The sequence below is a fragment of the Crocuta crocuta genome, unplaced genomic scaffold (assembly GCF_008692635.1).
Source record: "Crocuta crocuta isolate KB4526 unplaced genomic scaffold, BGI_CrCroc_1.0 scaffold274, whole genome shotgun sequence".
NCBI classification, from domain to species: domain Eukaryota; kingdom Metazoa; phylum Chordata; class Mammalia; order Carnivora; family Hyaenidae; genus Crocuta; species Crocuta crocuta.
In genome coordinates this window covers 4,012,259-4,076,366 of record NW_027530222.1, presented here as the reverse complement: position 1 = coordinate 4,076,366, position 64,108 = coordinate 4,012,259, and the positions used below count along the sequence as shown (strand labels likewise).

Here is a 64,108-nt window from a genome sequence, read left to right as displayed (position 1 = left end):
GGAGCGCCCCCCCCCCCCCCCCCAGGGCACCCAAGGGAGGGCTAGACCCTCCACCAGAGCTGCACTTCTTAAATGGATCCCCCCCAGGAGGACTCTGCTGCTGATAGCTCAAGAAAGAGGTGACAGGGGGCGCCTGGGTGGCTTAGTCGGTTAAGCGTCCGACTTTNAAAAAAAAAAAAAAAAAAAAAAAAGAAAAAGAAAAAGAAAAAGAAAGAAAAGAAAAAGAAAGAAAGAAAGAAAAGGAAAGAGGTGCCAGGTCTCTGGGGCCATCAGCAATGAGAGGGCCGAGGAGGGCTGGTTCTCCCAACTACGCCTGTCATCTCCAACTTCCCACCCAGGACATGTGGGCGTGGGCATTCCCTGCTGGACCCTCCTGGGACTTTTATTTTCCAAGAGCATATTTTAGGAGAGGAGAAAGAAGAGGATAAATATGGCTAGAGTTCAAGACTTAAAAGGCTCTGGGGCACCAGGGTGGCTTAGCCAGTTGAACTCTTGATTTCGGCTCAGGTCATGATCTCATGGTTGGTGGGACAGAGCCCTTAGCTAGGCTCTGTGCTGACATCACAGAGCCCGCTTGGGATTCTCTGCCCTCCCCCAGCTTGTGTGCGCTCTCTCTCTCTCTCAAAATAAATAAATAGGGGCACCTGGGTGGCTCAGTCAGTTATGCCTCCGACTTCAGCTCAGGTCATGATCTCACAGTTCGTGGGTTCGAGCCCTGCGTGGGGCTCTGTGCTGACTGCCAGCTCAGAGCCTGGAGCCTGTTTCAGATTCTGTGTCTCCCTCTCTCTCTCTCTCTCTCTCTCTCTGACCCTCCCCTGCTCACGCTGTCTCTCTCTCTCTCAGAAATAAATAAAACATTAAAAAATTAAAAAAAAATAAAGTATTAAAACAATAAATAAATAAACATAAAAAAGACTTAAAATTTCTTCCTTCTGCTTCTTCTTTTCTTTTCTTTTTTTTTTTTTAGTAATATTTACACTCAATGTGGGGCTTGAACTCAAATCCCAAGATCAAGAGTCCCGCGCTCCTCCAGTTGAATCAGCCAGGGGCCCCACGACTTTAAGATTCTTAACATTACACTGAGTTCCTTTTCCAAAAGACCCATCAAGATTTTTCAATAAACATTAAAAAAATTTTTAAAGTTTTAATTATTTTTGAGAGAGGGAGAGAAAGAGAAAGCACGAGCAGGGGAGGGGCGGAGAGAGAGGGAGACAGAGGATCCAAAGTGGGCTCTGCGCTGACAGCAGAGAGCCCAATGTGGGGATTGAACCCACAAACCGTGAGATTATGACCTGAGCCGAAGTGGAACTCTTAACCGACCGAGCCACCCACGGACCCCTCTTCAATAAATACTGAATTCTTATTGTGCTCGCAAGGCTCAAGATGCAGAAATGGAGAAGATATTTCCCCTGTCTTCGAAAAGTAAACATATAAAAAAAACCTACAATGCAATAAGGTAAGTATTTGAATATGGGACTTTTCCTGTCACTCCAGAAATAGGAATCAGCACTCAAAGCTAAGAAAAAGCATCATCAAAAACCCCAGCAACTGAAGAAAGTAGAAAGCGAGGAGTCAGGCTCTCCTCCAAACTTCTCACCAACCCCCAGCCCTTTCCTAGCCTACACCAGCTACCCTCTCCTTCCGCCTACTGCGAAGGGGCCAGCAGCAACAGAGCAGAGAGGGGGTGGTCTGCCCTCCCACCTCTGGTGTGGCAAGGACACGGTGCGCCAGCGGTCATCCTCTCCCCACTTGCTCATTTTCCCTTCAGAGGCCTTTCCTGCAGCCTACAAACCAATCACCAGCGTTTCAGAGAATGCTTTAATCATTGATCTGGCTTCGAGATCAGCAGAGATACCCTGGAGCTGCATTAGCCAATACCCTGGAGCTGCATTAGCCAATATGGTAGCCATTAGCCACACGTGGCTATCGAACATTTGAAAGGTGGCCAATCTGAACTGAAATGGGCTGCGAAAAATATAGATGGGGTTTGGAAGACTTGGCACAGAGGGAGAAAACGTAAAAGATCTCATAAGTACTTTTAAATTGATTACATGTTGAAACGACAATACTTTGGACACAATTACCTGGATAAAATATATTACTAAAATTAATTTCACCTGCTTTACTTTTTCAGTGTGGCAAGATAGTGGAAAATAACAAATATGATTCACGTTAGATCTCTACAGGCCAGCACCGCCCTGGAAGTTACAAAACCAGAGCTGAGAAGCCCTACGTAGTCCAGTGAAGTTTTACAACGCATGGGACCATAGGGGGCGCTAACGCAGAGCAGAGCTTCCTCCTGCAGGACTTCGGAGGGAAGCAGGCTGGCTTCTTACATTTTTAAATGCTATCTTTTAAAGGTAGTTTTAAGCTACTTTTTCTAAAACTTAAATGGCTCGGGGCGCCTGGGTGGCTTAGTCGGTTAAGCGTCTGACTTTCGCTTGGGTCATGATCTCGCGGTTCGTGGGTTCGAGCCCCGCGTCAGGCTCTGTGCTGACTGCCAGCTCGGAGCCTGGCGCCTATTTCGGAGTCTGTGACTCCCTCTCTCTCTGGCCCTCCCCTGCTCACGCTGTCTCTCTCTCTCTCTCTCCCTCCTAGAAATAAATAAAAATATTTTTAAAAAAAACTTAAAAGGCTCATACTATAACATAAATAATTTTTCTAGGCAGAATTCCGAAACGTCTGAATTACAACATTCAAGACTAGAATTTTACGGAAGCTTCAAGTTTCACTATCACAGCTAGGGACATATCCTTCAACCCAGTAATTCCATTCCAGTAATTTATCATAAGGAAAATTTTAAAGCACAAATATTCAGCTACAAGGATACTCACCCAGCATTTGTAATACATCCCCTCTCCTGTCAAATCGACAAGCAAACTGGATATTAATAAGTGATTATCAAATCAATTATGGTACAGCCACAATATGGAATGTTTTGTAACTACTATAACGAATGTAAATGGATACTTATCGATATAGAAAGACATTTATGCTAAATTCTGTGAAAAGGACCAGCTACAGAACTGCATGTCCGGTATGTGTGTCAATTTTGCCTAAAAAAGAAAAAAAATAAATAAAAGCATATATTTGCAGACAATGGGCTCAAAGGATAGGCTCCAAGGGCTTTTAAGTCCTCTCTAGGCAAACCATGGGTGGCTTTCTTTCCTTATTTAAAACCTGCTTTTTAAAAATTATTTTTAAGCAGCCCTACCCAGCCTTCTTTACAACTGATATCTTCTTTCCCAAACTTTCCTGAGCTCTCGCCAAAGAAGAACCAACAATCAATGACTTTGTTAAAATCCCTACAGTTCTCAATATGTAGCTTGGAGTTTTAACCGCGTTCCAGGCGGTCCTCTAGCCCCTGTGTGCACATCTGCTCCCCTCCCCGCCTGTGCAGCCCCGCACCTGGCTCCTGCGTCTCCCTTCTGTCTCTGCCACACCTCCCTGATCAGACCCCGCCTGACCCGCTGGGTTGTTGTAAAACGCAAATAAGATCAGGCGCGAAGGTTTCGCAATCGGTTGAATGGGAATCCAAAGGCTGACGTCGCTGAGACAGAGTGCCAGGCCGGAACCAAGACTCCGGCCCAGCTGCACACGTCTCCCCCGGCGGGGGTAACGCGGGCCGCCAGGTTGTGGCTCCGGGCCGCCGGGGGGGATCCAACTCCGCCGAACACAGCGAGGAGCTTGCGCGGCGAAGTTTGTCCCTCTGGAGGCGCCGTCCAGGTCTGCGCTCAGCCCGGGTCATGTGAGCGAGACGCGCTCCGGGCCTGGGGCGCCGTAGGACGCGACGAGGTGCGGGATCCCGGGCCGGGCGGCCGGCGGGAGAGATGGAGGCGACCTTGGAGCAGCACTTGGAGGACACGTGAGTAGTGCTGCGTCTTGGCCTGGCCTGACGTCGCGGCCGGGGACTTGAGCGGGACAAAGGGCGTGCGCTTCGAGTGTGGGCCGGCAGTGTTGGGGACTCTCGGGTCGCGGGGAAGAGACGACGAGCCCTGTCCCGGGGCCCCGGGGTGGAGGGGGTCACCCGGAATTAAAATCCCGCCAGGGCTCCGCACCCTCCGTCCCAGAGCTAGTCTCCGCGGCCCAAAGCCAAGGCCAGAACGGCCCGTCGTGTTGCAGTTGTCTGTGTGGACAGGGTCGTTCTTCAGGAGTTTTCAGAAATGGGTTCATTTGGGGGAAGGTTCTACCAGGGGTGCAGAGCGAGCCCTGCAATGTAAATATGAACACACACGGATCTCCTTCCGTGTGTAACCAGTTACTTGGTGCTTGAGAAAGTGAAAGGCCATCTCTTAAGTCTTCGAACGAGTAACATCCACGTAATAAACAAAATTGGAGAAGTATGAGGGGCGCCTGGGTGGCTCAGTCGGTTAAGCATTGGACTTCGCCCGGGTCATGATCTCTCGGTTGAGGGGTTNAGTCTCCTCTCTCTTTAAAAAGGAATAAACGCCAAAAAAAAAAAAAACCCAAACCAAAACAAAAAAAAACCCCAAAGGGAACAAGGAGAACAGTATGAGGAGGTGTACAGGGAAACAGCTTCCTCCCACCAGGCTCCTCAGTTTCTCCCATTTCCCCGCTTCACCACAACCGGTGTTACTTTTTTCTGCATTTTTAATAAGGGTGACAAAATAAAGTTTAAATTCGTTCATTGTGATTTAATTTTTCTCGGGGGTGGGGGGTTGGGTAGGAGGGAGGGAGTGATAATGAAAAAAGATTGAGAAACACGGGTTCAAAGCCCAGCAATGCCTGGTACATAGAAAAACCTAAATGTGTGGTTATAATTATTTAAATTCATTTTCTGACATCATCTGTTTCATTCCCCGGGGGTTCCTGGAATTTTAGAATGAAGAATCCATCCATTGTTGGAGTTCTCTGCACAGACTCACAAGGACTTAACCTGGGCTGTAAGTATCTTTATCATCAACTCTTTGTTGGATTGCATAGCATCTGATACCAATTCGGAGCCTAGCCTATTCTTCTAGTTTTTACTTCCTGTTATCATGCCCTTGGGTACTTTTGTGAGATACAGTTTATCTCCAAACAAGATTAGAAAGTTAAAATTTTTCAGTTGGTATTTATGAAGGTAGAAATGTTGTTTACCATTCTAGCGCTACAAAGTTGTGTCTGCTAAAATAGTATTTGAATGATTTTATAAATTGGGTCTGGAAAGGGCTCCAGATAATAGTGGCAGGCATTATTTATTAAATGTGCGTGGACTGCTAGGCTTTGTATACACGATCTCTGATTTTCACAGCAACCCAACAAGATGATGTTGTTATGTGTTAGTCCAACCACACTGAACAGTAAGCGAGTAGGCAATAAAATCAGGGGCTTCGGAGCTCGACACACTTGGGTTCAACCCCCTGTTCTTCCCTTTGCCAGTAGTGTGAACTTGGACCAAAAATAGCCTTTCTGAGCTTCAGTTTCTTTGCTGGGTAACGTTGGTTGCTTGGTTGGTTTTACAGATTTATTTTCAAAGGGCAAAAACACGTAAGCAATTTAAATACAAGTCTAAACAGAATTACTGTGTCAAAGTCAGCAATAATGCCAAAACACATTTTCACTTCCCAACACTCAGCAGTATCTTCCTTGTGTCTCTGAGTGAAGAAAAGGGGTCGGATACGTCCTTCTTATCTGCAGTGTAATCTATAGTTTCTTGTGGACGCATTAACTTCTTCATATCTGTATCAGGAATTTCAACCCAAAGTCTTCCTCCATGTCCATGATAATCTCTGCTTGATCCAAACAGTCTAAGCTGTTTGGTGTTTCTTTAAATGGGAATGTACCTAGAGCTTTTATGGGTCAATCTTAAATCCTTTAGTTTTAAGCCAATAATGAATATGGTCCTTGATTTCCTTCTAAACATCAAAGGAGGCACGTCACTGTACTGGCACCCTACTTGGGTAACTACCTGGAAACCATGTGAGCACCAGAGTCACCTGTCAGAGGCCTGCTCCGGGTCCAGGGGTCCCTGAAGGATGGACGGTGTCAGCGAGGGAGGAATGAGAGAGCCCTGAGATTCTTTCTGGTCACGAGGCAGGCATCTCCGCTCTGACTGGGGCTCAACTTTATTTTATAATTGTTTGGGGAACGGCACAGAAGTGGCATTTGCCTTAGACAATGATTTCTGATGACAAATTTCTTTGATATGTAAGAATTTCCTGGAATATAGATTTGTAGAGGACTCCTGCATAACCTTTATCAATAGTGATTGAGGTAGGGTGGGGTGCCTGGGTGGCTCAGTTGGTTGAGCGTCTGAATTCTGCTCAGGTCATGATCTCGCAGTTTGTGGGTTCAAGCAGTTTGTGGATTCAAGCCCCGTGTCGGGCTCTGTGCTGACAGCTCAGAGCCTGGAGTCTGTTCCTCCCTCTCTCTCTGACNAACATTAAAAAATAGTGATTGAGGTAGGGGATTTAGATGCTTATCCTATGGGGAAGGAAGGTATCTTTAGCATACAAGACAGTGTTTTCAGCATAAAAAGGGTGAAGTTCTTTGTGAGCAGGAGTCAATAGCTTGTTTAAGGAGAAGTATCAAGAAAAACAGGTCTTTCAGGAAACACCTTTGCTCCCATAATCACAAAAGAAGAAGTTCCTCAATAGGTTCCTTCACAGGGAGCAATTAGCATATTCAAGGCCAGAATAAGTCACTCACAAATGCCTTGGGGGGTCTACTCCAAGCAGAAACAATTGGGTGGGGGTGGATATGTGTCCTTAACTCTAAACTAGGCTCTTTGTCTCAGGGCCAGACTCAATTGTAACTCTTGTGTTCTTAGCCCCGTTTATTGTTTAAGTCTTGGATCTGCAAGGCCCATAGGAAGAGCCTTTTGACAATCATCCACAATGCTTTCCTCTGAAGTCTCTTGAAAAGGCAGGAATATGCTTTTCCTTATGAGCAATCTGTGTGGGGAATATCAGTCTGATATGGAATATTGTGAGGCCTGGTCAATACCAGCAGGCTCATTTCCAACATGAGCCAGTAGTAGCAGAAGGAGATACCAGTTTTCGATTCTCATGGCAGGAGCTGTGCAAACGCTGCCATTTCCTCGCTGTGACGGTCATCCAGCGAGACCAGTGCAGCTCCCAGCAGCCACCTGCAGAGCCGCAGTCCTCGTCCAGGCCCCCGTGGGGCACAGGGTGAGGGCCTTGGGCAGTGAGATCAAGGGCAGTTGGCCGACATGCGTGGAAAGGACACCGAGCTGCCATGGCTATGCCGACCCAGAATCTCTTTACTGGGTTGTTGTCTAATGATAATAGTTATAGGATTGCATTTATTGAGCTCTTACTGTGTGCCCAGCTCCATTCTAAGTGCTTTACACATACTGAGACATTTAATCCTCATAACAACCCTGTGAAGCAGATAAATCAACGCACAGGTTGAGTGACTTGCTCAAGGTCATGCTGCTTGGGTTGAGCTAGGATTTGAGTCTTGCTCCAAAACCTCTTAGTCACATTGCTGGAAGATTATAGAATATGCGTAAAGCAGTCGGCACAGAACCCAGACATAATGCTCAGTAAGTGTAAGAGTTACAGATGAGGAGATAAACCCTGAAGAGTAAGTATCTAATGCATTCAGCTAGTTCATATCAGAACTCACAAACCAAGGACTCCTGACTCCTTCCTCTTTACTGCAGGAATTTTTAAAGCTCTGAATTTTTGCTGGGAGTGGAACTAAAAGAGGTTATCTGCATAACTCAGATTTCACACAGCTCATTTAGTTGGGAGGAAAAAGGCAGGTTTACTCAAGGTGCTTGCTGATGGAAAGGCGGAAGTTCAAGTGTGGAAATTTAAAGTGAAATAAGTTCCTTCAAGAAGCCTTCAAGGCCCGAAAGACTACACTGTCAGTCCAGCTAGTGTTTTACTAACAACAGTAAATTTCCTTGACTGTACCTGACATAGTTTCAGGCTTGAACTTGTGTTGGCTTTTTATGTAGAAATATATTGTGAACTTAGTAATTACTTTTTGTATCTGACACCCCCAAGATTCAGTTATGATCTGCTGGCTAAAACAAACATTAGCAAAAAGCCAGGTAGGTTGGTATTTGAAAACCGCCAGCTTATTCTGGTAGAAATCACTGCTCATAGAATATTCACATATACTGTCGAGGTGATCTTACAGCTGAACTGATCTTACAGCTGCACTCCTTTTGAGTCCTTTAAGGTTGAGCTCAGTAAAAGGAAATCCGATTTCCCATGAGGAAGTAATTAGTTTCAACAAGTCTCTTGCCCTTACTGGCTGCTCTTTGTCAACTTCACCTCTGAATTTCTTACTGGTTTCAGTAAGGTTCTTGTAAAATTATTTTATGGCTTTCAGATTGACTTAAATTTACAGCTTCCTGATATGCTTGAGAAGGTGTTTAGAGATGGCGATGAGAGTGACTGAAAATTGAGTGTCTGTTCGGGCTTTATTGATTTCAGAACTGTTGTCTGTTTTTCTCATTTGTGGAACCAGCTGAGTATCAGGGCAAAAGTATTTCATGTCAGCCCCTAACCTGAAGGACCGTGAACTGAGCCTTCTTTCTGGGAACACATCATGAGAGATTTCTCTGTCTCATATTCCATACTCCTTTTTGGACAGTCAGGTGACATGATCCCATCTCTGTCTTCCAGGCCGTGGGACCCTGTCAGATGAGCACGCTGGGGTGATATCTGTGCTCGCCCAGCAAGCAGCCAAGCTAACCTCAGACCCCACCGATATCCCTGTGGTGTGTCTGGAGTCAGATAACGGGTGAGTAGATGTTGTCAGACCCTCTCTTTTTTAATCTGAAAAATCCCTGGGAAACTTGAGTGGGGCCTGCTCTGTGTTATTAGTGATTCTGCATTCAGGGAACTTGGAGGAAGGTTCTTCTTCACCTTTGGACCACAGGAGGAAGCCAACTGACCTCTGAAGCTAATGGGCTTTCAGACCACAGTGGCATTGAGAAGAAGAGGGAAAATTGTCATGAACTATTATCAGTCTATAAAGAAAAAGAAAGAATAGGTAGCATAAAGACCAATCAGAAAACAGAAACTACTTCTGTGGTTAGAAATACTAAAGATATTCCAAGGGAGCATCCTCAGGATGACAGGGACAAAAAGCAGAATACAGGACTATGCACAGGCTGATCACAGTTTTGTAAAAAGAGGGGGGAAATGCACGTATAATATACATGCAGATTGAAAAGCCAGAACACATTTGTAGTGGTTGTCTCTGAGTGGCAGGATTACAGGATTCATTCTCATATTTTATACTGTTCTGTACTTCCCATGTTTTCTTGTGTTCATATGTTGCTTTCATACATAGAAAAATGATAAGTAATATTTTTTTAGTCGTGTCCTAAACCAAATAGCGTCTTTAATCTTCAGCAGACTCATGCGTGTAACATATTACTGAATATCTTCTGCTTTCCCTTTCAGGAACATTATGATCCAGAAACATGACGGCATCACGGTGGCGGTGCACAAGATGGCCTCTTGACATGTGCCATCAGTTCTCCAGCAGCCCGTCGCAGGGGCCAGATCCTGCCTATGTTAATTATCTTGTAGGAGTATTGAAGTTCCTGTAGTTAGGCCATTTATTTAGTGTACATTGGGCAGTTGTCTGTCAATTTTAGATTGAGTTGCTTTTTGACACTCAACAGACTGACTTATCAAAATATTATTAAGAAACGATCATGTTTTGAAGCAGCAGGTCCAGGTCACTTTGTACATAGAATTTGGTTCAATAAATCATCAGAGGAAAATGTGGATCTTTTATGGATTCCTTAAATTCTTAGCAAATGTTCATTTATTTCAATTATCAAATTATAATTTTAAAAAAGCACACAAAAGTCCTTGCTCCAAATTACTCTCTTCTCTTTCAGAAGCTTCCTGAAATACTTATGTTCTCACACAAGTGTCTATGTATATTTAAAGCAAATTAAGCCTATTCCCACCACATAATAATAACAAAATAGCTGATATCAGTAAGTATTTCTACTGTATACCAGGAACTCCTTTAATTCTCACTGATAACCCAGTTGGTATGCACCCTTAGCTGCCCTACTTTCCATGGGTCTTAAATGCTGGAGGCCAAGCTGGCTCCGGCAGGTCCAGGGGTCCCTGAAGGATGGACGGTGTCGGCGAGAGAGAGTGAGAGAGCCCCGAGATTCTTTCTGATCACCAGGCAGGCATCTCTGTCCTGTCGGTTTTGGTGTCTTTAAGGTTCAACAATAACATGACATCAGAAGACAGAACTTTTACAGGGGCTAATTATTTGTAAAAAGATGCTTTGATCAGCGGAAGGTGTACAGAAACCGGCTTTACAAAAGTATTCTTGCAGAACCTCCCCGTATTCTTGACGTCAGTCCCCCAGATTAAGGTACTAACAGACTTATTTTGCATGGGTAGGCCTCTAGACAATTTTTAATCAAAAGAGGAAGAATGTATATTAGGCTTGTTCCTAAGTTGCTTNACTTTTTGGACTTAAGACCAACTCAGGGGCACCTGGCCGGCTTAGTTGGAGTTTGTGACTCTTGATCTTGGGGTTGTGGGTTTGAGCCCTACGTTGAGTATAGAGATTATTTAAAATCTTAAGGGGCACCTGGGTGGCTCAGTCATTTGAGTTCCTGACTCCTAATTTCAGCTCAGATCACCATCTCTGGGTTGGTGGGTTTGAGCCCCAAGTCAAGCTCTGTGCCAACTGCAAGGAGCCTGCTTGGGATTCTCTGTCTTCCTCTCTTTGCCCCTCTCTCACTCTCTCAAAATAAATAAACATTAAAATAAAATTATGTTTAAAAAAATAAATAAAATCTTAAAAACAAAAGACTCCAGCTAAGAGCCTGTACTCTGAACACACAGACCGTTATAAAAATAGGCGTGTTTGGCCAGAAAAAATTCTGCCATCTGAACACATAAGACATTTTCTTTAACCGCTCTTAATAAAAGAATGGTGCACAAGCAGGCACAGATGGCCTCATTTTGTTGAATTTGAATGCAGCTCTCATTACTCTTTAGCAATTTAATTTTTGTTTTTTTAATTTTTATTTTTGCGAGAAAGAGAGCATGAGTGGGGCAGGGGCAGAGAGAGGGACGGGATCTGAAGCAGGCTCCGAGCTGACAGCAGCAAGCCCAATGCGGGGCTCAAACTCACAAACCGTGAGATCATGACCTGAAGCGAAGTTAGACATTCAATGGACTGAGCCACCCAGGCGCCCCTAGGAATTTAGTATATGACATAAAAAAAAAAAAATCTCCAGAATATTATTATTGACTGAAAAATACGAAGCGTTTACAAATATATGAGGATACAAAGACTTTGCCTAAGACCTGGCTTCAGCCTCTGAGCTCGTGCTTTGCTAGAAGGGATGTGTGTGTATGTTGTTGTCACCACGCTTAACCAAAACTTGACGCGTAGGAAATCGGTTTGCCTTCTTATATATTAAAATATGTTTGTGTGTGATGTTTGCCTGTCCTGACTGCCATTGCATAGATTTTGAGGGCAGGAGCTTTGTCTTATTCACACAAGTGTCTTCCAAGTACTTAGAACAGTGCTAGGACATAGTAGGCACCGAATACCTGCTGGAGAGAAGACTACAGAGCAAATACAGGGAGTTTTGTGATATGGCCTAGGCCTTTCCAGGCAGAGGGAGTGGCACCAGCAAACACTGGCTATAAACCAGGAGGAATATTTATGTAATACTAAATGCTTTAGTTTGGTCTGTGAGGTAGGAGGTGAAAAAGCTGGAAGGTAGGGCAGCTGCCTCAAGGAATTTGCTTTACAAGGGTCCTGGGCCTTATGCTGTTAACAGAATGGAGTGTGGGATAAGTGAGCATTAAATTTGAGCTTAAAGTTAATCTGATGAGGTAGACCAAGCATCTTTTTTTCAGGCAGAGAAACTTCCTCTTGCTTATGTATAGATCTCCAATTCTTAGCCCTAAGTGGCAAGAGCCAACCTTTAAGTTTCTGCTACATGCTAGACCCATGCTAAACAATTTACATGCACTTAGCTCATTTAATCCTCTTACGGGGTATTAGCCCCATTGGAGAGAGGAAGAAATAGGCTCAGCGAGATAAAGTAGCTCAGGATCAAATATGAGAGATAATTAAAAAAACAAATTGGCAGAATGGGAATAAAAGAATTTAAGAATGAAAGATAATTGAGCCGTCTAATCTAGAGAGCGGGAGGGCCTTAGAAAGAAGCAGTCGGTTCAGAGGGAAGGACTATGGAGCAAAGATGGCTGGCGTTGATTTTAGATATGTTGACAGGGTGTGCAGGTGGTAATGCTCAGTAACAAACATGCAATGGATCCTCCCTTTGTGGCAGGCACACTGCTGCACTTGGGACACAGTCTGAAATCATTACCCTGGTCTCCCAAGCCCTGCGTGATCCGCCCCGCCCCACCCCATCTCAGGCCGCCCTCTGCCCACACATATCCCCTCTGGCTAGCACAGGGCCTGGCGCGAAGGAGGCAACTTTATTGAATGAAATCAATAAATGGACATACTTTCCCATTTAATCCTCCTGACAACCTTCAAGTAGGGCACAGTGCACCCGATTTTGCTGAGGAAACAAGTGGTGCCAAGAGCTCTGGGCCGGAGATGGCTGGTTTTCTAGCCTGTACAGAGCGGAAGCTAGAGGATTGTGTGTGCGTATATGTTTGTCTCCTGTGGTTCTGTTTCTTATACTGTACACACACACACACACACTATATAACGTAAATATACTATATAAATACATATATTTATATAGTATAAGAATATAGATCTAGGGGCGCCTGGGTGGCTCAGTTGGTTAAGCATCCGACTTCGGCTCAGGTCATGATCTCCTGATTTGTGAGTTCAAGCCCCGTGTCGGGCTCTGTGCCGACAGCTCCAAGCCTGGAGCCTGCTTCAGATTCTGTATCTCTCCCTCTCTCTGCCCCTCCCATGCTCATGCTCTGTGTTTATCCGTCTCTGCTCAAGCCCCGTGTCAGGCTGTGCACTGACAGCGCGGAGAGTGCTTGGGATTCTCTCTCTCTCTCTCTCTCTCTGCACACCCCGCCCCCACTAAAAAATTAAAAAACAAACAAACAAAAAACAGTGAGGTTGAGATTCTAACCAAGTCTGTGTTTCCCACTACACCTGAAAGCTCCCTGTACGACGTACGTGTTCCGAGTCGTCCATCTCAGAGCCCTCCCAGCCTCCATGAGTGACTAGCTGTTCTGCCACACTTCAAATCTGACCTCCAGCCCTCCGCATCGGAGCTCTCTATCAATAAAAAGGCTAGCTGGCGGCGCCTGGGTGGCTCAGTCAGAAAAGTGCCCGACTTTGGCTCAGATCATAATCTCATGGTTCATGAGTTTGAGCCCCACATTGGGTTCTTTGCTGTCAATGTGGAGCCTGCTTTGGATCCTCTGTCTTCCTGTGCATTAACATAGAGAAAAAAAGCAAGTAGAGAAAAGGCAAAAAGAATAGTTTTTATNAGGTGAATTTTCTTGATCCATCCCTGATCTCAGGAAAGCTGTCCACCTAAAGATGCTATCTGCTTCTGGGAGAAAACTCCTCAAGCAATTTTAATTTCAGACCTCCAGCTGGTACACAGTTCCAAAGTCTGGAGGAGCCCTTTTAAATTGGAGATGTGGACGCAAGGTTCAAGTCCGAGATGCGGCTGCCATCAGTAGTAAGATGGACCTGGTATGGTTCTTTCCCTCTTTCCAAGGAGGTTCAAGGGCTCTATTTGCTCTTAGTGATTTTAAATCAGAAGAATGGGTGCAAGTTGGAAATGTTTCATAGGCAGATATCTGAGATAGCCAGAAGAATTCAGGATGCAGTCTGGTTTACAGGTATATAGCAAAATCTCAGAAGCAATGAACAGCACTAGAATTTGATATNTTTTTGGGCGGGGGGAGGGGGGGAGAATTTACTATGCCCTTCAGGGTCCTTCTAGCAAGACTAAGGAAAAAACTGACATGAGATTAACAGGAGAAAAATTAAATTTAGTTTCATAAGTACAGAGAACCCACACAGACATCAAATTGCAAACGCAGTGAAGCAACATGATGCTAATATGAGTTAAGGAGAGGGGCAGGGGTCTGAGGGTACAGAAGGGAGAAAGACCCTTAGCAGGAATATGAGAGATATTTGGAAAACAACAGTTGCCCAATAATGCAGATAAGTTTCTCAGGTAAAGAGGAATCTGTGAATAGGGCTCTTCCTGATAGAAGCAGGCAGTTGAAGGGGAGGTGAAGATCTTTTCCTGAGTCTGCTGGGTTTTGATTGCTTTTAGCTCAAAATAATATTCATACCAAAGTGGTTCATCTTGGGGTGGTCTGCCCTTGGCCCCATAGGTTCATGGGTTACCTGTCATTTGTATGCAAAATAAGTCTAGTCTCATTAAATTTGGCCCAATTATTTACACGGGTGCGATAAGAATGACCATATAGGCTCTTACTTATTTATTTTTAAATTTTATTTAAATGCAAGTTAGGTACCATAGAGGGTAATAATGGTTTCAGGAGTAGAATTTAGTGATTCATCACTTACATATAGCACCCATTGCTCATCCCAACAAGTGCCCTCCCTAATGCCCATCACCCATTTAGCCCATCCCCCCACCCAGCTTGCCTAGGCTCTTTTCAAATCTGCTTTGCTGGAAGCTTTTATGAGGAATCTTAGATTGGACTTTTAAAGCCTCTCCAGGTCAAGGAAAAGAAGAAGCCAAGTCAAGAACTTACCATCAGACTTCAGATTTGGCTTAACTCCTCTCTTCTTGAGGTCCCCAAGATGTCCTGAGGTTCCTGGGCCTGGGCCTGCCACAATGTGACCTTCCTTACTCTCCTGGGAAAGCTGCTGGAAATCCTGTACACAGGGTATCAGGCCAGTTTCTCCAAAGGGCTTTATTGGCCCCGTAAAGTCAACTTTAGTTCCTTAAAACAATCTGGTCATATGCATATTTTATGCATATAATTTTACTTACATATTTTATGCCTGTGCTCAAAAGTGACATTCAAGTCAAAGCGTTGTTAACACAACCAATGTTTTCAATCAAGTCCTGTTCTAAGGGCAGGCTGTTACTGACCTTTATACAAGTAACTATACTGTCATGAAAATAAGACCACTCAACACATTTCTATATTCTGGAGGAATCAGGTAGGGAGAAAAGGTAAATATTTCAATTCTGTTTACAAAGGTATTACTTTAATAAATTGCCTTAAATCATAAATAGCTTGAGAGAAAAATGTTTCCAGAACACCTAGGTGGCTCAGTTAAGCATCCAACTCTTGGTTTCAGCTCAGATCATGATCTCATGGTTCATGGGTTCGAGCCCCACATTGGGCTCAGAGCTGACAGCGCAGAGCCTAGGAACTTTTTAAAAAGCCCTTTTGCCCTAAAGGGAAACTGAGTACCCTAAGGGAAAGAAATCCATTCCCAAACCAAGGTGGAAGGCTTTACTAAATCATAAAGGCACACAGCTCGAAATCTAGAACATGGGAATCTTTTAATTTCCATCTTAGTTGAAATCCCCGATACAAAGAAGCAAATCCCCCTGATCATGTAGGTGGATGGGAGCCTCCGCCTATCATTCAGGTTGCAACCCAGTTCTTTGAGGAATTAAAAACCGCTGTGCTGTCTGAAAAATCTCAGTTTTTACAAGAACAGAATTGGGGCTCTAGAGAGTTTGATGCCTGTGTGGAATTCTCTCTCCTTCTTTCTCTCTGCTCCCTCCTTGCTCTCTCTCAAAAATAAATACATAACTTAAAAAGAAGAAGAAAGTTTACTTACCTTTCTCAACCAGGCTCCACAAAGATCCAGGAGAGTGAGCTTTGATGAGAATTCTCACCCTTTGCTGGCTTCTGCCAGTTTCCCCAGGATCCCATCTGCAGGCTCTGGAGTGAGTGGGGTGTTCCAAGAGAGACGTCATATGCTGGTGACCAGAAATTATAGAGGAGGAAAAATGATTTCCTCCTACTTTTTATAGTGAGTGCTTGGCTAAGACCTTTTTTCCTCTGGAGAACCTCATAAATGGATACATTTACTAAGTTAAAAATTCTCCACTGTGCCCACCATCATTCAAGATAACTTTTGGTAAGGTTATCTGTTTGTTCAGACTTAAAACAATATTCTATTCACCTGTTACCTCACCCTGGACCCAGACCAGTTAAGTAGGACCTAGCCTGACCCCAGACCTGAGTAAGTTTTTAAGTTGAACCCAGTCCATTTTCTGGACTATGTCCCTAAAAAGAAATGCTCGAATAAAGTCTCACAGTTCATAATGCAAACACCATGAAGCTAGAATCCAAGAGGGTCTTGCCCACAACCTGCCGAGGCTTGAGAAAGCCTCAAGTTCAGTGGGCTGGGTGGGCACCTGCACCTGCTTACTGGTTGTTCCTGGGGATGGCCAGGGGTCTCCTTCCTTTATTCCCTCTTCTGATACCAGAACTGTTCAAAGATAAACTGAAGCATATTAAAAATGTTAAGAGTTTATTTGAGCACAAATCAAATCAGGCAGTGTCGAATCAGAAGTGATTACCAGCACTCTCTCAAAAGTTCAAGGAGAGGCTTTTATAGAGAAAGGATGGACACAGAACAAGAGAGTTTTATTTGGTTGGGTTGTTTTCTTAGTTTAGGGGAGCAAATAAAGATGGCTCATTGGTTGAGTGTCCAACTCTTGGCTTCAGCTCAGGTCATGATCTCGCAGTGGTGGATTGGAGCCCTGCGTTGGGCTCCTCGCTGAGTGCAGAGCCTGCTTGGGATTCTCTCTCTGCCCCTCCTGGCTCTCTCTCAAAATAAACAAACATTTTTTAAAAATTAAAAATAAAGTTTATTTTTAGGTGGGCTCTACCCTACTGTGGGGCTGGTACTCACAACCCTGGGATCAAGGTCACATGCTTCACTGGCTGAGCCACTCAGGCGCTCCAGCAAGGAAGTTACTGATAGTCTGTACTTTAAAGCCTAGTTAGCTGTTTGTGATGAGTTGTCCTTAACTTTTAATTTGGTAACGCTGTGGAATTTACAGGTTTAGATTTTGATTTGCTTACGGAAATCACCTTGGGGCGCCTGGGTGGCTCAGTCGGTTAGGTGGCCGACTTGGGCTCAGGTCATGATCGCACAGCTCGCCGGTGAGTTTGAGCCCCATGTCGGGCTCTGCGCTGACAGCTCTGCGCCTGGAGCCTGCTTCAGATTCTGTGTCTCCCTCTCTCTCTGCCCCTCCCCTGCTCACGCTCTTTCTGTCTCTCAAAAATAAATAAACGTTATTTAAAAAAATTAAAAAGAAACAACCTTGACATTAGAGCCACCTCAGCATAAGACCTTCCCTGCTTAGTTAATTTAACAATAGTTACCAAAAGGATTTTCTACTTGGTTTACTCTGATGCTTGCTTCTGAGTCACGGTGAAAAATTCTTTCTGCCTCTAGGTGATTGGAGGGAGGGCCTGGGTTAATGTCACATCACAGTGCGTTCTCCTCCCCTCAGGAAGTAAAGTCCACTCAACCTCAAGGACTTAGAATGCTCGCTTGTTTCCACAGTGCAGCTGAATGAAACCCCTTGAAAAAAAAAAAGAGTGACTTTCTAAAATATCGTAGACTTTATTTTTCTTCTCAGATTGGTTCATCTGGATCCCTTTGCTGAACATCATATCAAAGGTAAAAATCAATATGGGATTGTGTGTTGGGGTTGGCTTTCTATAATGTTTTGAACGACTGGCATCTCCCCCATTCCTTATCCCACCCCTGGCCTGCTCACATCCCACATGTGCTGGTACCCGACTGTTCTTTCTAGAAAGCAGCAGCCTGCCTGCCAACCCGATAGTGGGAAACCAAGAAAGCTGTGTCCCTTCCTCCCCTTGATTACACACACACACACACACACACACACACACACATATTTTTTACTTAAGCTTTTGTGAGAAAATAGCAGACTCTACGATACTTCTCACCTGAGTTCTTTCTAGCCGGCACCTCCTAAGGCCAAAAACATTTTCTCGCAGAACCGTAAGATCACCATCACACTAGAGATTTATTTTAAGTTTATGTATTTATTTTGAGAGAGAGAGAAAGCACGGGAAGGGGAGAGGCAGAGAGAGGGGGAGAGAGAGAATCCCAAGCAGGCTCGTCAGCACAGAGCCTGATGCGGAGCTTGATCTCACGGTTCATGAGATCAGGACCGGAGTCAAAACCAAGAGTCAGACCTTAAGGGACTGAACCAACCAGGTGCCTCTCATACCCAAGAGATTTAACCTTGTCTACTGTAAAGTCCATAAACAAGTGACCTCCCAAACTCCTTTCTGGACTTTTTTCTGGTCCAGGATTCATTCTAGGAACAGTCACTGCAGTTTGTTGTCATGTCTATTTAGTCCCTTAGAATATTTTCTTTTCAGCGACTGCTTTGTAAAGGGGAATTCCTAGACTGAGGCTACTCCTCCTTATTTCTCTAAAGAGGACCAGAGAAGGGGCGCCTGGGTGGCTCAGTCAGTTAAGCTTCCGACTTCGGCTCAGGTCATGATCTCACGGTTCGTGGGTTCGAGCCCCACATCGGGCTCTGTGCTGACAGCCAGCTCAGAGCCTGCTTCGGATTCTGTGTCCCCTTCTCTCTCTGACCCTCCTCTGCTCACACTCTCTCTCTCTCAGAAATAAAACATTACTTGGAGAGGAGAGGAGAGGAGAGGAGAGGAGAGGAGAGGAGAGGAGAGGAAAGGAGAGGAAAGGAAAGGAAGAAAGAAAGACCAGAGAAGAGCCCAGAGCTTCCCCTAGGATGTGGCTTGCAGAACACGGGGAAGGACACAGAGGACAGTCGCTGTGAGCGGGCCAGCCTCCAATCAGTGAGGTCAACCTTTGCACATAACTCCTTTGCAATTCCTCCCTGAAATAAACTGAGTGGGGGAAGAAGAGACGTGACTTTGATGTCCCTCAAATAGCAGCCTTTCATTAGCTTTTTCTCACCCCTCCCATTGTTCTGCCTTGATTGTGATTATAGAATAAACGGGGATATAGAGATATTATACTCAGGTAGATTGGTAGGTAACTAAGGACATATCCCAAGAGAACTGTCAGATCCATCTGAACTTGCCAGGTGAAACTAGGCAGCAGGCTTCCAGAAAGATCTCCAAAGATGGTACAAAGCCCTGCTTGCATTTGAGGTTGAGATCAGGGACTTTATACGCAATTTAGAAATGAGGAAATCATCTAATTTTTAAAGGGGAGGGTTAAAAAAAAAGTATAAGTGGCTTTGTATCGTGGAGAAAAATAAAGTCGAAAGGTTTAGATCAGTTTCTTGTCAATTGAATCAACTATCTTGGATCTGTCCCACAGACCAGCTGTCATGCTGCAGAGGGCAGGGAAGGCCCGGCCTTACACCAAACCCCTGGATGGAGGCTGGGGATGGATGATTACATTTCATTTCTTCCTGGTAAGAATTTACTTTCCCCCTTCGAGACAGCTCTTGGGAGAAAGGCTCAGAGCGAAGCTAGGAACAGCCACTAGCTGTCAAAGTCAGCCGCCCACACTGAACCCAGAAGGTTGAAAACAGTCCCCTTGAGTGAAGGCTGCAGTGTTCCCCTTCAGTCTCCTCCTTGCTACCAACCTGAAACACACAGGACACCCTAGCCACCATCCACAGCTCTGCCCGGACATCTAAGCACCCTGGAAGCAGCACTGCGAGGTGCCAAAAAGTGCTACTGGGGTGGGTTCCCAGCGCAGCCCAGCACACACGTGGCAGCAGCCTCCTTCTCTCCTAGGGGATGGGGACATTTCCTCCGTTCCACCTGCTGTCTGCTTCCCAACCCATCCCCCCAACCATAACTTAAGCTAGAATTAGGCCCAATGTATATTTGTTTTTATGTGTATTTTGATTGAGAGAGCATGCGTGCACGCACGTTCGAATGCATGCGGGGGAGGGGCAAAGAGTGAAAGAACCCCAAGCAGGCTCTGCGCTGTCAGCACAGAGCCCGATGTACGGCTCCATCTCACGGGAGCCATGAGATCATGTATGACCTGGGCTGAAATCAAGTCGGATACTTAACCAATGGAGCCCCCCAGGGGCCCCCCAGTTTACTTCTGGTATGTCTGGAAAAGGAGAAGATGTAGATTCTGAAACTGGAGCTTGATTTAATTCCTTCATCTGTAAGCAACTGGACTAGGCACTCCATTAAAAAAAATTTTTTTTAAACGTTTATTTATTTGAGAGAGACAGACACACATAGCATGAGAGGGAGGGAGTCACAGAATCCAAAGCAGGCTCTAGGCTCTGAGCTGTCAGCACAGAGCCCGACGCGGGGCTCAAACACATGAACCGTGAGATCATGAGCTGAGCTGGAGCTGGCCGCTCAACAGACTGAGCCAGCCAGGCGCCCCGACACTCCACTTTTTAATTAACTTCTTTCCCTCATCCTCCCAGAAGCTCTTCAGGTTGTTGTGAGACTGACGATCTCATTCTGGAATACAGGTGAGCCCCGTTCCAGCTGTGCCCCAAACAAGCCTGTGACAGAGGTGCTAACTCCACAGTTCCTCTAAGTGCTCCCAAATTAGTTACCTTTCAGATGTACTCACAGAGGTACCCTCCCCTCCTGCCCCGCTCCCCTGCTGGGCCCTACTGGAGGCTCACAGAGACGGGAGTGGGGTCCTGGTGCCCACTAACAATGCTGCAGACACAACGCGGGAACTAAGAACTCCATAAGCAGCACGACGGGAAAACATCAGGCTTCCTCCTCAGTGACAGTGACAGGGGAAAGTCGGGGCACAGGTCCTCAGGCAGAAGTTACAAGGAATATAGGCCTCCTAACCAGATGACTATTTGTTAAACATAAGCTTCATTACCAAAGAATGTTGATTCTTCCCCCCCCCCCCCCGCCCCGGAAATGTTACTAATAAGGAAATGAAGGATGTCCCAGTGGGAGAGCCCTCCCTGTGGCTGGGCCACCTCCCCAATCGCGGGCTTTGCAGAACTGGTATTGCCCGAGAGGGTGTCCAGATCTCCCACCTTTCTCCCCACACGGGTAAGACGGATGGAGGACTGAGGGACACACTTAGGAATTAACCAGGTGACGAACAGAGATCGGAGAGATGAGCAGGGGCCTTGTAGGGCATATTAAAAACACTGTTGCTGTTGTTTTTATCTTGAAGCTCCTTGAAGCTGAGGAGCTAATGTAGAAAAGCAGGGGAATGATGGGGTGAGATGTGCCTTTCAGGAAAATGGCGCTGCCTGCAGGGTGGATGATGATTGGTGGGGGACCGGCCTGGAAGCAGGGAGAGCCACTGGAATGACGCTGTAATAACCCAGGTGAGGGAAAAAAGACCTTAAATTAAGGCAACAGCAATGAGGATGGACAAGCTACAGATCCGTGCAAGACTGAGGAGACAGACTGAGCAGACTTGGATGGCCACTGAACGTCAGGGAGAGAGGGAGTCCGGGAGTCCTGGGCCGGAGGCCTGGCCAACTTGGGAGGACGACGGGTGTCATTCACTGGGCTGGAGGACGCGAGGGAAGAGCACGTGAGGATGCCCGCATCGCTCCATCCCGGACAGCCTGACGGAGCTGTGACGTAACCACTGACGTGTTGGGCGGCCCAGGTGCATGCGGAGCACGGGGTCTGCACATGGAAATCTGGGAGTCATCGGCATGTGCGGCCCGACTTGTGCCATCGGGCAGGGGGTGCAAAATGGCCAGGGACGGGGAGAAGAGTAACTTGGCAGAAGCCTGGGGAAAATTGAGGTTAGAGGCTGGGCAGAGAGTAGCCCACAGAGGAAAGTGAGCAGCAGTGGGAGAAGCGGCATTGCTGAAGCAAAGGCAGGAAGGTTGGGGAGGGGAGAGTGATGAACAGGTGCTGTGAGGTCAGATGCCAGAAAGGTCGGTGACAAGGAAGCCTCTGGTAGCCTCGCTAAGAGTCGGTAGTCAGTGGCGGGTGGTGAGGAAGTGGAGACAGCCTAGCAGACTCTTCTCTGAAGTCTGTGCAGGCCAGGAAGGAAGCGCTGGGTGAGAACAGAGACAGACCCAGGGCAGAAGGAAGTGGTTATTCAACAATAATTACCCAGTCATTGCCGACAAAGCCTGATACTCTCTATCCAAAAGGGGCCACCGTGGTCGATCCAGTCCCCTTTCCCAATACAATAGTCTAGTCAGAGTGATCTGGCGAAGGGGCTCTCACTGTGTGTGGGGTGCTCTTAAAGATACAAAGAAAATGAGGGGGCTGGGTCAGTCATGGGAGAATTTCTAGGGGCTTTTATTTGGGGGCAAGCCCATTCACAATGTCTGAGGTGGACTCTGGGCCAGGCCTGAAACCCACCTGACCCTGGTCAAGTGCCTGGGATGAAGTAATAAAGAAGTAGAATATAGACTTCTCTACCCTGCTCAGATAATTAAGGGAAAATCCAGACCTTGGGAAAATGAGTTTTGAGATTGGAGTCAACATAGAAACANAATGCACACGCAAAGGCTGTGTCCTTGGCTTTCCTGACACAGTGGAAACGCAGAGCCAGTTATCAGAGACAAATCCTATCCACCCACTGCTGCTATGCCCACACATCAAGGAGAGACCAGAGAGGGCCGCACGCTGTGGACCCCAGCACAGAACCCATGTCCACAGAAAAAGAGGAAGGGTCTTTTACAGAATGATGCCTCACTGTGATGTTCCTCTCTCCGCACCACTCTGCATTTCGAACTGAGAAGTCTGTGCCTCCCGAGGTCTGCTCTGTTCTCTAGCCTCATTTCCTTTTTTTTTTTTTTTTATGTTTTATTTATTTCTAGGAGAGAGAGAGAGACAGCGTGAGCAGGGGAGGGTCAGAGAGAGAGGGAGTCACAGACTGAAACAGGCTCCAGGCTCTGAGCTGGCAGTCAGCACAGAGCCCGACGCGGGGCCTGAACCCACGAACCGCGAGATCATGACCTAAGTGAAAGTCGGACGCTTAACCGACTAAGCCACCCAGGCGCCCCTCTAGCCTCATTTCCTGATGGAAGCACCTTTGAGGAATATTAGGATTACAAACTGCCTGAATGAGGGCCTGATCAAATGTCTTTGTCACTGGTGAAGGTACAGCCCAGGTGTCCCTGGCATCGTTTACTCTGAATATGGAAGATTTTGTGGCTACTACCAAATCAAAATGGGAAAAATGCACTAAGGGACTGCCTTCTCACCATGCCCAACTTTTGCAACACAACCTTGGAACACTACCAATTCTTAGTTCCTTAGTCCACACAAGAAATAATAGTAGTCTGAAACAAGAGTCGAGTGAAGGGGATGGAGGGGCAAGGCCTCGAATACTTGGCACGTACTGGCCGAGGCAAAGAGATGCCTTACTAAGGAGGCAGGTCTCTGACTTGGGTGAGTGAGTGGATGATACCAATAAAAACAGCAGGCGTGGGATAAGGGAAAGAAGACTTTAGTTTTGGATGAGTTGATGTGGGCTAGATACAGCTGTTATGCAAGATAACAAAATCACAGTTAACAGCTTGGGTATTAAAAGCTATAAAGTACCTGAATTTTCTCAATCTCCAGTTCTCTGAGCAAGGTTACATTTCCTTTCTCTCCCCTTTACAAAACGGGAAGCTTAACTCTGTGAGGTAGTTTGCCCAAGGTCGCGGCTCTAACTGGAAGTGGAGCCAGGATTGAGGCCAATGCAGGCTGACTGCAGAACAGTACTCACAACTACTGCATCCTATGTGGGTGGTGACCGAAACCCTGAGCGACTGGTCTACGGAGTGGGCACAAAGTGAGATGAGGACACAGCGACAAGGGGTGATACCTGCCACATGGACAGAGCTAAGTGGAATTAGGGAAAGGAAACCCAGAGTCTGTGGTTCTTAAGTGATGTATGGCCAGGCTGAAAGCAGACAAAGTGGCCTTGAAAAGCCAAGGCCACTGAAAAAAAGGCCCTGGCTGGGGAAGCCACCCAATCCCCTTTCAAGCCCCATCCCTCCACCCCTGCTCTTCACTGCCCCACAAGCTAATCAGAATTCTCAGAAACAAATGTTAATAGGCCACAGAAAGAAAACTTGACCCCAAAGGAACATCCTCCTAGTGAAAGGAAGAAGGGTGGTGTGGGCAAGAAGCGTTAAGGAGAGACAAAAGAAAAGGATGGGGCATATGACCAACCATAAGATGACCCTTTGACCTGTTAACCCTTGCTGCTCTGGCATAAATTCGTAGTGTTCCTTTCCACTCTCAAGTTTCTATTTCGATGATAAAGTATACGGTCACCCTATTTATCAAGTGAGGAAGGGTATTCGGTTTAAGCACAGTTAAAGCAAAGCTAATGTAAGAACTGATGGGAACAATTCTTCATCTTTTGGACCAATGTGCTTCTCTCACAAAGGTAACTGTAATTAACAGTCTTTAACAGATGCTATCTTTTTTTAAAGCTTTTATTTCTTTAAGTAATCTCTACATCCAATATGGGGTTCAAATGACCCCGAGATCAAGAGTCACCCGCTCTTCCAGCTGAGCCAGCCAGGTGCCCCAAACAGATGCTATTCTAATAGGACAGTCTAGCGGTTGGTCTGGAGTCAGTTTATCTGGCTTCAAATCTCACCTCCAGCATCCCTATCTCGAGCAACTTTTAATCTCTCCAAAAAACCATTTATTCCATAGCCCTGTAATGAGGATTAAATGAGATGCTTTCGGGGCGCCTGGGTGGATCAGTTGGTTAAGCACCTGACTTCGGCTCAGGTCTTGATCTCACAATTCGTGGGTTCATGCCCCGCGTCGGGCTCTGTGCTGACAGATAGCTCAGAGCCTGGAGCCTGTCTTTGGATTCTGTATCTCCCTCTCTCTCTGACCCTCCCCTGCTTGTGCTCTCTCTCCCTCTCAAAAATAAATAAAACATAAAAAAAAAAATTAGATGAGATGCTTTTGTGTAAAGTAATTAGACAATCCAAGGGGATGGCCACCCCACAAAACACAATAAAATGTATAATGAGGAACCCTTAATTTGGTGGGTCCTGGTGAGCGGGGGCTAGGGGTGGGGTCATAAACATGAGCAGCCGTGACCTTCTCTGTAATGGCTCACTCATACCACACTCCGGTCTGCTTTGATTTAGGTGAATGTGTTTGTGATGGGGATGATCAAGACGTTTGCAATTTTCTTTGTGGTTTTGCAAGAAGAATTTGAAAGCAGCTCCGAACAAACTGGCTGGATTGGATTCATCATGTCATCAATTAGTTATTCTGGAGGTATAAAGCTGGCAATAAGCTTGCCGTGCAAGGAAAAGAACCACAAAGGGCAATTCAAGGAAGACTAACTGGTCAGTCATTTAAGATTGAAGCTTGTGAAAAGTCAGGTTCCCTAACAGGCAAAACTGAGAAAAGTTAAGGGCTTGCAGTGTTTAGCCTCTACTTGATTTGGTAAAATCAGAAAAATTAAGATTAAGAAAGCTGAAGAAATCAACTATTTACTTCCATGACTCAATTTTCCATGCCTTGTTTCTTTCCACAGTGCCTTAACATTGGTTCAGTGAGCCAGTCTCTCTGGGAAATCAGGCTGTAAAGTTCTGAGCCCATCACCTAGGCACACTCAGAAAAACAGAGACCCAATGTCTCTTCCTTTGCTTCTATCTGGGGTTAAAACATGGCAGAGTAGATTAATGACTGAACCCTGTTCTAGCCCCGTCACTAGATGCAATCTCATTTTGTGTTACTGTTGTTAGGTTTCATTAATTTAAGTAATCTCTACACCCAACAGAGGGCTCAAATTCACCATCCTGAAATTGGGCCGCATGCTCTTCTGAATAGGCCACTCAGGTGCCCCTCATTTTGTGGCTTTTGAAGGCATTTTCAAACCTGCCGATTTACAATTCTCTTTAAAACAACTCTTCTTCCAAAAAGCAAAACAGAAATATTAAGAAACCCAATACGGACATCTTTCTAAAGGATACACAATACTCCCAAGTCCTTTTCCTTCAGTTGCTCACGTAAATCGTGCATCAGAGGGAATGCCAAAGCACTTACCTCGTATTTGCCGTTCTTCCTTTTTCCCTTTTTCCGAGGTCTCCTGGGTGCCATTATTTGTGACATAACTGGAGAGAAGACTGTCTCCCTTCTTGGGGCTCTCCTTATTACTGGTGGATATCTGATCAGCAGCTGGGCTACCAGCATTCGCTTTCTTTGTGTGACTATGGGACTTTTACCTGGTGAGTCCGTTGTAAAAATAAGACTATAGAAGATGGAACTAGGAACCTTCCCCTTTACGGTCCCATCCATGGGCCCAAAAGGCCTCCTTCTACTACCTCAGGTCTGGGAGAATAGCTCATCTGGTAACAAGCCACTTATGTGACTCCAAGCTATTGTTTTTTTTTAGGTTTGGGTGCGGCTTTCTTGTACCAAACAGCTGCTGCGGCAACTACCAAATACTTCAAAAAACGATTGGCTTTTTCTACAGCTATTGCCCGTTCTGGGACGGGACTAACATTTCTGTTTGCGCCTTTTGTAAAAGTCCTGATAGATCTATATGACTGGACAGGTGAGCCATTCTGTTTCTAAACTATCAACTCTGCAAGCTTTAATGTGTAGCTTCCCGCCCCCCCCACCCCCCCACTCTGATGAGTGCAAGAGAAGGATTTTTGAGCCGGGGAGGAAACAGGCATGATTTCTAGACGCGCTCCTCCTCTTCCTTCGAGAACACATGGTGGAGGAGGTGCTGAACTACTTGCAGGCTCTGCCATCTGTCAAGAGCCACTCCCAGTTCACCAAACGGTTCATGTCCGCGGGGATGGAGTGCCCTCTGTGCAGCTGGGGAGACACCTCGCAGGCAAAGGGATACCCCTGGGCACCTGAGGATTCCCTCCTCCTCCTCTTCTTTCACTAGGAAAGCATTCTCTTTATACATTTTCCCTTAAGAAAAATAAATCTGCATTTAAAAATTCCTCCCCCTCCAACTCACCAATAGACCCCCCCAAAAAAGTGGGTAAAAAGAGCATTATGTTCCTTAACAATCTTTTATACAGAGTCAATGATAAAGTTTTCACAAACACACACCATTTCACTCCATAGTTTTCTGTGTCTAAGCTAAAACATTTGGATTAAAATCACCTTAAAGTACTGGAGAAAGAGATGTATATGTACGTGTGTTAAGTACACACGTAGGAATATAAAAGCCTATTTTTACATGCAGAGCGTTCTGGTTGACTCTTTCCTTTCCCAAGTGAAAAACCACAGTAGCCTCATAGTAAGTACACAGAAAGAGCTGGCACATCCCTAAGGCAGGATAGCTGAACTGACAGCCAATTCCATCCCTGGAAGCACGAGACTTAGCCCGCAGCTTTGCTCAGGCCATGCTGACACCAAGCAACTGCTCGCTGCCAAGGTGAGACTGGCATCTGTCTTCTTTCAAGGAAATTAAAAAAGTCATGAGATGAAAGGCTTGCCCCCTCTTTTAAGGCAGCTTACGAATGACTCTCATCATCTAATTCTAGAATTCCGTATTCACAGTCCCTAAATCTATATCCCCGCTTCAGGCGATCTTGAATCCCTACTTAAAACACACTGTAATTCTCTAACATTTCAAATATTCACCCCCCGCCCCATGCTCCCCACCCAAACCTATTCTTTTCTCCTCTTACACAAATAACACTCTCTCTTTCCATGCATCTCCTGGTGCAGCTTTCTGGTTTTCTATGTTCAAAGGATGCCCTGTTTTCACAAGGACACAGTGGTGTGCAGGGCTAAAAATGAAGTCAACAGATTTGGATACTTTAGTTAAATTTAGGAGACAAAGTAGCGTTTTCAGGAATTATTACACGACTGAATACATTTAGTGGCGTGGCAGGGTCCCTTCTGAGCCTTAAGAACACAGTACTGTGAAACGAGAGGGGCGATTTTTAACTTCTCTCTCTCTCCCCTGTTTAGGTGCCCTTATACTCTTTGGAGCACTCATGATGAATCTGGTGCCTTCCAGTATGCTCTTAAGACCCATCCACATTGCAAGCGAGGAGAATTGTGATGTTAAAAACAGAGGTAGCTGCTTGTCTACAAGTCACCCAGGGGCAGTGTGTGTGACAGAAATGCCATCCTGCAACGAGACACAAGAGGCCACCATCATCAGTGACAGCGCTCTGCAGAAGGCCGGACAACCTGGTACAAATTTAATAGTCTCGCAAAATAAAAACACAGAGCTCAACAATGAGCCTGATGGAAACAGTGCATTCCTAATAACTGATGAAGAACGCTATGAGAAAGAGGCCATTTCATGGAGCCGTAAGCAAAAACTCTTTGACATTTCCCCTCTAAAAAACCCCTTCTTCTACATATTTACCTGGTCTTTTCTCCTCAGTCAGTTGGCATATTTCATCCCTACTTTTCACCTGGTAGCCAGAGCCAGAACACTGGGGATTGACCTCATGGATGCCACCTTCCTCGTTTCAGTAGCTGGTAAGAAAGCATTACTTTAACCTCAAACTCAAAAGGAACTTAATTTTACAGTTAAGACAATTTTTACAGAATTTACAATTTTACAGAAAGACTATTTTTTAAAAAGGAGTTGTGGGAGGGCCAGGAAAAAGGAAGTCTTTGGAGGCTGATGGGAACAGCAGGCATACCCCTCCCCAGACCTGTCACTGTACCTTGCACACAACGCTCTACACCAGACAGTGGCCCCCAGGCAAGGGCTGTTCATTTTCCTTTATTAATTTTTTTTTAAATTTGAGTGGGTTTACAATTTATTTTTAATGTTTACTTTTCAGAGACAGACAATGTGAGCTGGGGAGGGGCAGAGAGGGAGACACAGAACCAGAAGCAGGCTCCAGGCTCTGAGCTGTCAGCACAGAGCCCAATGTGGGGCTCACACGCACAAACCGTGAGATCATGACCTGACCTAAACTCAGACACCTAACTGACTGAGCCATCCAGGCGCCCACATTAAATAATTGTTGAATACTTGGCTTTAAAAAGCTGATGCTCAGTGGCAACAGCCACTTCAGGAAGCAGGAAAACCAAAGAAAACCAGGAAGCATAGGACAAAGGTTGAAAAGCGTTGCTGGAGCTAGACTTCCTAGGTCCAGGTGTTTGCTCTATATTTCCTACCTTGTACAACCGTCAGCAAGTTATTCGTGTTCTCTGCGTCTCAATTTCCTCATCTGTAATATAGTGAAAATAGTACCTATCTTCATAAGGTTATCAGGATTGAACGAGCAATGCATGTAGAATTTAGAATAGTTCCTGGCCCATCATAAGCATTCAATAATGTTCTGTTAGTATGTGTAGCTAAGAATTTTTTCCCTTGAACTCACAGTAAGACAGATAAATATGCCTGTTAAGGATATTCATTAATGGACATTAATGGATATTTAAAATAAATTCGAGAGGGGTGCCTGGGTGGTTCAGTTGGTTGAGCATCCAACTTCAGCTTCGGTCATGGTCTCACGGTTCATGGGTTCAAGCCCCACACTGGGCTATGCGCTGCCGTGCAGAGCCTGCTGGGGATTCTCCCCCTCCCACTCATGCTCTCTGTGTCGCTCAAAATAAATAAACTTTAAAACAATTTTTTAAATGTTTATTTCTGAGAGAGAGAGAGAGAGAGAGAGGCAGCGTGAGCAGGGGAGGGTCAGAGAGAAAGGGAGACACAAAATTGGCAGCAGGCTCCAGGCTGAGTTGTCAGCACAGAGCCCGACGCAGGACTCGAACCCACAAACCATGAGATCATGACCTGAGCCAAAGTCGACTGAGCCACCCAGGTGCCCCTAAAACAATTTTAAATAAATGTGAATGTTAAGTTAAAAATGAAAACAATTGGGGCGCCTGGGTAGCTCAGTCGGTTAAGTGACCAACCTGGGAGCTCAGGTCATGATCTCAGTTTGAGTCCCGTTTTGAGCTCTGTGCTGACAGCTCAGAGCCTAAAACCTGTTTCAGGTTCTCTGTCTCCTCTCTCTCTCTGCCTGACCCGCACTCACACTCTGTCTCTCTCAAAAATAAACATTAAAAAACCCCAAACAATCATTTTAGCTGTGTATTTATAAAAACGTAAGGAAACAAAATGCTTTATTGAAGAAATATGGGTCCTCTCAAAGGACAAAACAGGGAGCCTAAGAAAAATAAAAGGGATGGGGTGCTTGGGTGGTTCAGTCGGTTAAGCGTCCGACTTAGGCTCAGGTCATGATCTCACAGTTTGTGAGTTCGAGCCCCATGTCAGGCTCTGTGCTGCCAGCTCAGAGCCTGGAGCCTGTCTTTGGATTCTATGTCTCCCTCTCTCTCTGAGTCTCCCCTGCTCATGCTGTCTCTATCTCTCTCAAAAATAAATAAAACATTAAAAAATTTTTTTAATAATAAAAAAAAAAGAAAATTTAAAGGGATGACATGGAACTGTACTGTTCTAAATATCTGGAAGTTCTAAGTAGCTCAATATTAACGTTTCTCCTGCGAATTTCTTGAAAAGACTGCTTCCCAAGTCCTTACAAAACTGACCGTACCCCATTTCCAATTGCAAAAATACCTCACTTTGGTTGACTAAAGCTTGTGTACACAAGAAAAAAGATACAAAGCTGAACTGCTTTTTTTTTCACTAAAATGTCTGGTAGTCATCAATTTAGATCAGTTTAGGGCTATGCAATGGGCCCCAAGAACCTCATATGGAGTTTCTGTAAAAACAGAAATGGAATAGTAGGATGCATTTTCTGTCCCACTCCCTTTTTGTAGAGCAATTTATGTCTAAAACCATAGGAAGAATTACAAGTACAAAACAACTGTAGCTTATGCTACTCTCAGAATCATTAACTGCTACATTAGCTTGTAATTAATAAAAAATAAGAATCTTCTATTATGATACTGAATGCAAAATGTGGTTCTTAAATTTTATTCAAGATACACCATAGTTCCAATGTTCAAAATGACCACGCATTTCCAGATCTCCTACGGACTTCCAAATTAACATAATAACCTTTGGAGGAGGACTTAATTACCAAACCCTCATACACACTCATAATAAAGAGTCCCAACATCTATTTTTTTTTTCAACGTAAGACTTTATTATTTATGGTCTCCAGTCTTCCACCATATGACTTCCCCAGCACACTGACCAAAGGGTCTACGAGTCTTTTAGACAACTCACTCCCTCACTCGCAGGACCTCTTTGAGGAAGGCCTCCTGAGCAAATGGTCCTCTGTAACCAGGGATTCCGTTAGGAGGTCCAAGCTTCCCAAACGCGGTCAGAAAAAAACACCCGAGGGGTTTTCTACAAAACTCTGAAGGGGCCTTTCTGGTATTTTATTAGCTGTATTTGGAGCAGGTAAATAAATGACAGAATCCACTAACAGACACGAGACCATTTTTTTCTCATAAGGTCCTAGCCTCAGGACGAAGCCATATTACTTAGGAAAGGAGGTCCCATGTGGCTACACTTTTCAAAGGGGCTAGGCAAACGGAATCAGGATTTCATAAGGTCTTTCAATATTGTTCCAGGCATCACTGAGACTGTCAGTCCAATAATCACTGGATGGGTTGCTGATCAGGCCTGGATCAAGAAGTATCATTACTACAAGTCTTACCTCATCCTCTGTGGCATCACTAACCTGCTTGCTCCTCTGGCCACCACATTTCCACTACTTATGACCTACACTGTCTTCTTTGCCGTCTTTGCTGGTGGTTACCTGGCAATGATACTTCCTGTACTGGTGAGCAGACACACTCATTAACACTGTTAAAGCACTTAGACAAAGAAAGGATTCATGATAACCTCCCCAAAGAGAATACGTATTTTGTATTAATTTTATAATTAAAAAAAAAAATCCTTTTCCAGGCTGCAGAAACCCTGTAGCTAGCTATATCCTGCCCAGTTACTCATCTTACCTTTGGGGGAGAACTACCTACATGGGACAAAAAAGAAGAAAGCAAAATAAGGATCAGCAGGATTCCACTTTGCTTCTCAGTCTCCCAGAATGTTAGGGCTGTGTTACTGCTTTCCTTCAGCTCTAGAAATCTCATTGGCTCCTTCTAAGACACCATCTTCAAGAGTTCCCGGAGAAAAACATGGGACTTTCTTGGGGGCACCTGGATGGCCCAGTCGGTCAGGCGTCCAACTTCGGCTCAGGTCATGATCTCACCATGGGGGTTCGTCAGGCTCTGTGCTGAAAGCTTAGAGCCTGGAGCCTGCTTCAGATTCTGTGTCTCCCTTTCTCTGCTCCTTCCCCACTCTCTATTTCTCTCTCTCAAAAATGAATGAATGTTAAAAAAAAAAAAAAAAAAATTGAAAGGGAAAAACATGGGGCTTCCTGACCAGTGTGACTTCTTTCTTGTTGAGAAAAGTTCTGTGTACTTTAACAGGGACATTGTTTAACCACTCTCTACTTTTACTTCAAGCTGACTTAAAGTCCTGGACCCAAAAGGAACTGAAATAACTGGGATCTTCTTGGGATCCCATGGATTCTTCTCAGAACCACAGAATCCCTGGGAAACTTCTGGCCTGGTATCAATATTAACATAAGGACTGTAGGATATTATAGTTATCCAAGAGCCAAACTTTCTAAAGCTGAAGTCAACCTAGGAAAACTGACTTCCTACAAACCAATGGCTGGTACTTAGGCACAGGTGGATTCAGGAATACCATTGTCCACTCAGAATATAAATACCATTTCCTTACGGAGAAGAGCTGTGAGAGTCAGGAAATAATGGTGCACCTGAGTCGCCTCAAAGATCACAATGAAAACACTGCCTGCCCAGCACAATGACTCTTCCCTGTTTGCCTCAGCTCTTCTATAATGTCCAGGCAAAAAGCCATCCAAGTCACCTTGGAAGTTAACTGTTCATAGCATTTGTCCCTTTGCAGCCATAGGTCTCCACAGAATTTCACCCTCAATATGGCTAACACTGGATTCTCATCCCCACAGGTTGATTTGTCTGGAACTTCTAGAGTACACGGTTTCTTGGGACTTGTTGCTTTCTTTGCTGGGATGGTTATCCTTTCTGGACCACCTATAGCAGGTAACAGCTTAGCAATATTCTGAGCAAACTTCAATAGCAATGAAAGAAAATGCTGACCCAAAATGGTAACATGCAACGACAAATATCAGGTTAAAAAACTGATGACATCTCTGCTGTTCCTATACTAACTCTCACACTCCGTCACCAATCCAGAAGGATCTGAGGATTAATTCAACAGATAAGAACAGATTAATTCAACAGCTTCTGACATTATCTTGGAAGTCTTAGGGCAAAGATTGTGTGTTAAGTTTACCTGCCTGGGGAGCCAATCCAGAGTTTTAGAAGATTCTCAAAGACCTATGATGCCCTAAACAAACAAACAAACCACTAGCATCTTCTATCTGAGCAGGAGTCAATACGGAGCTTGAAGGCGGCAAGCCTGCCCCCTTAGCCCTTCAGATGTACCATACATACAGCTGTCCAGGGCTTCTCAGAGGGATTTTCCAAGAGGGATGATGGAGACCCTTCATATTTGATCTGTACCGAAGGCAGGAGGATACTTGGCCTACAGGCCAGCATCTCTGTGGAGAGGCTGTGGTGGGGCCACTGGTGAATACTAAATGCAAGTACAGGAAAAATTGGGGGAGTTCTGATGATTGAGGTTAAAGACTGAAGTATTATTTTATATGCACTTTTAACCTAAACGGACATTTTGTCCACTGCTTGCTGAACATCTAATCCAAGATTACCAAGAGACTACTCAGAAATATTTCTAGGGAACAGACTTAAACTTTAGTATTTCACGTACTACAGGGTCTCAATATGTTTAAATGTACAAATTACTGTAACATTTCCAATCATCCACAAATAGGAATTCAGCTTCCTTTTACTTCCTTCAGTCCTAAAGTGAAATAGAAAAAAAAGATACGATCCTGCCTTTGTTTTTTTTAAAAACAAAGTTTTATAATGATATTATTTAGGTTTGCACCTAAACGTTAAGACCTAGAATAGGCATATATCAGAAGGAAAAAAATAATATTAATAACAAAAATTATTAATGGAAGAAAAAAACACCATTAGGTTCAATTTAGGTGTACCTAAAGGAAAAATTTATACAAATATATACCCAACTCTTATTTGCATTTATGAGCACACCTCTGCCCATGTGGTCTCGGTCAGTGTACCTCACATCTGGAAGGCAAGCTAGAATGTTAAAGTCAGGCCCAGAACTCTGACGTCAGGACCAGTAACAGGGACTAAACACCAGAGATGTCTAGCACAGTGGCTCTATGGCTAGCGCGCAGGTCAGCAAACTAGGAAAAAATGAAGCTCAAACACAGCTCGCCAATGCACGTTTTTCAGTCTTGATTCTTCTTCACTGGACATCTCAGTGATGCCTTAAAACTTTCCAAGCCTATTAGGTCCCAAGTATAGGGAGGTGACAAATACCAGGGCACAGAGTATCTTACTCAAATGATAAAGGCATCTAACATGTTTAGAGATTTCATGTTTTATATGTTTTTGTACACATCTTAAAATGTTTAAAGACTTCAGTATATGACGCGGCACCTGGGTGGCTCAGCCAGTTAAGCATCCAACTTCAGCTCAGGATCTCACGGTTCATGAGCTGAAGCCCTGCATCAGGCTCTCTGCTGTCAGCATGGAGGCCACTTTCGATGCTCTGTCCCCCGCTCTCTCTGCCCCAACCCCTGCTTGCTCTCTCTCTCAAAAATAAACATAAAAAAATTTCAATACAGGAGAAGACAAGGCAAGTTTTGTGAGGATTATTACTTGAAAGGGAAAAGTTACAGATGTGTGTGTGGGTCTTGAAATCAATTTGGTCATGACCTTTAAAATTTTTTTAATGAAAAAGAACAGACTACAACAGAACAGATTAAAAAACTGTGCATCACTTTATTTTAAACTTTTAGTACACACACACACACACACACACACACACACACATCATATAAAATGCAGGTGATGTAAAACACATTTCTTACTATCAAGGAGTCAAAAAAAAAAAATTACAAGCCTTTTATTACCCAATGTCCATTAATACCCTAGCACTATATGTGAGTAAAAGGACAGCTCATGAAAGAATTTTTGCCCACAAATTCAGAAATTATTTAGGCAATTATAAATTTTATAAGTTCTACAAAATAGTCAAAGAAATTGATTAAGGCTGTGCTGATAGCTTATACACAGATTTTAAGTGTGGGAGTTGCTCACAGTATCTTAAACAAGACTATTATATAATTAATACAAAATCCAGTTAAATTTCCTTCTTTGTAACATGATCTCTCACTGACTACGCTATGCTAAGCATCTTGTTAAAGGGAGAAACTTCAGTTGAGTCTTTATTCCTGTAAGTCATTCCTCTGTGAAACGACAGAGGATTTTACAAAAGCCGTTAGACTTGTTCCTCACTTCTGAGTCCAGCAGCAAGGACCAAAGAAACAGAAATGCTGATTTACAGTCATTCAGGTCTCAACAAGTGTGGGCAGTTACATTATTGTTTGCAGCTTTAACTAAATCATCAGAAGGGTTACTGGTTATAAAGTATTAAATTCTCGACCAGACTTAGATTTTCAGAACTGTAGGAGATTCTCATTTTGTACTTACCTATATCTGTTATTATCAAATTGCAAAAGTTGAAATTCCTATAAAAGATTACAGTTATTTTAAAATTAGAAATCTAGCAAACAGTAAAACTTTCCGCAATAACCCTTAGCCAAAACACTAGTTAAAAACTGTTAACATCGACTGTATGAACAATATTTTCTCCCTCCAACATGGAAATGAAAAAAAAGGTCCTACAGAGCATATTTTAATAATTTAAGGAAAGAAAAAAAAGCGTAAGAAACCCACAGAAATCATGAGTTAAAAAAATATTTTTAAAAAATGTAAATAAAGCATACAGGCAAGAAAACTATTTACAGACCTTTAGTAACTCTGAAGATGGTAAGAAACGTAGTAGCTACAAAATTCATACCACCTCCAATGAAAATAACTGATAGGGACTGAAATGGATGAAAGTTAAAAATTACTCCCCACATACACACCATTTCTTCCACCCCACAGCCCCTCCCATTCCTTTCTAATACTCAGGGACAAATTCAATGTTAGTTTAATAATATGATCTGCTTCAGACTAGGACAGTATTAGGATTGTTAGCTTTCCCTGACCTTCGGTGGTCAACAGTCCTAAGTACGGGCCAACTGTCATTGCTCATCCAAACCCAACTATTATTTGCTGGTAAATGGCATCCAGAACTACAAGCTGGTGCAGATGGAAGTTTTTGGAAGGCTGTGGAAAAATAAAAAGTACTGGTATTTTTAAACCTTACTGTATTTCTAGTAGATCCCGGTTAACAAAAATCAACCTGCAAAAGGCAATATAAATACAAAGATCATACACTGAGCAAAGATAATTATATTCTCCAACATAGAAGTAGGAATGTGAAATTTCTAATCTTGTCTCCAAGGCATTGGACTTGTGAGCTCAAAAATGCTAAAGGCTCAGTTTCACTTAAAAATAAAACCACCAGGGCCCATATTAGCCACCTATAAAATAAAACTGAATGCAGTTCCCTTCTCTTCCACATAACGCCCCCCCACTGCCACCTGATGAATGCCTATATTATGCTAATATATGTATTTTTATATATTTAAACCAATCACAGATATCTGAAAACTCCCTTAAAACACCATAAATAATTATTTGATTACCGTTTAGTATTCGTTCAATAATTATCAAGCAACTTTATTACCACAGCCTTCTCCTAGCTGCTATGGGGAACACAAAGAAGACAAAAATTCTCTTGGGGTGCCTGGTTGGCTCAGCAGATAGAGCGTGCGACCTCTGATCTCAGGGTTGTAGGTCTGAGCCCCATATTGGGTGCAGAGATTACTTAAAAATAAAATCTTAAAAAAATTAAAAAATAAAAACAAAAACAAACAAAAAGCTATTCTCTCTCTTTTTTTAAATGGTTTATTTATTTCTAGGGGGGAGAGAGAGAGAGAGAGAGACAGCGTGAGCAGGGGAGGGTCAGAGAGAGAGGGAGTCACAGACTGAAACAGGCTCCAGGCTCTGAGCTGGCAGTCAGCACAGAGCCCGACGCGGGGCTCGAACCCACGAACCATGAGATCATGACCTAAGTGAAAGTCGGACGCTTAACCGACTAAGCCACCCAGGTGCCCCAAAAAGCTATTCTCTTAATGTTCTTCCACAACATATAGGGTCATGGTATAGCAATCACTCTGTCATATATACCTCCAGAACTTAATACTCAGGGCAAGAGTCTAGAACCTCTAAAACTAAGATTTATTAGAATATATATTCTTTTTCGACTTCATCAATTGAAAATTTGCTTAAGTCACTATAACTTACAGTGAAAATTAGTTAACTCTGTTTTCTTACCTTTAAATGAAGACATCCTGAGCTGTGTTATAATAAAAATGACCTTAACAAAATGCTGAAGCTTCACTCAATTAAGTAGTATTTCACCACTGATTTTTTTCAACACATCCAAAGAAAGTCATGTCTAATGCCAAACGGCTATAAGTTGGTTAGACCCCAGAGTCAGTTAACATTAAGTGGCTCCTAAAGGAGAGTACATTTCTCTTTTGAGAATGACTGCACTTTTTGATCTGCTGTTATCAACCTCACACCTCATTAGAAAGACCATGGAGAGCAACTGGTTATTTTACACTAACTCTTTACCTGTATTTTCTAGGAGTAGACAATGGCTAAAATGGAACTTCATCCATCTAAGCTTGTCTCTGTGCCATTAACAACACATAAAAATTCATTTCCTCGTGAAATGTCACTTCCTATTTCTAGCCTATCCTCATTTCAGATATAATATGAAACAAATGTCCCACCTGTTCCTTTTTTTTTTTTAATGTTTTTTATTTATTATTGAGACAGAGAGAGACAGAGCATGACTGGGAGAGGGGCAGAGAGAGAGGGAGACACAGAATCTGAAACAGGCTCCAGGCTCTGAGCTGTCAGCACAGAGCCCGACGCAGGGCTGAACCCATGAACTGCGAGATCATGGCCTGAGCCAAAGTTGGACGCTTAACCGACTAAGCCACCCAGGCGCCCCATCTACCTGTTCCTTACTCCACCTTTTATCAACCATGCCCTCTACAGTTTTATCATCTTAACCCACCAGTTGAAAATTTCTCTATGGCCTGAAATCTTATTTGGAAAACAAATAAAATGACTCCACTTTTTGATCTGCTGTAAACCCACTCTGGAGGTTAGGGTAGGTGGGGACAAGTAAGAAGACAGAACAAAGTTCTCTGTCCTCTAAACCCAGAGAACTAGATTATACCCTGAAGAAGCAAAAGAAAATAATGTAAATCATTATTTATTCAGTGATTATTTTCCTCACAAACAATAAAGTCCCAAAGAATAGTACTCAGATTCAGTACTCCTAAGTTTGACAAATCCCAACAAAAACATCACAAATAAATTCCAAATAGCTCATTACTCTGGCTAAAAAGAGGGGAAGGGTGGGGTAGTCTTTCCTTCACAAATATATTCCTTTACAAGGTCAAAAAAGAAAAAGAAAAAGAAAAAATCAAACTTCAAAAATCCTAACACAGAGCATAATTATTTTAATGAAACGCACAGCATAGAGCAAATACTTTTAAGTATTCCCAGTAAATCTTATTGCAAACTTCTATCATGGGGCCTTTAGAGAGCTCCTGTCTTAGAAGGCAGTGAGGTTTAAATTTGCTAACCCATGTTTCCCAAGACATGTCCCAAACCCATGTTTCCCATCATGGCACACAGAGATAACACACCTTAAGTAAAATGACAAGGATGCCGCCAGTGACTCCAGTCTGCCCAGAGATGACAAAAGATCATTGTCTCTGTACATCTTGGAAGTCTGCCACTAGGCAGCAGCCCAACAGCCAGAAGCTCTGGTTCCAAAACCTTCGAGTCACTTATGGAACTCTCAACCACTAATTTGAACTAGCATCAAGGAACTTGGGAATTAAGGGCCTTCTGGGTGTATTTCAAGTTTTAACAAGATGACCAATAATAAACTTACAATAGTAATCCTAATAAAGAGGATTAATAACTCAGCTCACCAAACAAGTTCTGAGATATCAGAGGTACTTTTTAGACAGGATGGTAAACTCATTTTTAAACACGTATAGCTTTATCCATAAAATGATAAATAGTTTGAAAGTGTTGACACTAAAAAAATAAATTTACAACCCTCTATTAAATATCAAGTTTCATCCTGACTATAAAAAAACTAGTTTGCAGAACTATTAACGGAAGCTGAGCTCTACCTTCTTAGTTGCTTTAAATTATCCCAAGAAACACTGTTAGACATTCCTGCTTAAAATAAGGGTTATAGCCATAATCACAGGAAAATAATTTGGCCTACAATTTTATTGTGTGTAAGAATCAAAGGGGTGCCACCCATGATGAATTATGCTTAAGGAAAGCCAATGAATCTGCACGATTAACATGCATCTCAGGTGATTCTGAGGCAGGTAGACTGGAAACACTGAGGAAATGCTCACAGGGCACTTCTTGGGTCTCTGGCAGTCTGTACCAGCTGCCAGGGTAGCCCTCCTCAGAGTGCTGGCTACATACAGTAATACTCGGCGTGGAGTGTACACTGAGACGGACGCATACCCTCCTGGATTCTGGTTGTTATGCCATCTCATCTTTCCCTCTCATTCACAATGCTTTTGCTGTCCACAAAAGAACTCAGTCTTTTGAATTGTCAACTTACGTGTTACATTTAAAACAGACTATGATGGGTTCTGAACTAACTACCAACAGTTATTTATCTTTTTTAATTAATTAATTAATTAATTAATTAATTTAGAGAGGGGGAGGAGGGGCAGAGAGAGAGAATCTCAAGCAGGATCCATGCTGTCAGCACGAAGTTCAATGTGGGGTTCAATCCCAGGAACCACAATATCATGACCTGAGCAGAAATCAGGAGTCGGACACTTAACTGAGTTACCCAGGCACCCCAACATTCTGACTTTAAATGTATTTTTATATGTGAAATGAAAGGCTTATTACCAGCTTTCTGAGACTTATAAAGAAAACCACCATCACCATCCATTTTCACTATTTTTAGCTATGCTCTCCTGACTTTTTAGCAACACTATCCACTTCCTTGTCTACAAATCACTAGTCTTTTCCAGAGCATTACTTCTTTTTTTATTGTTTTAAAATTTTTTTGATGTTTTATTTATTTCTGAGAGAGAGAGAGGAGAGAGAGATACACAGCATGAGCAGGGGAGGGTCAGAGAGAGAGGGAGACACAGAATCCGAAGCAGGCTCCAGGCTCTGAGCTAGCTGTCAGAACACAGCCCAACACAGGGCTCGAACCCACGAACCATGAGATCATGACCTGAGCTGAAGCCGGATGCTTAACGACCTGAGCCCCCCAGGCACCCCAGAGCATTACTTCTAATACCCCCATCTTACACTCTGCAGGTTATGTATATAGTGATAAATCTGCTGTACGCATGGGGCTAAGCAAGAATGACAAGGCATAGGAAAGGATCCTGGTACTTTCTACACTTCCTCCTCCTTTGTAGAAATTTGAGCAGCTGGTCACCTACCTATCTATCTCTTAGATATCTAAAGGTCAATTACAACTAACATAATACAAGGACCTGTCCTTGTCCACTTCTCTCCACTCCTGCTTAACTCCAAGGAACATTTAAATGAGGTCAGCGATCCAACAAGAAAAATAGGAAAAAGCAAGCTAAAGTTAGCTGAGTTTAATAGGCTATAAAACATTCCATTCATTCATTGTATCAGTTAACAGGAAACACAAAGCTAATGAAGCAACCAAAAAACCTAAATTATCTATATCAAAATCAAATGAAAAAACAAAGAACAGGAGATAAAGACATATAAAATCAGACCAAAGAAAGAAGAGGGTATACACTACACATTCAGTGAGAAACCATGTTCCAAAATGAAAATCAGGGACGTCTGGCTGGCTCAGTTAGTAGAGCAGCCGACTCTCGATCTCAGGGCTGTGAGTTCAAGCCCCAAGTTGTGCATGGAGCCTACTTAAAATAATACGTAAGCCTCATGAGAGCAGGTATTTTCATCTGTTTTATTCATGGCATATAGCACAAAAGTTTCTTTGAATAAACGATCAGAATAATAGCTTTAACTTTTTAAGTTATTTTTTAGGATTAAAAGCCAATTTACAACTATAAATATAATATGCATAAAATATTTCAGAAAAGAAGTTCTCAGAGTGTGGCAGTGGATGCTCAGAGGTCCTGAGACCTTATTTAGGAAGGCTAGGAGGTCAACACTGTCATAACAATACTAACACATTATTTGCTTTTTCATAGGGCTGACTTTTACAACAATATTTAAAGGCCACACACAAACACTCTTTGCCACCATACACAGTTTTTAAGAAAAGTGTTTCGGGGTACCTGGGTGGCTCAGTCAATTTCGGCTCAGGTCATGATCTCATGGTTCGTGAGTTTGAGCCCCACGTTGGGCTCTGCACTGGCAGTGCGAAGCTGCTTGAGATTCTTTCTCTCCCCCTTTCTATGCCCCTCCCCTGCTCATGCACATGCATGCTCTCTCTCTCTCTCTCTCAAAATAAATAAACAAACATTAAAATAAAAAGAATTTTAAAAAAGGAAAGTGTTTCATTTAAAAAGTTCTGGTATGTGCCATCAGCCAAATGATTTTGTGGATCCACACATTCTTGATTAAAAGAGAATTTTAATTTCAGGGGGACTTAGAGCCATCATTTAACCCACTTGACTAAGTAGTCACTTCCTTTTCACATGCTCTCACAGTCTCCTGAATCTTTCCTTCACAGCCCTTATAGCACGTGTAACTCATGTGGTTAATACCCAACTCCCCACTAAACTGTACAGTCTGAGAGCACGAACCACGTCCATTTGGGCTAATTATCATTAACTTCTTCAACAACTGTTGGGAACATAGTAATTACTGAAATGTTTGTTCAGTGAGGAAAGAACTATAATTAATTCTCGTACTTTTTTCTTTGGGAAACAGTAGTGATTCACAATAATTTTCTTTGTAAGAACAGTCACCTTCTAGTAAGATTCATCATAAAATCAAATTGTAGGCATCCCTAATTTTCCCCAATTTCCACTAAAAGACAAGATAAGTTCTGGCTCCACAATGGCTTTCTTCCCACAGGGTCAGGGCACTAACTCAGGTGAACAGATTTAACTTCATAAACAGAAAATGAGACCAGGCAAGCAGCCTGACCTTCTGATGGGTCATGATACATACAAGTACAGGCGTCTCCTTCCCTCAACAAACAATACTGGCTAAGAATTACTAACTGAAAGGTTTGCTTCACTAACAGAGATCATTCCTTCCTTTCAGGCTTTTTATATGATTACACACAGACCTACACCGGCTCCTTCTACTTCTCTGGCATATGCTATCTCCTCTCTTCGGTCTCCTTTTTCTTTGTACCATTGGCTGAGAGGTGGACAAACAGATCCTGAACAGGAAGAAAAAGGACTGCAATCAAGCAAAACAAAAATCTAAACTAAGAAGTCACTGGAAACAAAAGTTTGGAAGTAAACAGTTTCCAGGGCGCCTGGGTGGCTCAGTTGGTTAAGCATCCAACTTTGGCTCAGGTCACGATCTCGCAGGTTGTGGGTTCCAGCCCTATATCGGGCTCTGTGCTGATAGCTCAGAGCCCAGAGCTTGCTTCAGACTGTTTGTATCTCTGTCTCTCTTCTGCTCACGCTCTCTGTCTCTCTCTCAAAACAAATAAATAAACATTTAAAAAAAAAAAAGTCCATATGGAAAAATTATTTTACAAAAAGTTTCCTCATTTATAAAATGAGAAGGCAAACATGATACTTTTTAAGGTTTCCTTTTGCTTCAGCATTCTGAGCAATGTCGAAATGATAGTAAGAAGAGTAATAGCTACCTAAATTACGTCCTTTGTTAGTATTTAATCACACAGGCTAAAATCTTCATCAGTTAAAACAACTATCTTACGTATTAAATAAAAATCAGAAGGTACTGTAATACTAAATTGACCGAACTCTCAACCGTGCCATGGTAAATTCAGTCACTAAAATACGTGAAGATGAAAAACGATTCTTTGAATGAAAAACAATTCTTGAATGAATATTAAAACCTTGTTTAGTGACTGGAATGGTATAACCCCCCAAAAAAAGCTTCTCTCTCCTTATTGATTAGAAGTAATTTTTGTTTTCATCATGTTTCTTTAATTTTCTATGATGAATGTACACTGCCATGTAATAAGGAACAATTGCTAAAAACCGCCTTTATGTCAAAATCATTTGAATAGCATTCCTGCCTATCTAAACAATATTACCTTTCACTACAGCTAACTATCTAAAATATTCAAGGTAAATGATCTAGAAGTCTCTTTAGAACTGTAAGTTTTATATAATGGTTGAATAGGCAGCTTTTAAGGGAAGATAGACTTAAACTAAAAGATGTTTCTTAACTATGGAATAAATATGTTAACTAGTTAATAATGTTACTCAGGGGGCGCCTGGGTGGCTCTGTTGGTTAAGTGTCCAAATGGCTCAGGTCATGATCTCACAGCTGGAAGGTTTGAGCCCCGCATCGGGCTCTGTGCTGACAGCCAGTTCAGAGCCTGGAGCCTGTTTCAGATTCTGTGTCTCCCTCTCTCTCTGAGCCTCTCCTGCTCATGCTCTCTCTCTCTCTTAGAAATAAAACATTAAAAAAAAATTTTTTTAAATAATGTTACTCAGGCCAAGCTCCCTTATAATCTCTTTCAGAAGACTCTTTTAAAAGTATTGTTACTAAAAATAATAACTAAATCTAATTAAAAATTATTATTCTATCCTTCCATTCACCTCCGCTTTAAAATATTATTTAATATTAATAATCATTTTAAACAATTGACACACTATAGAGAATACTAAACTGAAAACCTGGTCTTGACTCCACAGTACCACACTCTCTCAGTCCCTATGCATGCCTCTGTGCAAGCTTTGCAGTCTCACTCTTCACAATCTGACTCAAAGGCCACCTCCTCTGAAGACCTCCCCCAAGACGACGTCACTCTGTGGTCTGAATCCCATCTACTACCCTTTTTTATTTTTGAGAGAGCGTGTGCTTGTACAAGCCGGTCAGGAGCAGAGACAGAGGCAGACATACAATCCAAAGCAAGCTCTACACTGTCAGCGCAGAGCCTGATGCGGGGCTGGAAGCCAAGAACTGTGAGAAGACGACCTGAGCCGAAGTCGGACACTTAACCGACTAAGCCACCCAGCGGTCCTCCATCTACCTTTTAACAGAGTACTACATGAGCTTACACGTCACTTTCCCAAGAGTCAGCAAGGTCAACAAGCTGGATGGTGTTCTACTGATCTTTGTATGCCCAGCATAAACTTTGGAACCAAATTAATCTGGGTTCAAATCTCAAGTTATCTTAAAAACAGTAGCTGGTCCTATTTAAAACCTAGGCTTTAGGAGTACCTGGGTGGCTCAGTCAGATAAGCATCCCTTCAGCTCAGGTCATAATCTCATAGTTTGTGGGTTTGAGCCCCATGTATCTCTCTCTCTCTCTCTCCCCCTGTCTCTCAAAATAAATGAAGAAACTTAAGAAAAATTTTTTTAAACACCCAGGTTTTACATTTAGATGTAAATGTCTAACATTATTTTTCTATTTTAGACATAAGACAGTATGAAAAAAACAGAACCACCACCCCTCTTACACACATAGACTGCAGAAACTCTTGATAAATTCCCACTTTTGTTGCTTGTTGCCATTATGACCTGATGAAGGTTATCAACCTGAATGCCACTTTTCTCCTCTGTACAGGAGGTTAACATCACTGTAAGGACTAAATGAAAATACTCCTGTACTAAGCAAAATAGCCCTCATACCCAGTAGCTGCGAATTTCCTTTTTTCTTCTTTCTACATCCAAACAGAAGATAAACAAATCACTGATTTACTAGGAACCACTCTCATCCATCCCCCACTTCTCGTGTAAGCACTAATTTTCTCAGAAGAGCCTTTACCTAGGACAATGAGATTCTTTCCTCCTATGAAAGCAGACTGTACATTTTAAGTAGGACCAGCTAAAGAATTCCAAGTTAAATTCTGATTGGGACAAGCTTTATGAATCTTATGCAACAGAGCAACTCTTCATCCTGCTCAATGGTAGTCAGCCCTCTAAACCTGGGTGGTGTGGACTAAAAAGTCTGATTTCCTAGGCTACAAGACGTTAAAGGCAGCTATAGTTAATGTATTCCTTGTTTTAACAGCTAACTTATGATGTTACTATTCATTTATAACTTTTCTTGGACAATATTCTAGCATGTCAACACATCTCTAAGAATCCATCATCTAGAAATACTATCCCAGATATATATAGTTTCAAGAAAAGCAAAACTGTTCACTGGTTTTCTTTCCCCTTTCCCCTCAAGATCCCTGTGGGACAAAGAGGAAACAAATATTAATTTAGGATACACAGCCGTGTAGGGTAGGGTGGTGAACAACTTCATTTCAACATCCAATGTATACTACTCACTGGATGAGGCACATTTCCTATATTATCTTATTTAAACTTTACAACCTTTAGAAGCAGATGTTATGATAAGGCTTAAGTCAAAGAAATTAAGCACCCAGTAAACTGAAGTCACAAGTCAAACACAGACAGACAAGAATCCCTACACGTTCCTCTCTAGATCACCCTAACTTCTCGGCAGTACACAAGACCATGAAGCTAATTTAACTGAAAGCAGTTATCTCATAATAAATTTGTTCTAACTCAAATCAGCATAAAATGTTATAATATCTAGATTGAAATGAAAAGGAGAATGCAAAGTACCTAAGAACAAATTAAAGCCACAAAAGACATCTGCTAGAGTGCAGTAAAGATGTAGTTGTTATGATAATTAACTTTTTTAGGTCTTCCAATATTCACCGAATCTTAACCAAAGAAGGTAATGCCTGATTTTAGGCCACTTGTAGTTTCTAAATACTAAAATATTAGTTGCAATGTTCATAAATTGTAAGCTTTGAAATATATATATATTTTTATTTAGCAGAGCTATGACAATTTGAACATAAAAGTTCAGTGTACTTTCTTCTCAGCTACGTATCAGCTTAAAATGAAAATGTTAAGATACCATCTCTTGTAACTCTTACTTTAAGAAATGCTATACTTGGGGCGCCTGGGTGGCTCAGTCAAACGTCCTGACTTCAGCTCAGGTCATATCTCATGGCTCGTAGGTTCGAGCCCCACGTCGGGCTCTGTGCTGACAGCTAGCTCACAGCCTGGAGCCCGTTTCAGATTCTGTCTCCCTCTCTCTCTGACCCTCCCCTGCTCACACACACACACTCTCTCTCTCTGAAATTAAAAAAAAAGAAAGAAAGAAATATCATATTAACATTTAAAAGAAGGAATTTGCTACAGAAGTTCATCACTAAGGATGATTTCTGATACTAAAACTCTAGTCAGGGTACCTTTAACTTTTTAAAGTTCTTTCCTACCTAATACCTCATTATCATCAAGTCAAGCCTTTAAGGAAGTTGGGTAGGTATTATTATTCCTATTTTATGCTTAAGGAACAAAAAGCAAATTAAGACCAAGTTATTTGCCTAAAGTTACAAAGCTAGTCCTTCACAGGGCCAATTCTGAAACCTAATACCCAGTGTTGATGAGATTATGGCCCCTGGCTTTCCTTCTTTAAGGATTCTCTGGAGGTTACAGGGCGCCTGAGTGGCTCAGTTGGTTAAGCATCCAGCTTTGGCTCAGCCCCGCATCTGTGCTCCGTGCTCAGAGCACAGAGCCGGGAGCCTGCTTCGGATTCTGTCTCTCTCACCATCACCCATTCTCTGTTCCCCTCTCTCAAAAATAAATAAACATTAGAGGCGCCTGGGTGGCTCAGTCAGCTGGGTGTCTGACCTCTCTGCTCAGGTCATGAGCTCACAGTTTGTAGGTTTCGGCCCCATGTCGGGCTCTGTGCTGACAGCTCAGAACCTGGAGCCTGCTTCAAATTCTGTGTCTCCCTCTCTGCCCCTGCCCTGTTCACACTCTGTCTCTCTCTCAAAAATAAACAAAATGGATTCTCTGGAGGTTAAAATTTAATAAAAGCTACAATTACACTTAAATGGACCAAAATGATAATTTTGCAATTATTTTTTGAATAACGTAGACACACTAATATATATGATGCTATCTTTGCAAAAATCAGCTTAATTAATAATGAACTTGTCGAGTTGTAAAATCAGCTATTTCCATGAGAAAAAAACCACACCATGTATTAACATTTTAGCTGTTTCTAAGGAAGACATAATACAAAACACGCACAGTGGTTTCTCTGAAGTCTTCAATATAAAACCAAGGCCCAAAACTTTTTAAAAACCTTAAGTGTTTCTCTTATGTCAAAACCAACTTGTAGAAGGCTTTATGTCTACATATTTGCCTACTCATTTCCCACAAATATCTACCCAAGTGTCTCAGATTTATACCTAAGATATTAACATATACACAAATGTAAAATAACAGTAGTGGCTGGAATCAACTGTTAAATAAATCAGTTAAGGTTCATGTTTTATTTCTGAGAAGTGAGNAAAAAAAAAAAAAAAAAGAAAAAAGAAAAAAAAAAGAACGTAATCCATGGCAACATTCCAACATAGGCTAACATACTGTGAAATCTCTTCTATACAAAATAATGAGGAATAGTAAGCTAGTGAGGCCTTTTTAGAGAATAAACTAAGATGGGGTAACCAACTGTCTGGGTTTGGCTGGAAATGAGGGAGGTTCCTGGGACACGGGACTTTCAGTTTTAAAGCCAGGATGAGCTGGCCACCCTTACTAAGGAGTAGAGAACACATCTGGATGTTGAGATACTTGATAGCACACAGCTAAAACCTGAAGTTTTTTTTCTAGCCACCTTCTCCCCTCCCCTGTCCCCCCAAAATCACAAATTCAATTCTATTTTTACCTCATTCAAACCCCAGTGAGCAAACAGAAACAGGATACACATTAGTAGTTAAGGAAGGGAGGCCTACATTTTTAACGAGAATCTACTTTCAGGCATTAACTGACCAGGGACTTGGAAGTGATGGAGGACTTCCAGCTTTTACTTCTACTGTTTTTATAGAACTGGCGACTTGAGCTGAAATAAAGCCAGGAGGTCCCACTCTTTGCATCATGTCAACCAACATTAATGTTGCTTTAGCAGGGAAGAGAAGTCTATCCCTTAAGAGAAGTATGTCAAGACCAAGGAAATGAGAGAGGTAAGTTTTAAGAGCAAGAGCCAATACTGTCTTCTTTCCAATATCTCAAAGCTAGTCAGAGTTTATATAAATTATTTACATACACCAACCTGTAGATCGGAGTTTATCACACTTGATTAAACAATTTCAAGCCTAAATGCCCCAGCTGTGTAGCACAGCCTTCTGAAGCCATAGCAGTAAGATGACTCACCAACTGGCAGGTGTCTTAGGGTCTACAGATAATGGACGTCTGCCTGGATGAAAACAAATGTATGTGCCCAACGGACGACCTCATGCTGCTTGGCAAAGAGAGGAGAGAGACTAACAGTGGTCAGTAGTACTGTACTTGTTTTATAACGGAAAGAACCAGAATTAGCTCAAAAGAAGAGACTCGTAATTCATGCAGACTTTTAAAATGTCCTCTGTACATATCTTATATTCCAAACTTTTCACTTATCAGAAAGGTACAATAGAATAAGATCTACAAGGATAAAAATCAATTTTACAACCCCCAAATTAGAAATAACTGAAAGTGAGAATTATCAAACGGAGTTCACTGTTTCAAGAAATGTGAAGTCAGAGTCACAAGAAAACTAAATCCATATTTAAACCCTCCTGCTACATGTAAGAGCCTGATGTCGGTTTCCACTCAAGTGAAAATTAGCAGTTTATGTTCGAGTTCTAGTTCACTGATGTACATCCTTCTGTGAAAACTGACACCACGCCACAGTTAATAAGATATGGGTTTATAAATATGGAGCTTGAAAGAAACTTACCCTTTCCCTTTGTGTAGCTGACTTCCAACCCGGTTTCCATAGAAACAGGAGGACAAGGGCCAGTGCCAGAAGTCGGCCAATTAGAACTCATCTTTTAGTTGCTGAATAATAAAGCCATATCCCAAAGTCGGCTCTAGGTTTTGGATTGTCAGTAGTTCCTAAAAAGAAACCCAGGAGGAAAAAAAGATGTTTAACCAATTATTGTACTTAGAAATGCTCCCTCCTTTAAACTTCACTATTAAAAAAAACCAGAGGAGGTTGATCCAATACCATGTATGTTTAAAAACATTATTAGAGCTTTGGACACCTCTAAACTTAAGGAGCACCAATAGAAGAAAAGATGTCTTTGAAGGTTCAAAATACCTTCACACCCACACAAAGAAGGAAAAAACCACTCACGTATAACAGATTCCACCACACCTTAAAATTCAGATGAATTCATTCTTTTTTGTGAAATATATTTACAGTGAGATTATAACACTGCAGAGGGTAAGCTTCATAAATGAAGTTTGTCAGGAGACAGAACTGATCATATAGGTAAGCCTCCACTAAAAACAAACCTCTCCTGTCTCAGGAGAAGTCTATAAATCAGAAGCGAATCCTAGGAAAGTCTTCTAGAGAAGCTGACACTGCTGTGTGTGCATGATGAAAAATGACTCCAAAGCATATATGCCGATTTAAAAATGAAAACTCAGGGAATGTGAATAAAATCTTGCTGTAATTCTTCATTTGATACAACTATGATTGCTTGGTGAATGTTTCTTTGGAATTTTCTATCATAAACATTTACACATTAAAAATCATTCCTGTATCAAAATTGATATATTGCAATTTAGAGTATTCTCTGAATGTTCACACCAGGCCATTCCCTTTAATATATGAATCTTAATATTTATTATATTATTTGTCACTGTGATTAATATGAATTAGAGTCTTGATTCTTGTTGCTATGTGAGGAAAACTAGTTTATTTATGAAGTTACTGTCACACTACAATGAAAGAAAAAAGGCAATTAGAATCTACTCTCAATCCTGTCCATATCCATTCCCCTAGAAAGATCTAAACCTATCTCTACCAAATTCTATAAAGTGTGGGGCACCTATCAGCAAGGTGTCTCAAGTATCCTCACCCTTATCTGTAAAACAAACAAACAAACAAAATAACATGTTCTACCTCACAATGAAGAGTAGACTTAGAACAGAACAGGAAAGAGGAAAAAAAAACCACTTAAGAATAACAAAATAAGCAAGAACCAACCAAGACAGGCAATAGCAACCCCTCCCCCTGTCCTGGTGACAGAAATCTCTGGTAATTTTCTGTCACCAGAAGCTCACTACCTAAGAACTCTTTGTTCTGTTTGTTGGGAATATTTTCTAAATGCTTTAAAGTAAATATCACTGACTAATGAACAAATCTGAAAATCTTATGTATGAGGGATAAGATTCTAATCACTCATTTTTATTACAGAGAATATTTATGTATCTACATCTTAAGCAGTGCTTCTTGACTTTAAAGTACATACGAATTACCTGGGGGTCTCATTCCATGTGATGGGTCAGGGTGAGACCCTATAATTCTTTATACTTCTAACAGGTTTCCAGGTGATGTTAATGGCTGCCAGTCTGAGGTCCACACTTTCAATAGTAAAGCTTCTGGAAGCCTAAGCAATATACATACGGTACTGAACACAAATGATACTCTGAAAGTTTTTGGTTTTGATTTTCAAACAGTGCTTAAGAGGGTGAGTGTGTGTGTGTTTGTAAGTATGTATGTTTAAGATCTATCTCTATAGGGGCGCCTAGGTAGCTCAGTCAGTTAAGGGTCCGAATGCGGCTCAGGTCANAGCAAGTTTAAAAAAAAAAAAAAAAAGATCTGTCTCTAGAGCAATAGGCCTTACCCCTGGCCACACATTAGAATTATTTGGGGCACTTAAAACAAAAATATCATACTGGGGCCTTGGCAGAGTCCCACTCACCTAGATCAATTTACATAAATCCGAGAGAGGAACTTCCAGGTTATTTATTAGTATCAAAAAGCTCGTCGGATGATACTAATGGACAGCCAAGTTTGAGACCTCTGCTGGAGAATGCAGAAAAATCCCAATTAAGGAGTCTTGTTTACCGAAGAAGTATTTCTGATATAAAGAATATACACCAACTAGATGCCTATCTTGGGAGCAAGGTAAAACTACTGATAGTCCATTTCTATATGCCAAAATACAAATCTTACGGAACACCAACTTCCCCAATATGCCTTAAAATATGTAACTAGAAATAGTATGTATATAGCCCCTGAGAGGGTTAATTTTTCCTGTGATGACAGTTCTACTCTGGACATATATGTGATAATGTGCTTATGCACTGAACTTTTTCATTAAGTCCTTTTTTTTTTGAGGAAAGGAATTGCTGGTCTCCTGAGAAAGGTCACACACCAGCTCACCACCTAAAACCTGTATACCCACTTATACCTGGTTTGCACAGGATGACAGCCATACCACAAAAAGACCTAGTAAATCGCTAGTTAGCATGGAAGTTTGGTTCGCTACCACTGGAAAGCTTGCAAGTTATGAAATATAGAAAGCATAGTTAGGGTGTTATAACAGAAACTATACATGACCACGGTGGCAACTCTCCTGACAAGAGCAGAAAGAATAAGAAACGACATGTTGAGAAAATAAGGATGTGATAGGAATAAGACTGCCATGCAATCTCAGGGTGGCCAGCAAGTATGAGCCTGAGAGGAAATAAGTCTCTACTATGGTTATTTACATAAAAGAACGCTGCTGAATCTCCGGAACAAGGACATTTTCAGTTTTACAGGGAATCTGAAATGCTAATTTATCTTTGGAGGAAAATCTTTCACTTGTAAACAGTTCAAAGATTTTCTCTTTTGAATTACTTATATTCTGTTTGTCTTCCATTAGTGTAGCTAGTTAATTCTATTATATATATACCAGGTATTATTCAAGATCTTGGGATTAGTTGAGGGATATTTGTGTTAACTTTCCTGAAACTGGTGGTCAAATCCTGATCAAGTCGCATCACTGCCTCCTTGAAACTTTCTATGGCTTTCTACTACATTCAGCATTTGTCCTTGGCAACTGGCCCTGACTCACAGTTCACTAGCTCCCTTCTTCCATCAGAATGTCAGCTCCATGAGAAACATTTGTTTTCTTTACCAATATACTCCCAAGATCTAGAATAATTCCTGGTACCTAACAGATAAGTAAATATTTGAAGAATTGGCTATACTAATTGAAGACAAACCCAGTTTAGAAAATCCAAAATGGGAAATCTTTCAACCACTTAGAAATCAAAGATACATTCAACTTTATTTAGAATTCCATTCTGTCTCCTAACCTAGTTATACAGGTGCTGGTTCATTCATGGAAAGCAACGTGCACATGTACATGCACCTATATATTCATAATCCTAGAATCACTTTCGATTTTAATTTCAGACAGACTACAGTCACATTATTTTTAGATTAACATCTGAAAACTCAAGAATATCCCAATCAGTTTCCTGGCTCTGTAACCAAAAGCCAACTCACAAAACTTTTGTGGTATGCCTTTACCATTTCATGAACTGAACACTGGCCCTTCTCACAGACTGTTATGAGGCAAAATTATATACTAAGCTGGATTGAATTCCTTAGAGAAATAATTACATGACTGTAAAACTGTGACTTAAGTGACAATTTTAAGTGATAAATTCCGTGGCATTTGCAGTTTCATTCTGCTTGTCTCTGTAACAGCTTTGAATTTATCTTCTGCAAATTTCTCCTCTCAGCCTCAGAGACCAAACATTATTCTGGCTCTTCCAGCTGGGATTCTTTTCCACACCATCTCCCCTTCCTATGCCTTACATACGACATCACTCCATGTTTATATGACAGCACTCTACTCTCTGTGGGCCAGTGATGCTCAACATGTGGCCAATGACCACAGACTACATTGGAATTACCTGGGAACCCAGTAGAGGAACAAAGCCTCCTGGGCCATGTCAGCCCTAACAAATCCCACAATGCCTGGGGTTGGAGCCAAGGGCCTGCTTGTTTCCCAAGAACCACAAACATTGATACACTCTACAATCTGAAACCCACTGCCCAGACATGTTCTCAAGTTTGCAGCTTTATCTCATCTCAGCCTCTAGAAAAAAGTAGTGAGGCAGGTAAGGCAGTACGGCCTTACGACCAAGAACCCTCACTGGGACAAAGGCCTGGCTGGAGCCCTGGCTCCATCAATTACTAGGTGTCAGAGTATGGTCTGTAGGGAGACTTACGTGAGACAATGTGTACCTGGCAGAACGCTTGGCTTAAAGCTGCCATTTAATAAATGACTGCTATTATTAGTACCGTCGCTTTCTATAAACATGCCTCAAACTGATTATGCATCTTCACTTCTCACCTTGCTCAAACTGCCCTGCCTTTCAGGATTCCCTATTTCTGTTGTTCCAACCATTTTTACAAGTTGCCCAGGCTTCAGCCTACTCAACTTTTCCAGTGATCAACAAGCTGTTATTATCCATGCTTGTCTGCCTGACATCTCAATCCCTACCTCCCTCATCATTCCACATCCTTCTTCAACTAACAAAATCATTTTGTAAACGATCCCAGCTCAAAGTAACCTGTTCATATACTCATGCATAGACCTGTATCTCCTGTAAAAATTCATTGGCAATTAATCAAATACTGGCCTGTGACATCTCTTCTGTAACTGTCTTAAACTGTGAACTTTTCCCATGATATTTAACCACTTACTTGTCTTTATCTTGTAATTACAGTATAAGCTAACACAGGTAGAGACTATATACTTTCATCTATATGCTCAGCACTTTACTTGTTAACATGCGGTCAGCATTCAAATGATTATACAGAAACTCTACCTGCATGCTTAATGTTAAAGCATTTGAGTAGAAGAATCATGTTAAGTAATTTGACCTCAAGGTCAAAATTTTTTCTTGGCTGGAAGGACAATCTTGTCTGAGGTCTGAAGGAATTCTGTCATACAACAAATTGCTTAAGGAGAAGAAACTGGAATGGGAGGGAGATGGAGATAGTGGTCAGATAAGCCATAATCAGATATCCAATTGTAAAAAGAAAAATAGATGCTGCCACGGGCCATAAGTACGAAATTCACTGCCTCAGATAAACAGCCTGTAAACAATTATGTGACTCAAGCTACAGAAGTGGCAATTTATAAAACCTAAGTTGTACTACTAAAGACAGAGTACTCCCTATTTTCAATTCTAATAGAGCCAGACTTTTCAAAACAGGCACAAGTCAATTCAAAGATGTTACTGGAATTATTTCCTTTATAGTAGAATCCTAAATTTAGACCATATGAAAGACACTGGGAAACCACACAAATTATCCAAAAGGGCAGGGCTCGATTTATAAAACCAGAACTCTAGATCTAACACTCAACTCAATTAATAATTTTTCGTTCACGGTGCAGCTAGAAACAAAATGATTTCACGAGTTGTTTCAAAAGACTGTCATGCTGTGTGCCTTTCCATTTTGCATGATATGATCTCATATACAAATAAACAAATGTTCTATTCATAACTTTTCTTCTTGTTCTTGAGATGAAACCCAAGACCTTAGAAAGATAACCAAACATGTAGAAATAAGAGTTTAACATAATCTTTCTTATATCATAACAGTGATTTAAAGTACTTGTTTGCTAGTTGGAAAACTACTTAATGGGGTTTCAGTGTGGACTAGCCAAAGAAAGGAAATACACTGGAAATTGACATTTCCGACAGGTATAAAACATCTGAAGAAATGTAGGCGGGATTGCTTAGCAAAGCTTTAGAGGACAGCCAACTCATAAGCAGATGTTGTAAATGACACACTGAGAAACTGAAAAACAAAAACAAACACCCACTGTGCTTCACTCTTCCCCTTTGGAAAGAGAAGAAAAACGAGAATTTTGTGAAAAAGAAAAATCCTATTCAAAATTTCAACACCACTTAAGATAAAGGAAACCTAGTTGAATTATACATTAAAAAAAGTCGTGCTTGTGTTAAGTTGCCAAAGCCTGACGCTTAATTAATGTTGGGGGCGTGAGGGACTGGAAGAGCTCAGAAGGCTGGTAGGACTAAACGGACAACGAAAATGGGAAGAGCAGACAAAAGCTGGATTTCTCGTAACATTGCCTATTTACTTCCCACAAATTGTAGCTAATTTTATAATTTAATCTCTTTGTAAGACAAGGAAAAAACTAACCATTTTGTCTAAAATATCATCATTCCAGTCTGATGGTACTTTTCGTGCTATAGATACACTTCCACTGACCTGGAGGTTCAGAATCAGCATCTGGAATGGCAACCTTTTTTAGCAGTTAAGTTCTTCCAGTACCATGAAATCTCCACAAGGGGTGAGGGCCGTGGTTAATGGAAAATGTCAAATGTCAAAACTTTAAAGGACATCAAGGCTGTAAATCCCAAATCCATAACCAGGATTTTAATATTTTGGTTCCCACATTAAAAACTTTTTTCAAATGTAAATTTACACACACACACACACACACACACACTCACAAACCCCAAGTAGCACAAAAGCTCCAGCCTGGGATTTTGCAAACACAACACTTGGGTGAAAGGAGAGAGCTAGTAAAGGCAGCAGAGCGCCTAAAGACTTGCAATCAGAGAAACAATACCCCAACCAGCCAAAGCCCTCACCCTATTAATCAAATGCATTTTTGACCTCTAGAAGCCCTCTTACCTGTTTACAAGGGTTTACACAGCTGTTTGCCACCGGACCACCACCTTGCAGAGTATAGCCGTGGCATCCTTTGTTGATAATCACCTGTTGCCTAAGTAAGCATCATCCCGCATGGAGACAGACAGCACTAGGGCTCTTCCATCCGAGGTTAAAATTCAAAACAAGCCCAACAAGCCTGCATTTCAAGGTGGTCTTCGTCTGCAACTAGTTACGTTTAAAACTGGCAAACGACAATGGCGTCTGAGGCCCACGGTGCAGCACTGCTGGCTTCCTCTTGAACTCCAGCGTTGTCCCTGTGCACCGAAGTCTCCTGCTGCAAACAGGGGAGTTGTTCTCCTGTGCTGGGAACAGCTTCCAAAGCTCAGGAGCCCCTGTACAGGATAACGCAGGAACTAAAGGCAAACACCTTTTCCTCGTTAAGGATGCCTCCATTTTTTCCTCACACTCTGTACTACCAACCGAGGTGACCGGGCCCGAGTGTGCGTTCGTACCTATGAAACCGTCACGGTGCATGCACATCCAAGGCATGTGGAACCACAGGTCAAATAAGGCACAGATACCGAGTAACCGGTTCTAATTACACACGCTAGCTCTCAGGAACTCTTCATCCATTCAGAACTAAACCCATCACTGCATAACTCTGGTAAGAAGCCCCTGGAGACGCAGGAGCTCCTCAAATGTGTCAGGAAAGGCTTTATTAACATCATCATTAACATTTAGAACGCAAACGGAGCATTTCTCCTTCTTTTGGCAATTTGGTGCAAATGTTAAGTGCAAGATAAAGCAATCTCAAACTTTTCTTCAAATTAAAAATGAAACTAAGGCCAAACGTGATGGGTGGACAAAATAAATCAAAACTTAAATTTCAGCAACTCCGGCTCTTCAAACCAGCAAAGCCCCCGACTCGTGCACTGCGGTGAGGCTTACGGTGCTTGCCCCGGCTTCTTGCGTGCCAGCCAACAGCACCATTCCTCATCAAGTTGAGGACTGAGAAGCAAATGATCCCCTTCACTGCACACAAAGGGGGTCACGGTAACACTAGTGATCCTTCAGAATTGACACACCGCGGTAGTCAAAACGATGGTCTCCCTGCTTCTGGCTCAAGACACACGCGATCTGAGCAGCAGCAAGTACCCCCTCAGCTGCAAACAAAGGGGTCAAAGGTTTGCCGTCAATTCACTTCCAGGCAGAAAAACATTTTCCTCAAAAGAAACAATTTATTTAGAATAAAACAAAAGCAGCTCAACTGTGAGCGCACGTTTGAGTGACAGCTACTTTTAAGCTGTGTGAGCCATAAAAAGGGTTTTTCTTTACTTTTCCAGAAATCTTGTGTACACAGCACAAAGCAAGAGGTCATTTTTTTCCACTTAAAACACCGGCATTGGCATCACAATAGCAGATACACAACTTTAAGCTGCCATTTTAGTAAAATGCACAAATACTAAACAGATTAGCTTTCTTCCATCAAGAGGCCCATGTAAACTCCACATAAGCCATAACTTCTCTTCAAAAAGGTCCATTAGAGCTTTGAATTCCATATCTTCAATCCGCAGTTCACCAGTTTTGCTTGCGGGGGGAAAGAAAGGTTATTCAGTACAAACGTTTATAATATTAAAAATATATATATTTCCCCTATGCCATTATAGATGAACACAACATTAACAAGACCTTCCTGGATAATCCAGCTTGACTTCAAAAAGCACCAATAATACCCACTGGCACACACCTTGAATGAATTTACCGTATGAAGAGACATATAACAAGTAGAACAACAGGGTGGACTTTTTTAAAGACTGCCACTGAGCGAAGATTATAGGACTGAAGATACCCTTTATACTCATGTAACTGAGTAAAACATGTCAAACAAATTCAGAAAGACAGGAAGTTTACCATCAATTTAGGATCAATATATTCTAAATAGAACGTAAAAAAATGAAACTGAAAAAAAGGTGGAGTCAAACTTTTACCCCCTCCGTTTTTGTTCTGTAGTTTATATGAACAATACAGAACTACTCTGTTGCTGTAGAAAGGGGTCAAGATACAAAGCCATTTAAAAATCCACCTTCCTCTGGGTTACCAAAGACAGCAGCTGTTATTTTAAGAAAACACTCATAGAGACCATTGCTAAATACCGAAAGAACAATTTAGGAATTTTACTTTTCAACTCTGTTCCAACCAAACGTATAAACCTTCTTATTTAAAATAGCTAGACAGTTCACTGTGGTTACCTGAAATCATTGTCTCCCTTTAGGGACACCAGATTGCTAACAGGGCCAACTCCACCTCACTTCTCTTCTTGTCCTGACACCTAACTGCTCTCTCAAAACCAAACACTGTGGCAGAGACAGAAAAAAAAGTTCCGAAATTCTCTCCCAAACTTTTCACATAAAAAGGTCATGAAGGCCCTCTTCTCAAGAGGAGATCCTAATTCGGTTACCACAGAGATTTTGGTGAGTGGTTCCTGTATGGACCCAAATTGCAGTTCCAGCTACAACTGCATAATGAGCAGTTTCACAGTCTAAAGAAAGTGGATTTCAAAGTTTAAAACACAAAACAAATATGGTCGGTGAAAACCTGCTCGTAACATTTTAAAATAAATCCAAACAGTGTTTGACTCTGAAAGCAACAAACACACACCTTATTTTTCTTACTGTACCTCAAGTAAGCTGAGTTAAGGGCCAGAGTATGTGACCTTCAAAATGTGACAAAAGCTTATACTGGCCAGAGGATGGACATTTTAAGATGTAATCCTTAAAGGGAAAACTCTTATCTACAGAGTCAATGTATACACACGTTATACCAGTAATTTAAATTTTTGCGTGGAAAACACTTAATAGGAATCCCAGTTACAACAAAGTAACATTAAAAAATTGGCCAGGAGCTGAATGTTTGCTTAATTTTCCATAAACTTTGAAGTTGTGGATCTCAAGTCTTAATTAGCTTGATGTTTTTCACCAGTAATACTTAATAAGTCATTAAATAATATACTGAAGAAATTTTCTTTGCATTCATTTGAGCTGAGTTCCAGAAAAATCAACCAAACAAGTATTTTTTTTTAAAGTAAAAGAAACAAGTGGTTGTTATAAAGAACATCCAATATTGAGATTATGAAATTCTGGCTAATGAGAATTAGAAACAAACAACTTTAGACTCTTGCTTTTCATTCCATACTGAAGGCTTAAATAGATAGTTTAACAATGTTAGGAACCTATGCAACAGAATGGGCAACACAAATTAAAGAGTTTCATCTGAACAATGGCATTCTGTAGGTAAGCACCAAACTAAACATAATTAGTTATTTCTAATACATACATTTAGAAATGGTATCAAGCCATTGTTTCAAAAACACTGAAGCACAAATTGCCCAGATCTAGCAAAAGCCACCATGTCAGATAAAGATTCAAACAAACATGGAGCAAAAACCACAGTACTCTTCGGCTGGTTGTCACATCAACTTAGAAAAAAAAAAAAAAGGGAAGAAAGAAAAAAAGAAAAAGGGAAAAAGAAACACACTTTGGATTAGAGTAAAATTAGATGTCGTGGACTTCACTCTCTAAAAGAGCAAAATAATTTGTCCAGCCTTCTTATCAAAAGATATTCAAAAGTTAATGGTTAGTGAGATTATTTAAACTGGAAAAATGTATCTAGCCAAACTGTACTTTGACCCCATGTATGTGGACTGCAAACTCACGTTACTTTCGGAACAGTGTCTTCTCCATATTCGTGTGCCAAGCACAGGTTTTTAAAAGCAAAAAGCACTAGGTCTTAACTTGTAGGATCTCAGGTATTTTCCCTACAAGCACACCAAGGACCTTTGTGCTCACAGCCTAGTACCTTCCTTCTATCAAAATGGCTAGTTTTTCCAGTTTAAAAATAACAAAACCCTACAAAAACCTCCAAACTTAAAAAGAAAGTTTATAAATGCATAGTGAAAACCAAAAAGGATGACACAGCAGTGATGAGGATTTCATGCTGACATGCATTAGACACCTGTCATAACGGAAAATAAACAAATTACATGACATTTCCCTGGGTTATTATTGGTGCTATTTCAAAACTACCAGCTCTGATAACAGAAAGAAAACAGTTGGGTTCTGCCAGGCTTTCTATAAGTCACTTTTCACAGAATAGAAACATGACCATGATCCAAAAGATCCTAGAGTTTCTAATCATAATTAAATATCAAGGGCCTTAGCTAAAGTCCTCAACATTTAAATCAAGGGAGAAAATATACTTACTAATGAACTTAGAAACTAGGGGTGAGGACAGAGATAGATGAAAGAAACAAGANGGGTTAAATTATTTTGTATTAATTCCAGGTATCTGGGAAATAAAACAATGATAAAAAAAAGTTTTCCTACACTGACATTTTAGTTCTCTGTAGTTGGGACACCAGTGAAAAAAGATATCCAAAACATTTTCAGTAATATAATGCCATCGCTACTGTTTAGAAGTGAAAATAAAAATACAGGCAAAATTTAAAAAGAGCATGTCAAAGGCATTTCACGATGACTTAAAAAATTTCTGCAATCCAGATATGGCTAATTAATGCCCACTAAAACAAAAGCTGACTTATGAGCCTGCAGACAACTCTTCTTTCTATTATTGAAATCAGAAATTTGCATGGATACAAAAACAAAAACTCCTCTTTGATGAAAAAACACTTAAGTTTTGAAATATGCACAATTAAATTAGAACTGTACCTGCTAAGCCTCTCTGAATGTCAGTAAAAACACCACCACACACCAGTAACTAACCAAAGAATTCTGATTTTAAAAACACCTACTCACTTCTTGCATTCTAGCATAAGACATATATGGTTTGTAACCTACTCCTCAATTTTTACTGAACAGTTACAGCTACAAACCAAAAGTGCATATACGGGATACAGAACTTAACTAATGATAAAAATGTGTTAGAGCAGACACTCGGGGAATGAACCATGTATTTTAAGAGAAATACTCAAAGACCTGATTAAAATAATTACACTGCTATACAATTTACCAGTTTGTACTTTTAAGACTCCTGATCAAATTTCAGCAACACAAATAACATTTCTGGTATGGGAATTATTAACCTAAATACCAATCAAGTCATTTTTAGGTATATATTATCATCTTTATATAGTCAGTGGGCTCTTCTCCAAATCCCAACTTTTCAAAATTTGGGGTTTGTAACTCTGAGGATTTTTTTTTAAGCTCAAGGTTAAAAGAGAAAAAAGAATGAAGAAAAAGAGAAAAAAAGTTACTCCTTAAGAGTGGGAACTCCTAATTAAAGCAAATCTGCCTGCTACCTTCAGGGCATCCCTTTCACTTAAAATAATAGCTAAACTGTCCTGACTTCTATGTTAAAGGCTTATAAAAATATAAAAAAGAGAAAAGCTACAACTAAACAACTAATTCAAAAGAAAATTTCATCTGATGTTGTATCCCATTATACATCACAAAACAAGAACCATGTCAAAGTAGTAAATACAAGTTACACATGGACTTTAGGACGCACCACGGACAATGATCATGACCAGGTAATCTTCTTCAGATTTGGCCAGTGCCTTGGCAGGGGGATCCAGGAACTGCTGGGAGAACTCACAGGGTGGAAAAGCGTGAAGGACCCCGGTGTTTTCCTTGTCTTTGTTGCCCCCCACAGGAAGGCTTATCACCCCAGCGGCCTGCTTTTGCTTTAAATAGGACACAAGGTTCCTAAGTGGCCTCTGAGTAGAGGTGGCAGTGTCTGATGTGGCTGAGGAAGAGGAGGACCTGCTGTCGGAATTTCCAGGCACCGCCAGAAGGATGGCATAGCCATTGGGCCCTGCCACTTTGATGCGTCGAGTTACTTCATCCAACTTGGGCTGGTCCAAACGAAGACGCTGAGTGATCTTGAGCTGGGCTACTCTGCCTCCAGTTGAGCCCTCCACGAGAAGACTGCTAGCCACTTGGAGGTCACCCTGCAACAGATGCATGTTGGAAGGAAAGTTGCTGTTCTTCAACAGAAGCATGCCCTGCCAGGCCAAACAGAGTTTGGGAGAGGCTACAGCTGCAGGGGCTGTCCCACCATCCTGTTTCTGGGAAGGGGACTTCAGCTTCGAGGAAGCAGTGCTGGTGCTGGGTGCGCTCCCATCAGACCGGTCTTCTTTTTTCAAAGGGCTTTTGCCCTCTGGGGGAGCAGCTGTCCGGTGCTTCCTATCCCGTTCAGCTGATGCAGAGTTTTTACGGTCTCGCTTGTCACCCTGGCTCTTCTCCAAACTACCTCGTCTGTCTCTGACTGGAGAGGGCCTTTCCAAGAGAAGAAGACGGGAAGATCGATCATTGTCACTGTTGTAGCGATCCCGGCTACTGCTCAATTCTGGACTGCGGTCGGGAGAAGGAGCACAGTGACGTTTTCGCGGCCGGTCACTCTCGGGAGACCTGTCCAGGTGCCGGCCCCCACTGTCCTCAGGAGGCCTTCGCTTCCTAGGCTGGTCTCTGCTGCTGGGCAGGTCTCGATCCCCTCTGTCCCGGTCCAAGGACCAGCCGTCTCGCCTGCGATCCAGGCTATCCAGTGGCTCATAAGCAGGCACAGCAGTAGCTGCAGTCCGAGTGCTGCGTTCTCGGACTGGGGGTGGCGGTGGCACCCAATCAGAGTCAGGATAAAGGTCTCTATCGCGATCTCTGTACAGCAAGGGTGGCGTCCTATCCCGGGCACCCCTCAAAGGGTCAGGTGCCCGATGTCCAAAAGCATCTGTCACCAATTCATAATGAGTTAAGGGCAGAGGCTGCAGATATTGCTGCTGGTAACGATGTTCGGTGTCTGCAAAGTCTACTCTAAGGCGCCGATCTGGGCCACCAAGTGGGAAGCCACGCATGTGGGTCCAGGCAGCATGCGCTGCATCCAGGCTTTCGTACTGGATATATGCCCAACTATCACCCTTGCGGTAGTCTATAGTGCGTATGGTGCCAAACCGGTCAAACTCTCGAGCCAGGGCAGCAAGAGGCACCCAAGGTCCCAGACCACCTACCCAGAGGCGGGTGGTGGGTGTAGCCTTACCATAACCAATTTTAATAGGATTCCGAATTATGATTTTGCCAGACATTGCCAGTTTGGCCCGGTGAGACATGTCTAGGTTCTCAAACTTGAGAAAACCATAGGTACTGGTCTGGCCCCGAGAAGGCCTCTTGATGTCTACTTCTGTAATGACTCCAAAACGGTCAAAAGCCCTCCTGAGATCGCTCTCTGTCACAGTGATGTCTAGGTTGCCCAAGAAAAGCGTCCGGTTAGCTCGCTGATCGTCCTCGGGCGAGATCTCATCCACCTCTCGGAAAGGAGCAGCACCTGCTCCGGCTCCCACCCTTGGCTCAAGACTGTAAGCTGGGCGCACTCTCTCATAGAACGGGTAGTCTCGCTCTCTCTCCAGCTCACGGGGCAAGGGCGGCGGAGGTGGAGGGGGCAGACGGCCAAGAGCCAACTGCTGCAACCGGTAGTCTCTGTATCCCAGGGCTGCGCCCCCAGGGGAAAGGGATCTCTGGCCTCCACCTCCTCCAGTGGGGTGCCGGTGACCACCTACGGAGGCCCCGACCACGCTGGCGGACGGAGGATACGCATCTTTGTCTAGAGGGGAGCGGCTGCGGCGCCGGCTCACATACACAGCTTCTATCTTCAGCGGCCGGTCATAGAGCACCAGGCGGCCTCTGGCATGCTTGGCCGCCCGCGCGTCCTCTGGCCGCCGGAAGTTCACAAAGGCTACTCGCTCATCCCCGCTGCCAGAACCCGAGAGATGACTGATTTTGACACTTACATCACCGAAGCGTTTGAACTCGTGAAACAGTCCGTCCTCCACCGCTTCGTCACTCAGCTGGGACCCCAACTCGCTTATCTTGAGCGTCTTGTACTCCCCGCCATCCCCGCCGCCAGGAGCTGAGGAGGCGGCCCCAGAGGAACGTGACTCCCCGCCTCCACCCCGGGAGCTGCTGCGCGACTCGCCCCCGCCCGAGGAATTTTTGGTGCTTGGGGAGCTGTAACTATGCAAGCGGCTACTGGAGCTGCCCCCGCCAGTGTCATACTCGCGGCTGCCACCTCGGCTGCTGGACTTGTCCAGATGAAGACTGCGCCGCGAACCGCCGCCGCTGTCGGTCTTTCCGCTGCTACTCCCATTGCTGCCACCAGAGCCCCCTAACTTCTTGCTCCGCTCCCCGCGGGAAGTCGAGTCCTCACCACCACGGGAGCGTTTGGGCTTGACTGGGGAGCGCTCTTTTCCCTTCATTGTTGCGGGTCGTCGGAGGTCGTCTCCGAGGAGATGATTAACCCGCCGCCCCGCGCTCGTTTCACACAGCGGAACCGCACGCCGCCATCTTGGACTCCGCCGCGGCAAAGGCTCCCGCCCCACAGTCCTCATTGGTCAATTAGCTCCTCTCTTCCACAGTCTCATTGGAAAAAGGATTTGTCTGTCTTTACATCTCCCCGCGCTCCGGAAAGGCGCCCGCCCAACCACTGTTATTGGGTTCCCAACGCCCTAGTCGGAGTACCTCATTGGTTATATTCGTTGTCCATCTTAACGGTTCCTCGCGCCAGGCCGTAGCTCCGCCCCTCGCACTCTAGGGTCACCTGACCC

At 42.7% G+C, this 64,108-nt stretch overlaps 3 protein-coding genes across 4 annotated transcripts; 2 read left to right on the top strand and 1 right to left on the bottom strand.

The window, feature by feature from the left end:
* Positions 1–3,556: 3,556 nt before the first annotated feature.
* LAMTOR5 (late endosomal/lysosomal adaptor, MAPK and MTOR activator 5) lies at positions 3,557–9,722 on the top strand. The gene is made up of 4 exons (XM_077765538.1): positions 3,557–3,865; positions 4,843–4,904; positions 8,607–8,724; positions 9,393–9,722. Exons 1-4 carry the CDS (start codon positions 3,831–3,833, stop codon positions 9,451–9,453), a joined length of 276 nt encoding a protein of 91 aa, XP_077621664.1. The 5' UTR covers positions 3,557–3,830; the 3' UTR covers positions 9,454–9,722.
* Positions 9,723–19,252: 9,530 nt separating this feature from the next.
* On the top strand, positions 19,253–42,280 carry SLC16A4 (solute carrier family 16 member 4). Its single transcript, XM_077765621.1, has 8 exons — positions 19,253–19,339; positions 24,962–25,094; positions 25,907–26,050; positions 26,218–26,379; positions 27,765–28,286; positions 31,308–31,519; positions 32,732–32,825; positions 42,156–42,280. The coding sequence occupies exons 1-8, from the start codon at positions 19,253–19,255 to the stop codon at positions 42,278–42,280; spliced, it is 1,479 nt and encodes a 492-aa protein (XP_077621747.1).
* Positions 42,281–56,717: 14,437 nt separating this feature from the next.
* Positions 56,718–63,892, bottom strand: RBM15 (RNA binding motif protein 15). 2 transcript variants are annotated; one of them, XM_077765607.1, is made up of 2 exons: positions 61,027–63,892; positions 56,718–57,857 (listed from the first exon to the last, which is right to left on the bottom strand). In XM_077765607.1, the coding sequence occupies exons 1-2, from the start codon at positions 63,890–63,892 to the stop codon at positions 57,772–57,774; spliced, it is 2,952 nt and encodes a 983-aa protein (XP_077621733.1). In that variant the 3' UTR covers positions 56,718–57,771. The 2 variants fall into 2 exon arrangements, with proteins under 2 accessions (XP_077621733.1, XP_077621732.1); XM_077765606.1 differs by having other exon boundaries at positions 56,718–57,090.
* Between the last annotated feature and the right edge of the window lie 216 nt (positions 63,893–64,108).

What these genes read in the sequence shown, in the direction of transcription:
- LAMTOR5 (XM_077765538.1), top strand. Translation starts at nt 3,831, where the DNA reads ATGGAGGCGACCTTGGAGCAGCACTTGGAGGACAC. An exon ending in GAGCAGCACTTGGAGGACAC is followed by an intron (nt 3,866 to 4,842) that starts GTGAGTAGTGCT and finishes CTGGAATTTTAG; the next exon opens with AATGAAGAATCCATCCATTG. An exon ending in ACAAGGACTTAACCTGGGCT is followed by an intron (nt 4,905 to 8,606) that starts GTAAGTATCTTT and finishes TCTGTCTTCCAG; the next exon opens with GCCGTGGGACCCTGTCAGAT.
- SLC16A4 (XM_077765621.1), top strand. Translation starts at nt 19,253, where the DNA reads ATGCTGCAGAGGGCAGGGAAGGCCCGGCCTTACACCAAACCCCTGGAT. An exon ending in ATCAATTAGTTATTCTGGAG is followed by an intron (nt 25,095 to 25,906) that starts GTATAAAGCTGG and finishes CCTTTTTCCGAG; the next exon opens with GTCTCCTGGGTGCCATTATT. An exon ending in AGATCTATATGACTGGACAG is followed by an intron (nt 26,380 to 27,764) that starts GTGAGCCATTCT and finishes TCCCCTGTTTAG; the next exon opens with GTGCCCTTATACTCTTTGGA.
- RBM15 (XM_077765607.1), bottom strand. Translation starts at nt 63,892, where the DNA reads ATGAGGACTGTGGGGCGGGAGCCTTTGCCGCGGCGGAGTCCAAGATGG. An exon ending in GGTCATGATCATTGTCCGTG is followed by an intron (nt 57,858 to 61,026) that starts GTGCGTCCTAAA and finishes TCTCTGCCACAG; the next exon opens with TGTTTGGTTTTGAGAGAGCA.